Source organism: Bufo gargarizans, chromosome 4 (genome assembly GCF_014858855.1).
Source record: "Bufo gargarizans isolate SCDJY-AF-19 chromosome 4, ASM1485885v1, whole genome shotgun sequence".
In the NCBI taxonomy this organism is placed as follows: domain Eukaryota; kingdom Metazoa; phylum Chordata; class Amphibia; order Anura; family Bufonidae; genus Bufo; species Bufo gargarizans.
This window is the reverse complement of record NC_058083.1, coordinates 44,562,905-44,634,993: the sequence shown is the minus strand read 5'-3', so window position 1 is coordinate 44,634,993 and position 72,089 is coordinate 44,562,905. Positions and strand designations below refer to the sequence as shown.

Genomic DNA, 72,089 nt, shown 5'->3' with positions numbered 1-72,089 from the left:
CGTATGGAATCAGTCACCGTGCTGCTGTGATGAGCAAGGTAGGGAGATTATTGTTAGAAGGTTTGAGAGTTCGGTTTGGACACCAAAGTAGAATCAACTTAGGGTCCAAAGTGAGTTTGGTATGGCAGATTTGTGAGATCTTACAGCTAATCTCTAGTCAGAGAGGGGATATGCGAGGGAAAAGCCACCAGATGTGAGAAAGGGAACCCACGCCCGACCCACATCTCCAACAATGGGCTGGGATTTCCCGATTTATCCTATGAAGGAATTCTGGAGTTTTATACCACCTTGTCAAAAGTTTATATGAGTTTTCTTGTATTTTGATGCATCTATTAAAGCCATGAGAATTAGCAAGTATAAAGGCCTTTTCTGGTTCTGTGAGGTTGATCTCCCATGCCTCTAGGGAGTAGAGTTTTGGCGGGGCACTGGACAGAGATAGTCTATATGACAGTGAGAGCCGCTTCCTGGGCAATTGTGTCGCTTTTAATCGGTTCTCTAACCAGGATAAGGTTCTATTATTAATCATGGGTATAGAGATGCACCTGATATCTCTGCGGAAGTCTACTAGGTGTATGAATGACGCCTTTTGAACTCTAGGTCTAGAAGTTTTTTCCCAGTTTAGTCTGCCGTCAGTTTGAGATATCTCATTCAAGTGGTGGTTTGCCAGTAGGGGCCATACTCCAGACGGCTTTTCTACACTCACTCTGTCAAACTCCTTCTCTGCATTAGTACCCAGTAAGGCGAGAGGGGTACGAGTTCCTTGTGCCCGGGACATGAGCCTGAGCAAGCGTATTGTATTTTCGTTACCCTGCCTGCCAGAGAGAAAACCAACTTGTTCTTGGTTAATGATATTAGGGAGTATTGATTGGTGGCGTTGGGCTAAGATTTTCGCCCACCGTAACATCTGTGTTCAGTAATGATATTGGGCGATAACTTCCGCACTCCAAAGGATCTTTTTGTATCTTTGTGTATTATCGTGATATGGGCTTCTAAAGTTTGAGAGGGTAAGGAGGGAGTTGCAGAGGGTTTTGAAATGAGGGATTAGGATTTCTCTAAAGGTTTTATAGTACTGGATTGAGAACCCATCTGGGCCTGGACTCTTGCCCGAGGGGATGAAAGTCAGAACCTCTGTGATAGGGGATAACAAATGTTCTGTTTACGCCGAGGATAGAGTGGGTAATTGAAGAGAGGAAAGGAAGGCCGATGTGGCTGTGGGATTAGACTCTGGTAAAGAATGAGAAGGGAGTCGGGAAGGAATTTTTTATTCCCCTAAAGTGGGGGAAATTGGCTTCTACCTCACAGGGTTTTTTTGCCTTCCTCTGGATCAACTTGCAGGATAACAGGCCGAACTGGATGGACAAATGTCTTCTTTCGGCCTTATGTACTATGTTACAAGGGGGTGGTAAATTATATAAATTTGCATAATTACACAAACAACAATCATAAATGGAGGGGGGATGGTGACCGTGACATGGTGGAAGGGGGGACAATGCCTGTAGTCTGTGACATGTGGATGGGGCCAAGGCCAGCCGGGAAGGGGGGGGGGGTGATGTGCCATGGGTGAGGGGGAAATGTGACACAATAGGGGGTAATGATGTGATCATGATGTGACATGGTTTGGAGGAAGAGAAATGTGACATGGAGGGCTGATGTGACATAGGCGATTTGACATGGAGGGGGGAAAAATGTGACATTGAGGGGGTTAAATGTGGAAATGTGACATTGAGGGGGAGAAAGTTAACATGGAGGGGGAGAAATGTGACATGGGGGGAGAAATGTGACACGGGGGTGATGTGACAGAGGGGATTATGTAAAAATCAGGGGGAGAAATGTGACATGGAGGGGGAGAAATGTGACATGGGGGGCTAATGGCTGACATGGGGGGCTGATCTGAGGCAATGGGGGTCTGATCTGAGGTCTGATTAACATTGGGGGTCTGATTGCTGGTCTGACCTGAGGTGTAATGGAAAATATTTTTTTCTTATTATCCTTCTCTAAATCCTAGGTGCGTCTTAGAGGGCGAAAAATACGGTCCTCAAACCAGCGATTGTCTGAAGCAGAGAGAAGATACCAGGACCACACAGAGGAGAAGCCAGCTGCTGCAGACGGGACAGGTGAGCTGCGAGGGGGTCCTTCTGCGTGTGTTCTGTATTTTTCTCACACCCATCAATTGCAAGGGCTGTTATCGTCTAAGTATGAACAAGAATAAGACTTGCTCTGTAATTTGCAGAACAGTTGCAAAAATTCATCCCCATAGAAATGAATGGGTCAGAAAATGGCGGTTGTGTGCATGCGCTATTTGCCTTCTTATGGTTCTTTACATTGATTTTGGTTTGTTTGTTTTTTAATTGTGCCTTTTTTTCTTGCTTATTTTTAAGCCATATTTACATAACACATGAAAACCTCTCTGCTTTCACATGGCCGAACTATTGGAGCATTTTAGCGTCTGTATTATGGCTGCAACAAACGGACAACAATGGGTCAACTGAACCATAGAGTTTAACTTCTGGGGTGGGGGGGGGGGGCGCCAAAATGTAGCTTTGCTTGTGTTGGCAAAAATCTTTGCACCGGCCCTGGATGGCGGGGGAGGTTTGATCAGTGGTGTTCAGGGTAAAGTATTCTCTTAGGGAGGTTTTGAGTTGAGATATGTTAGGGGGGTTAGCTATTAATATGTCATTCTCCAGTTCCATTCCTTCTTGGGCAGGTCTCTTAGGTGGATATGTAAAAAGATCGGGGCGTGGTAGGACAAAGTGATATTACCAATACTGGCTTTTGTGGCAAGTGCCATATGAGCAGAGGAAAGGAAAAGGTAATCTATCCTATGATAAGAAGATCTCACATAATAGGGAATAATAGGTGTAGTCGATGCATGATGGGTTTAAAGTGCGCCACACATCTGTAACCCCTAGAGTTCTTAACACCTCTCGAAGCCGACCTACCGTGAGAGAGGTAAGTATGTTTAGAGGAGGAGTCTAGGTCAGGTTCCATAGGAGTATTGAAATCTCCCCCCAGCACAACAATTCCTTCTTTTAAGGAGGAGAGCATCCTAAGGGTCCGGACGAGCCACGGAAGTTGTCCCTTATTGGGAGCTAATGTTACCGTCGAGCCTGCTATAGTCCCTTTAAATCATTAGGTAGCGACTATCTGGGTCAGCGATTTGCAAAAATCATACTTTTATCATATGCAAATTTCTTCACTACCAGCAAGTTGGTGTGTACTTGCTGGTAGCCGCCGCATCTGCCGCTTCTAGACACGCCCCATCTCTCCTTGATAGACAGGGCCAGCGAGCGCTCTCCTCCTCCCGCTGGCCCTGTCTGCTGCTGAATTCCCGCGCCTGCACCGTAACATTCCTCGATCGGCGCAGGCATCCTGAGTGAAGGACGCGCGCTTGCCAGCTCCTTCCTCAGTGCGCCTACGCCGATTACGTCACACTACACCCGGAAGAGAAGACTGCCGGCATCAGCGATAATCGTCAGTCTTCTCTTCCGGGTGTAGTGTGACGTCATCGGTGCAGGCGCACTGAGGAAGGAGCTGGCAAGCGCGCGTCCTTCACTCAGTACGCCTGCGCCGATCGAGGAACGTTGCGGCGCAGGTGCGGGAATTCAGCAGCAGACGGGGCCAGCGGGAGGAGGAGAGCGCTCGCTGGCCCTGTCTATCAAGAGGAGGTGGGGCGTGTCTAGAAGCGGCAGATGCGGTGGCTACCAGCAAGTACACGCCCAACTTGCTGGTAGTGAAGAAATTTGCATATGATAAAAGTATGATTTTTACAAGAAATAAGCCACAGACAAAGGTAGGACATGTATGGTTGCACTCAGCTGACATTAGCAAATAGCTAATGTCGGCTAATGAAAATTGCACCATGGGGGGCGACAGAAGCCCTTTAAATGGGAGTTTGTGTATGGCAATACTGACTCCCCTGCTGGCAGATGTAAATGTGCTATGGAACCATTGAGAGAATTGTCTAGGAGGCAGTTTTGGTACTTTACCAGTTTTTCCTAAAAAAAAAACAATTGATGCTTTGTCTTTGTGTAGTGGTTTAAGTACCTGGGAACGCTTTCGTGGCTCGTTCAGACCTCTCACATTTAGAGCCAAAACTACAATAGATACCATAATATTAATGACAATATTACTGCAGCAGCTTTGGGGGTCCCTCCAAGGGAAAGGGTTAATAGAGAGAAAAGGAGTGGGATAGTGCAGGCAGAAACTGGGTGTAGAGTGGGTTAGAGGTGGGACAGTACAAGAGAACTCAGAATGTGTGGTGGTCAACCACATAATGAAGTGAAACAAGGCTTCTGGAGTGTACCTGGGCACCCACGCATTTGTCATCTGCAGGAAAGTATGTGCCGGCATCCGAGGGGTTAATCCGCCAGTGATGGCGTATGTTCTTCTTGTACCTCAAGAGCGGGAAAACAGGGAAGCGCTCAGCTCAAGAGCGGGAAACGACAGCCCTGCCCACAGGGAACAGCCCAGTGCAAATGAAGGAAGCGAAGACTCCACCACTAAAGCTCCTCCTCCCTCACCAGTTTGTATTGGCCAGAGAGAGAACAACATGGCGCGACCTAAGCCAAACTGGAGCGAGATAGTGTGGGGAGATGACGAGCCTAAACTGCGGGCAGCCCTGCAGGACATCTGATTGTCACAAACAAATGCAGCGGGGAGCGGAGAAGAGGTCCGAGGCGTCCAGCCGCGCCGGCTGGTGCGGTGGAGACGGCCGGAGTGTCCACTCTGCCGCCCAGGAAGAGCGGCTCGTTCGTCGGCCTGAACCCGGTGGTCCCGCCAGAGATTACAGCCAGTGCCAGGACCATGTGGGAATATAAAAAGGCCATCGAGGACTGGGTGGTCCATGTCTTGGACCAACCGAGGCCGGGAGATGCAAGACTGGAGTGACGCCGGGGCACTGTCATCTGCTTGCCATGGAGAGAGGGAGCGGTTTCCTAATGGACGAAGAGAACGGTGAGGAGTTGTTTGTGGGTCAGCGTTCTGTCAAACGCCCCTACCTGCCCCAGGCCCGTCACAGCTAATATGCGGGGGATCATGTGGAATACACCCCTATGGAATCCCTCAAGGGACCGTTCGCCCCCGGGGTAACCCTCCTATCTAAGTCCCTTGTTCCATTGCCGGTACGTGAGGGCAGGCAGGAAGATACAGCTGCCGCAGGCTGAGTGCGCTGTCTTTAGGAGACTGCGGAGGGGGTCCTCCGCTTCCAGCAGAAGCCGCAGCCTCAGCCGGAGCTCCTGATCCTGAGTCTGCCCCTGCCACCAACTGTTCAGCTGGGATGTGTGTCCACCACTATGTTTTCCTACGTCCGACGGTGGTAAATTACCAACTCCCGTGGAAGATGGCGCCTGCTGCAGCGAGCTTCATCACCACCCCTGGAGGATCGTTTACCACAGCCCCTGCAGCCGGAGATTCTCAGTACATCTGTCCCAGCAAGAGGTTCCAGTGCTGTGCAACGGAAGGTTGCTATTGCTATGGCTAGTGTGACCACCCGGTCACTACCCAAGTCGTCCACCAGAGGTCAGCAAAGCACCACAGTGGCAGCCAGCATAGCTTACAAGAGGCAGGAGCGCCCTCTCATGTCTTTTAGTAGCAGCAGCAGCGAAGAGGACTTCAGGTACCTCCTCTAAGGAGCTTCTTCCTAGGTATCCTGAAAATAAAAGAAATCATGGCCTAAGGGGAGCCACAGCTTAGACTACTCTTGACGGGTGAGGACGTGTTGGCCCGTTTTATGTTTTGTAGCCCCCTGTTTGTTCCTCATCCAAATGGTCATGTTTGTCAGGACTCCCCCCATCTGCAGGAACACTTCAAGTTGCGCACGTCTGCGCAAATTCTTCCCCCCCCCCCCCTTCTCAGATTAAGTGGGAGCCCCCTTTGAAAAACAAAAAAGGATTCTCATTATTATTGCTGCTATCTATATACCCATGTGGATTACCAATATTACTTCTCCATGTGGATCACAATATACTTTTGCACTACAGGTTCCCGTTTGGTGCACTTGATCCGCCAGCACTAAAGAAAAATACTTTCATGTGAATTTAATTGCACTATGCTATTGCTTTATATATTTATGCACTTTTAAATGGACCTTGGACTTTATGTAGTTAGCCTGATAGCTAGCAACTTACTTTATTGCTCATATGGACCGCCTCTGAGGATGTCAATATACATCACAAGCAGGTCTAACACCGTCAAGGCTAACCCCACTGCTAATGTGTGTTTAGAGGGATTAACCCTCGTAGGAGTTCTGGGAGAGAACCGTCTCATCCTCCTACTTTGGTGTGTCCTAAGGCTTAGTGCGCAGCCTTATGGATATGGATATGTTTAGCTACCTGTTCAGTCATCAAGGTGACCATGCAAAATGCTTTTTATAAGGCTTTGGTGCTAGGAAGGGATTACAGGATGAAGCCACCCTTCTATTTTGGGCGTCTCATAGTATCGTGGAGGGATTACAGTACATGACACCCCACGCTCCATATACGACTCTGGCCCAGTCCTGTGTGGAGTATTTGAGAGCTTAGTGCAGTATTTTGTGGTTCACTGGTTATACCGAGAGGGCAAACTGTGAATAGACACTCTACTCATGTGGGCAGGAACCTAGTGGTAGCCGTCTCTATGTCAGTCTATGTATGTATGTAATAGAAAATAATCTCATGCAGAACTTTAACCTTCCTTGGGTACCCTTAGAGCACAACCTAAGCACAAGCCGAGGACGGTTTGGATTTTAAGTAAGGGGGAATGTAACACCCCAGAGTGGTGTTACCACTCCTACACCCTGCTACTGTCCTTATTGGTCTAACCGCATGTCATCTTGTGCATTTCATTCCAGGTCCTCCATACTGTGCATTTCTAATGTCATGTAACTGTTAATTTAATGTGCCTGGTTCACCAGCAGGTGGCAGCAAATATGGCAGAGCTATCTTAGATAGAATGGAACTTACCATTCCATTCTAAACCCTCCCCCCCCCCCTCTGGAGAAAAGTGGGTGAGTCCCACTTCCTGCAGGAAGGGTGGGGACAGGTTCTAGTCAGTTTAGCTTACCCCCTGCTAGGGGACAGGTGTGCAGGGGCACATCTCTGCTGGACGTGTCCAAGCCAGCCAGAGCACCCTCAGCTCTGCTGGCCATGGAGGCCAAAGCTTAGAGCCTCAGGAGCCAGGAGGAAAGTTCCCTGGCCGAATCTAGAGACAGTCCATACAAATAGCATACAAGAAGAAGCAAAGTCATACAGCCAGCCTGTCAGTACAGCAGAGCCAGAGAGAAACAGATGTAGTAGAGTCGAGATTGCCTGCAAGTTTTAATGCTAGAGCCTGCTGGACCAAGATAAAGTCTGTAAACCGTTTTGGAGAACGTTTATGCAGAGTAAAGCTGCTGTTCAACTACATACAAGGTCTGGACTTAAGTTATTCTATTATCCCTCAATTATTCCCCCTATTTATTGCTTTAGAGCCAAAGCCTGGGACCAGCTATATCCAGGTAGGAGCATCGTGACACACCTCAGGGACATTACTTATCCTGTACTGATCCTGAGTTACATCCTGTATTATACTCTAGAACTGCACTCACTATTCTGCTGGTGGAGTCACTGTGTACATACATTACTTATCCTGTACTGATCCTCTTTCGGTGACGTCATCGGCGCAGGCGCACTGAGGGAGTGCTGAGGAGGCGAGCCTCCTTATCTCAGAGCGCCTGCGCCGAATCAACACAGGCGCGCGATTTTTGAAATGCTGACAGGGCCGGCCGGAGGAGGAGATCGCGGCTGGCAATCAACAGGAGGAGGGGGTGGTTTTCTGCGGCTGCTACCAGCAAGTAGACGCCCTACTTGCTGGTAGAAAGGTAATTAGCATATCATAAAAATACGTTTTTTGCTAAATCTACTGAACGAAAATTATTAATAACATAAGGTATAGCAATATCGCAGGATAGGGATTATAAGTACACAAAAAAAAAAAGTTTAGTAGGGAGACAGAAGCCCTTTAAGTGATCCTGCATCTTGCAAAGTACAGAGCAGTGCCAATCTTATCCAGCCAAGAAGAAAGCTGAAGGGCAGAAGGTTATTGACAGCAATTGGATTTATACCAGAGGAAGGTTTCCCTACCCAAGGATAAAGCCAGCTATTAGGCATACAGGCCTTGGAGAAAGCCAGACAGGATTCTGCAGAAAGTACAGCCTGATCTGTGAGTTTTATTCCCTCTATCTTATCTTGCTAGGATTCTAACTGCCACCTTTGTAAAACCTGCCTGTTACTAAAATCTTTCATATGGAACTGTTTGAAGCCTGTATATAGTTGAACTGTTCAGTAAAGAGGAGTTCTAGTTCACTACAAACTTGTGTACCTCCATTATTCCTCCGTTACCGGCACTGGCAAAACGAACTATAAGGGATCTTGCCACCGGCACACCAAAACTACAACACCCAGGGCACCTCACCTACCACCCGGCCTGGTCCCTATACCCAGAGAGTGCCCCAGAGGATCTATGTGCCAGCCTCTCCATCACTGTTGTAAGCCTGCCCAGGGTATCCTACAAACTGTGAGTACTAAGAGCAACCCTCGGTCTGTTAACTGACCCCCGTGACCTGAAGGACTGGCGTATTGCATATTTTGGCGTCACGAACAGGATGCGAATATTTCTACGCCATAGTGGAATCTGAACTGTGTGACATAATTGCCTACTAAATGATAAATGCCCTATCCGTTTATTTGAAAATTTTGGGGCCAAAGAACTGTGGAAAATTGCGGTGTGAAACTGTACATTGTGGACTGTTTGCTGATTTCTGAGTCACCGCTTGCTGTCAGTGAATTGACAGCATTATGCCGCAAGATGGCCGCCTAAGCTGACTGGAATTATTGCTGCGCCATCGCTGTATTTTGTTGGCGGGAAGAATTTGGCGCCTTCTACTGAGAGAGCGGGAAGGACTGTATTTTCGCGCCACCGCCTTTGCATTTGATTTGCATATATGCCAATATGGACTCCGCTTCCCCCATGTTGGAGTACCTAGGGGGCGGCCTCCCGGAGCAGTGGGAGGTCTTGTGCGAAGTTCTGCGTGCCACCCTGTTGCGTGCAGTAGAGGGATCGAACATGTCGCAGAGTAGAGATTCTCCTGCCGGAATGGCATTACCTGCAGACAAGACCCCAGAGCCTGAGATGATCGGAGAGGGAGAAGAGCCACCCGCCTATACTCCGGGACCGGAGAGGCCACCTTGCTCCCCACCGCGGCCGCAGCCCGAGCCGTGCCCTGGCTCGCGTGGAGGATTTGTTAAGCCTTCTGCGCAATGGCCCCTGCTGATGGCCGCGATACACGCCGCCACGATACGCAAGACTACTGCCAAGAAGATATACTTCGAGTAGCTCGCAAAGACTGTATTCGAGCACCATGCAAATACCCAGCCCCATCTGGAGAGAAGGGTGGGAGTGGTTGTGACTTTCGATAAAGGCCGAGGTTTCGGGTTTATAAAGGACTTCTCTACTGGCCGAGACCTTTATGTAAATCGGAGGTCCGTGAAGCGCAGCTACTTACCCGAATATCTGCATAACCTCCGGGAAGGAGAAGAAGTCGAATTTACCCCCACTGAGGGTCTGAGGGGTCCTTATGCAACGGCAGTAACCCATTCCAAGTTGGAACCGGAGGATTGGGAAGAGCCTGAGGAGCCCACCGGTTCAGAATGCGAGCCAGAGATTCCGGCGGAGCCTGCCCGCAATACCTACCAAGAGAGGGGTTCGTTCACAGGCCCCAACATCTTCTGGCAGCCTACGGTGTTGGAGAAACGGGTGAGTCCCTAGCCCTCACATGAATTACCTCGCAGGGAAAAGACGCAAGTAGAAATGGAGAATATGCACAAGTTCCATGAATCCCTTGACGACCTGTGCCGAGGAAGGAATCATGACTCAGCACCTGTACCTGCTGCGACAGCATCGGATCCCTGCAATCCCACCAGTTCGGCGACCACCATGACTGTGCCAGCAGAGAAACTGTGTTATGTCAGGAGTCGGGTCCGTCGTACGGGACAGACGACACCCAGACCTGTGGAACCTCCTACATCATTAACCCCCCAGACTTGCGGAACCTGTACAATTGACAGGTCCATTTGCATTTCAGTTGCCTGATAATACTATTTTGTGGGCCCAGCCAAGTGTTAATCCACGTCCCAGGCCAAGACTCAGAGCGGAACCAGGTTGCACCACTTCTGATGATCAGGACGAACTGGACAAATACCTGTGAGTAGGCCTGCTAGGCCATGATTGCTGAGGGACCCTTACAGCAAATTTAAGTGTTTCAGGACAGGAGTCCTATGTTTTGGCACAATGAGCTGCTGCCAGTTTTCCCATGGCCCAGTGGTGGTTGTAAGGCCACTGAGAATACCAATTGCTCTTCTGCCATGATGTTTTCCAGGACTTCCTGCCTGCTTTAAGTGCCATTCCAAGTTGTGCCTGCTGTTTTGCACCTTTTACCCTTTTTTAACCCCCTTTTCAGGTTGAGTAGGGGATATTACAGGACCACTTTTATCTACCAGGATTTACCAGGAGAAAGTGTTCTTTAGATGTAGAGTTCCGTGCTGTGACTTTTATGTGCAATATTAATTCAAGAACTGTGCCCAGAGATGACCACAACGTATGTGGGCCTCTGAGATGCTGTTTTATGGGACTATTGTATTTTATTATTATGGACTATCCTGGTTATTCCTGATACGCTGTACCAGGTCAGCGCCCCTGTTCCATGTACCATCCTGCGTAGAGAACGACACTCTTTTCACTGCACTTGTCCTTTGGACATGTAACCTCAAAGCAGCGGTGTATGTAGTGTCCCACTACGTAAAGGTGGGCACTACTTAAGGGTCAATTGGGTTATGTTGTTCTCCACCTCCTGTGGAACATTGTCATGGCATTTTGTATTGCATTGTAATGTAAATTGTCATGTTATCTCCTGTGTACCAGGCCTGTTAGGGGTGTAGTTTCTCCTCCCAAGCTGTAGAGGGAGCTAGGGAACCCCCTAGTATATATAGACAGGTTCAGTCCAGGAGAGGCAGTGTGTGGTTAGAAGCATGTGTTGACTTTAGCCAGGTTGTAGCTGAAGATCAGCTTCTGACATGCAGCTAGATAGCCCAGGTTCCTAGCCTGCGTCCAGGAGAAGAAGTTTCCTCCTGAAGTAATCCTGCATCTTGCAAAGTACAGAGCAGTGCCAATCTTATCCAGCCAAGTAGAAGGCTGAAGGGCAGAAGGTTATTGACAGCAAGTGGATTTATACCAGAGGAAGGTTTCCCTACCCAAGGATAAAGCCAGCTATTAGGCATACGGGCCTTGGAGAAAGCCAGACAGGATTCTGCAGAAAGTACAGCCTGATCTGTGAGTTTTATTCCCTCTATCTTATCTTGCTAGGATTCTAACTGCCACCTTTGTAAAACCTGCCTGTTACTAAAATCTTTCATATGGAACTGTTTGAAGCCTGTATATAGTTGAACTGTTCAGTAAAGAGGAGTTCTAGTTCACTACAAAAACGTGTGTACCTCCATTATTCCTCCAACAAATCGGTGTGCCACCGTTACCGGCACTGGCGTCACAAACTATAAGGGATCTTGCCACCGGCACACTAAACCTACAACATCCAGGGCACCTCACCTACCACCCGGCCTGGTCCCTATACCCAGAGAGTGCCCCAGAGGATCTATGTGCCAGCCTCTCCATCACTGCTGTACGCCTGCCCAGGGTATCCTACAAACTGTGAGTACTAAGAGCAACCCCCGGTCTGTTAACTGACCCCCGTGACCTCACATTCGCTCACCCTAAAGGACTGGCGTACTGCATACATACATTACTTATCCTGTACTGATCCTGAGTTACATCCTGTATTATACTCCAGAGCTGCACTCACTATTCTGCTGGTGCAGTCACTGTGTACATACATTACATTACTTATCCTGTACTGATCCTGATTACATCCTGTATTATACTCCAGAGCTGCACTCACTATTCTGCTGGTGCAGTCACTGTGTACATACATTACATTAATTATCCTGTACTGATCCTGAGTTACATCCTGTATTATACTCCAGAGCTGCACTCACTATTCTGCTGGTGGAGTAACTGTGTACATACATTACATTACTTATCCTGTACTGATCCTGATTACATCCTGTATTATACTCCAGAGCTGCACTCACTATTCTGCTGGTGCAGTCACTGTGTACATACATTACTTATCCTGTACTGATCCTGAGTTACATCCTGTATTATACTCCAGAGCTGCACTCACTATTCTGCTGGTGGAGTCACTGTGTACATACATTACATTACTTATCCTGTACTGATCCTGAGTTACATCCTGTATTATACTCCAGAGCTGCACTCACTATTCTGCTGGTGGAGTCACTGTGTACATACCTTACATTACTTATCCTGTACTGATCCTGAGTTACATCCTGTATTATACTCCAGAGCTGCACTCACTATTCTGCTGGTGCAGTCACTGTGTACATACATTACTTACCCTGTACTGATCCTGATTTACATCCTGTATTATACTCCAGAGCTGCACTCACTATTCTGCAATCTTCATAGCTAAAATGTCTCAGCATTCCCTGCTTGTTCAGATCTTGCTCTGGTGATTTGTATATTGGGACGTAAGGTCTTTATACCAGGTACAGTTCAGTCATCTGATGTAAAATGAAAGTAACATCTGCTTCTGCATGGTGACATGCTTGCTGACTGTTTTCTGTGAATGCAGACACCAAGTCATTCTTTATATGATACTTTGACAAGTCAGAAAAATATTATTGGGGGTCCGAGGACCCCTGCCCCCCAAAATGAAAAAGTTCTGACACCTCATATATGTCTGGGCTCTCTGATTCGCATTTTCTTAGCTATTACTGGCTGAATAGTGAATTCTTTCATTGACAAGGGGAATGGTGACGCCAAGTTGTCAGTTTGTATACATTTCCAGGAGGATTAACAGAGGAACAGTAAAACACAAATGCTCCATTATGGCTTTTTTTTTATAGGGGAACTGACAGGTCCTCTTAAAAGGTTAAGTCAATTTGTGGTAATTGACTTATATGGGTATAGTCACACCCAGGTTTGGCTGATGCAGAGAAGTCCGTGGTATGTTCTGGGGGGGGGGGGGCTGCGCATTGTTTTGAGCAGGTTTCATCTTGCAGGTACCATATTTGTTTCTGAAAATCCTCCTTTTATTGAGTTTTCCCTCTGCTTTTGCCAAACATTGCTAGAATTTTTTGTGCCCGTTGCCAACTCAGCCGACGTGTCAGAGCCGCGCACGGAGTCAGAAACTTCCGGGACCTAACAAGACGAGGCGATGAAATCAGATTAGAGGAGTAATCAGAATTCTCACTCTGCAGTCAGGGACCCTGGCGTCCATGCGCTGCGCCCCCGCTGGCATGAAGAACTGAGACTGCAGCATGAGAATGTCTGGGTCATTCTCACTGGCACTATGGAGGGGGGGGGGGCACCAATTCACTCTCCATTTTAGGAGAATAAACCCAATTCCCATCTCAGTGGTCACCAGGGGGTAATACTCTGCAGACCCCCTACTCATGATACAGCGAATGTAGCGGTGGTCACACCTCTGTTTTCATGAGCACAGGGGAAGTCCAATAATTCAGACCCCCAGTATGGGTCCTTCAGACTATCCTCTGACGGCTTGGGATCGGGTTTGTCGAATTTACAACGCCGGATCCTTTTGTTCTCAGGACATAAGCCCCTGCTAGAGGTGTCCAGTAGCTGATGTCTCCTTTCTTCGCATTCACTACGTATGCATGCTCGGTCGAGCGGAGCATGCATACATATGGGAGAATCGGGAGAGAGGAAGCTCTCAGCCGCCAATGTAAAGAGGACCCGTCTCCTCTCCTGACATGTCTGTTTTAGTAGCTACAGACACTGTTCCTCTGTTATTACTACTAGAAATCTATGAATGATTTGTCAGCAGTGAAGTTCCAGATGGTTGTTACCAGTCGTCTGACGCTATGAAATGTATTTATTTTATGCACTATATTCCGCAGCGCTTTACAGACATTAGCATCCAACTGTCCCCAATGGGGCTCACAATCTAAGGTCCCTATCAGTATATCTTTGGAGTCAGTGCTGCCAGTGTCAGACTGTGCAGGGACACACCCCAACTGGTGACACCCAGATGGTCCTGCTGACCATTCATTGATAAACTTCTAGAAGGAATAACAGAGGCATGGCGCAACATGGATTCTCTAGGATTGTTATGACATGGGGATGCAAGTAGTTACTACACCAGACATGTCAGGAGAGGTGGGAGAGGTCCTTTTACAGGAGAAGTCTTAGGGTTCATTCAAATGCGGATCCGTTTTTTTGCGGATTAGATGCAGATCTATTCACTTCTATGGGTCCCTTTTCTTCCATTCTACGGCTCCGCAAAACAAATAAAACATACCCTATACTTGTCAGTGAAAATCAGGATGTGGCGCCATTGAAGTCTATGGGTCAGCAAAAATGCGGAATGCAATCCAATTTTTGCGGACATGCTGAACTGTCCGCCAAAAAAAACCCGGATCTGCCAGTTTGAGGATCAGCAGAGACCCTCAAGACTTGTATAAGGTGGGCAGGTATGATATCACTTTCCAAAAGCGCTCTGGAGCATCTCCACTCCGGTCCTCAGGGACCACCTGCCGGTCAGGTTTTCAGAATTTCCTTAGTATTGAGCAGGTGATATAATTGGTATCCATGAATCAGGACTTACCTCAGGTATTAATTCTGTGGGATATTGTCAAATCAAGGTGGGCCCTGAGGACTGGAGTTGAGGAACACTGCTCTGGAGGACCTGTCCCATCCTGCATTATGAAGACAACGTATTGATTCACAGGGACACGGTGTAATGCTTCATTTCACCTGTGGTGGTGCTGCAGCAAAATAAAAGAGGCTTCCCAACAGATCACAGCTGATCGCTGGGGGATCCAGCAGGAGGTTACTTTGTCATCAGCCTTTTCTGAACATTTAGGGATTGCCTGAACTGGGGATCTTGGATATAGGTCATATGAGATTGGTGAAGGCTGTCATGGAGTATTTAGCCCTTTGGAGATTTCTGCTACTGGAAACCCGACACTACATTCTGATGAAAGGGTTATTTGAAAGAGACAGATCAGAAACATGCAGAAAATTACATCTGGCTGCAGTCACTATATGGTTAATTACGCTTTCAATAGTAATAAGGAACATACGGACCTCCAAGAAGTGGCCTGCTCAGGGCTGACCATGCCCGATGTGCCCTGGTGGTTAAACTCCCATTCACACAAGGCATATTTTCACCACTTGTCCGCAGGTTGTGTCTGGTATTGCAGCTCTGCCCTATTTAGTTCAATATTGCCGAGCAGCAACTCCAGACACATGAAGAAAAGGTTTTAGAAGAAAGCACACCCAACAAACCCATTGCTCTTAAGACAATCTCTTTTCTTTAGAAAGGTCCATCAACAATAATGATCAGTGATCGGCTGTAATCCTTCATCAAGCGTTTAATTCTCCTGCAGCTCCCCCACAGGAGAAACAAGGAATTACACAGATCTCATTAAAATCAATAAGCTGATCTCATTAAAATCAATAAGGACACATGAGCAAGTATCCATCTGAATTTCACAGCAGTGGACCTTTCTTCTGTCTCTGGCCCCAGAGCCTGCTGTATGGCAGCCAGCCGAGGGCATAGATACCAGAAAGGAAGAAGAAACCCTGGGCCTCCGCCATAATGCAGTGTAATTATAAGGGTGCTGCTGCGGTGGCCCAGGGTTTCTCCTTCCTTTGTGGTATCTATGCCCTTGGCTCTTGTGACCAAGTCGAGTAGAATAATTTCTGGACTGTGCCGCTCTGGGCACCTGCCAACGTTGCCCCTATGGTAAATACAGCCCTGCCTTGTGGCTGTTGAGGCATGCAGGTCTTGCGATAATAAAAGTTAATAAAGACTAATACAGATTGCAGGACATATATGATTAATTGACTTTTGATCTATAAGAATCTCATAAATGAGCTCTGCAGTACACTGGTTCCAAATAGAGTAGACGTCATATCTAACAAAAATAGGGTTGGCTTTACTCTTTTTCTTTATCTTAAATGCAGGAGAAGAGAGGAGCAGAAAAGAGTTCTCCATCTCACCCTGCGCTAAGTAATGTCATTTGTATAAATTGTCAAGATAAAGTGGGGGAAGGGAAGTGACAAATGCTCTGAGAATATATCTGGCTTGGAAAAGTAGTTCTCTACATCATTGTCCTGAAACATTAAGTGGACGATCTTTTTTATATCAGTACCAACTATCAAATATTCCTCCACATACAAGAATGTAACTACTATAATACTGCCTCCTATGTACAAGAATATAACTACTATAATACTGCTCCTATGTACAAGAATATAACTACTATAATACTGCTCCTATGTACAAGAATATAACTACTATAATACTGCCTCCTATGTACAAGAATATAACTACTATAATACTGCTCCTATGTACAAGAATATACCTACTATAATACTGCCTCCTATGTACAAGAATATACCTACTATAATACTGCTCCTATGTACAAGAATATCACTACTATAATACTGCTCCTATGTACAAGAATATAACTACTATAATACTGCTCCTATGTACAAGACTATAACTACTATAAAACTGCTCCTATGTACAAGAATATAACTACTATAATACTGCTCCTATGTACAAGAATATAACTACTATAATACTGCCTCCTATGTACAAGAATATAACTACTATAATACTGCTCCTATGTACAAGAATATAACTACTATAATACTGCCTCCTATGTACAAGAATATAACTACTATAATACTGCTTCTATGTACAAGAATATAACTACTATAATACTGCCTCCTATGTACAAGAATATAACTACTATAATACTGCCTCCTATGTACAAGAATATAACTACTATAATACTGCTCCTATGTACAAGAATATCACTACTATAATACTGCTCCTATGTACAAGAATATAACTACTATAATACTGCTCCTATGTACAAGAATATAACTACTATAATACTGCTCCTATGTACAAGAATATAACTACTATAATACTGCTCCTATGTACATGAAAATAACTACTATAATACTGCTTCTATGTACAAGAATATAACTACTATAATACTGCCTCCTATGTACAAGAATATAACTACTATAATACTGCCTCCTATGTACAAGAATATAACTACTATAATACTGCTCCTATGTACAAGAATATAACTACTATAATACTGCTCCTATGTACAAGAATATAACTACTATAATACTACCTCCTATGTACAAGAATATAACTACTATAATACTGCTCCTATGTACATGAAAATAACTACTATAATACTGCTCCTATGTACAAGAATATCACTACTATAATACTGCTCCTATGTACAAGTATATAACTACTATAATACTGCTCCTATGTACAAGAATATAACTACTATAATACTGCCCCCCTATGTACAAGAATATAACTACTATAATACTGCTCCTATGTACAAGAATATAACTACTATAATACTGCCTCCTATGTACAAGAATATAACTACTATAATACTGCTCCTATGTACAAGAATATAACTACTATAATACTGCCTCCTATGTACAAGAATATAACTACTATAATACTGCTCCTATGTACAAGAATATAACTTCTATAATACTGGCTCCTATGTACAAGAATATAACTACTATAATACTGCTCCTATGTACAAGAATATAACTACTATAATACTGCTCCTATGTACAAGACTATAACTACTATAATACTGGCTCCTATGTACAAGAATATAACTACTATAATACTGCTCCTATGTACAAGAATATAACTACTATAATACAGCTCCTATGTACAAGACTATAACTACTATAAAACTGCTCCTATGTACAAGAATATAACTACTATAATACTGCCTCCTATGTACAAGAATATAACTACTATAATACTGCTCCTATGTACAAGAATATAACTACTATAATACTGCTCCTATATACAAGAATATAACTACTATAATACTGCTCCTATGTACAAGAATATAACTACTATAATACTGCCTCCTATGTACAAGAATATAACTACTATAATACTGCTCCTATGTACAAGAATATAACTACTATAATACTGCTCCTATGTACAAGAATATATCTACTATAATACTGCCTATCATCCTATCAGTGATTGACAGTCGTCCCTCTATGACTGTATACAGAGAGAGCTGTCAATCACTGATAGGTCCGCCTCCTGGACTCCAAACCTAAGAATGAGCAGGAATTTACATGAATGAAAGTTTGAATCTTTTCCCATAAAGCTATACATCAATCTGCTCAGCTCCTCCTGCTCTAGAACCTGCTGCCGGCAGACACCATGTACAATGTGTATAATATAGGTTATACAGTGCGGTATTTATTAACCCCTCTTGCGCCACTCGCATGTATTGTGCTGTGCCTTTAATAACAGCTGGATTTGTTTTGCTGGCAGAACCCCGACTTCCATGCTCCAGTCACTTATGTCTTGGAGCTGCAGATCTTCTCTCACAATCCATGGTATTTGCCAAGGGAATAAAATAATTTTCAGTACAGTTTTTTTTTTGGTGGGTGGGGGTGTGACTCATCATCACACAGGGCTGATACAACGAGGCTGATCCCTGCACAGTGGAGCGGCTTCTATAATTATTCTGTGTATTAGAAGACAGTTATTTTGCCGTGTAAATGCACCATTGTCTGTGCACAAATCCAGGTGTGCAGCACTCGTCTTCTTCCTCTTCTTCTTCAGTTTTTGGTCCATGAACAAAAGGACAAGAAGGTGAGAAGGAAGTGACTATACAGGGCGTGTGCAGAGCTGAGTGACCACCACTAGGGGCACTGTACTGGCATACCTTGTAAGCTTTGGCGAGGGGAACTAAGGGCACAATAAATGTGATATATTAAATTTGTCATTAAACCCGCAGTCCTCCGGGATAATGAAAGACACAATATCCCCAAAATAGCGACATCCACGGCGCAACCATAACAGTGACACCCACAGTGCTCCCATAACAGTGACATCCACAGTGCCCCTCATAACAGTGACATCCACAGTGCCCCCATAACAGTGTCATCCACAGTGCCCCCCATAACAGTGTCATCCACAGTGCCCCCCATAACAGTGTCATCCACAGTGCCCCCATAACAGTGTCATCCACAGTGCCCCCATAACAGTGTCATCCACAGTGCCCCCATAACAGTGTCATCCACAGTGCCCCCATAACAGTGTCATCCACAGTGCCCCCATAACAGTGTCATCCACAGTGCCCCCATAACAGTGACATCCACAGCGCCCCCATAACAGTGACATCCACAGTGCCTCCCATAACAGTGACATCCACATTGCCCCATAACAGTGTCATCCACAGTGCCTCCATAACAGTGACATCCACAGCGCCCCCATAACAGTGACATCGACAGTGCCTCCCATAACAGTGACATCCACAGTGCCCCCCATAACAGTGACATCCACAGTGCCCCCATAACAGTGACATCCACAGCGCCCCCATAACAGTGACATCCACAGCGCCCCCATAACAGTGACATCCACAGTGCCCCCCATAACAGTGACATCCACAGTGCCCCCCATAACAGTGACATCCACAGTGCCCCCATAACAGTGTCATCCACAGTGCCCCCATAACAGTGACATCCACAGTGCCCCCATAACAGTGTCATCCACAGTGCCCCCATAACAGTGACATCCACAGTGCCCCTATAACAGTGACATCCACAGTGCCCCCATAACAGTGACATCCACAGTGCCCCATAACAGTGACATCCACAGTGCCCCATAACAATGACATCCACAGTGATCCCCATAACAGTGACATCCACAACGCTCCCATAACAGTGACCTCAACATTGCCCCCATAACAGTGGCATCCACAGTGCCCCCATAACAGTGACATCCACAGTGCCCCCATAACAGTAACATCCACAGTGCCCCCATAACAGTGACATCCACAGTGCCACCCATAACAGTGGCATCCACAGTGCCCCCATAACAGTGACAGCCATAGTGCTCTCATAAAAGTGACATCCACAATGCCCCCATAACAGTGACATCCACAATGCCCCCCATATTAAGCCTTCAGGGGAAGGGTCTCTCTCCTTCCCACCCCCTTGTAGATTGTAAGCACTCATTGGGAAGGCTTTTTCCCCTCCACACTACCCTGTAGATTGTAAGATCTTGGAGGGCAGGGTTTCTCTCCTTTGCACTTACTTGTCAATTGTAAATCCTCAGGGGCAGGCCTCTCTCCTCTGCATTCCTTTGTAGACTGTAAGCCCTCAGGGGCAGGGCTCCTCTTTTTCCACAACCCCCTTTATATTATAATCCCTCAGGGGCAGGGCCTGTCTTCTTCACCCCCCCCCCTTTTAGATTGTAAGTCCTCAGGGGCAGGGCCTGTCTTCTTCACACCCCCCCTTTTAGATTGTAAGTCCTCAGGGGCAGGGCCTGTCTTCTTCACACCCCCCCTTTTAGATTGTAAGTCCTCAGGGGCAGGGCCTGTCTTCTTCACACCCCCCTTTTAGATTGTAAGTCCTCAGGGGCAGGGCCTCTTTTCTCTACACCCATTTGTAGATGGCAAGCTCTCTGGTCAGGGGACCTTCCACGGCACCGTCCATCACTCATGTTTACTACATTAGCTATTTTTATGGTGTGCTCATGGTATGTATTTAACCCTTTATGTCACATGTACGCGGCCATAGAATATACATCATAATAACTTGGGCAGCATTGATGTCATTACATGTAAAGCTTTTTGCACCACGGGGTTAATGCTCCCTCTACTGACATGGCGCTGATTTTTGCGTATTGCTATAGCATATTGTCCTGTGATGTATATTCAGGTCTCGTCATCGGGAGCAGCCGTAACATTTACAGCTAATTAGCGCTTCTCATGGCAGATGCCAGGGGTGCGCCCAGCGTGGCACATAATACACGGATCTGCCGTGACTCCTGACCTCTGTGGTATTTAGCAGGAGACAACTGGAGAGGTTGCCAAAGAAACAAAGACGGGATGACGCAGCGTATGTGCGCAGCGAGCGCAACTCCGAGAGCGGCACCTGGGGAAAACGGAGAGCAGCAGCAGCCATGTATAAATAAACAGTGACAGGAGAAAGTATCTATTTTTTTTCCAGGTACTACATACTGTTCTTTCAGGCTACCGTGTAAAAGTTTGCCGCTTATCCCCCCTATCAAGATTCAGGATAAATTCAGACCAGATTCCACACGTTTCCTCGAAATGGGTGTTCAACATGCAGTGACCCAGTGGATCACTGCTAAAGAGTTAATGTTGTGATCTGTTGCCAAAGTACTTAAATGACTAAAGTATTCTTTTTCTTGTGTACTGTGAATCCCAAATGGTTGTGTATAGGCAACAAATAGGTAAATCTGGTGGTTTTAGTTAGTTTACTGGTAGACAGACTGGTCCTGCCTCCTCTGGTTAGTTGTGGCTGGTTTGCAGACCAGTCTGGCTGCATCCTTAGTAGTAGCAGAAGCCTGAGGAGTCCTGGAGGAAGGATGTGTGGGTGTGAGCTCCTGAAAACTAGGCCTTTTCCAAGGAAACTTCATCCCTGAGACTAAAAGCTGCCAGAAGAGCAACCAAACTGGTAGAATACCCCTGAGAGAAAGAGAACAAGACTTTTTTGATGGTTGAGAACCACTTTATTGCTTGAGGCACCCAGTACACTGCTGAGACGGACTGGCCTTCCAGAGTTCTGCATCCTGCAAACTGGGTATTACATGCCTGTGGCTATTCAGAAAGATTGCGAAGTGTATCTATAGAGAGACTCAGGAAGAACTACTACTTCCATCATTGCTGCTGCCTATACAAAGCTATTGGGAAAAGCCTACTCTGTAAGGTACCTCAGAACTTTCCCAAATTCTGTTATTTGTAATACAACCTCCATAATCTACTCAGTAAAGAGAGACTTTATTGATTCCAAACAAACGGGCCTAGTCATTGCCTCCACCATCCGCCGACCCTACACCTGCCCTTCACTCTGCTGCCTATTCACTTAACATCAAGGGCATTCAACCACCACCCTACAGAAGTTCCCCCTAAAAATTCAGGTTGTTTCCTGAGGGAACCAGGATGTGCCCTCCCTTGCACGTGACAGGAAGCGCCGGAGCGAGGACTGACACCTCGGGTACAAAAATCACCATCATGTCACCACTCCCGTCCTCTACGCTGCTCTCAAAACCCATGCGTCTACTTGATATGGATGGTTCCTCTTCGATCTCAAATGAAAGGGGTCTACTTTCAACAGACCTAAACAAGACTCTTCAGAGGCATTTCAGGATGGAGAACATCAGATCTGTAGTGGTTATTGTCCATCAGATGAATTTCACTTCAAAACTCGATCTGAGGGATGCCTACCATGTACCCATCCTCGTAAAATTCCTGAGTGGTGCATATCAAGAACAGTCTACCTTGTCATCTACAGTTGACGATAGCCTCTCCATACCGAGGGCTTTTTCATAATGTCCTATCTAGACGACTGGTTTATTAAAGCCATCTCCAGACACTTGATTGGGCAGCACATCAAGTTCCCCATCAATAGTCTTCAGCATCATGTTTTTTTTAAAAAACCTACCAGAAGTCAGAATCATCTCCAGTAACATCCATGAAGTCTCTTGGCCTTCATCTGGAAGGACTTTTTTCCACCATAAAGGAAACTGCTGATAATCTTTCCTGACTCAGACACCTGATCCTTTCCAGAAGCTTTTCCTTCCACCAGAAAGTCTTCTAATAACCGCACCTAACAGACACCTGATCCAGGATTCCAGAAGCTTTTTACGTGAGCTGATAAAAGTTTTCCTTCCACTAGAAAGAAAACTTCTGATACCCTCACCTATCAGACACTTGACCTTTTCCTGAAGCTGATCCAGAAGCTTTTTCTTCCACCAGAAAAGAGACTTCTAATGACCTCAGCTGTCAGACGCTGGAGACAGAATCCAGAAGCTTTTTCTTCCATCAGAAATGAGACTTTAAATAACATCACCTATCAGACACCTGATCCAGAAGCTTTTCTAGAATATGATCTAGAAGTTTTTCCTTCCACCAGAAAGAAAACTTCTGATATCCTCACCTATCAGACACCTGATCCAGAATTGTTTAACAGCAATCAGATCTCTTATGAAAACTCCAGGGTTCCTAACCTCCTTAATATAGGCAGTGCCATGAGCAATAGTCCACCACTGCAGATGTTGGGGGGAGACTGGCTAGAGCTGTGACTCCGAGCACAATGGAAGGGCTTGGAAGCCATTTAGTGCAGAGATCTGAGGGAACCTCCATGACACTTACAATAGTAGCTCTGGAGGATATTAAAACTTGCATTTCTCAGTCAAGCTGTCTGCCTGACCATTACCCTAGGTATGTTTACACTGCTCCCCTATCACCCATATAGTAAGTGCTGTCAGCAGTTTTATTGGTGAAAACTGCTGACAGACCCTCCTTTATAGGGGTTGTCCGAGGAGGAAGAGATAAAAAATTGAAAAAACATTTCCTATCCGCTCCAGTCCTTCTCACTGGTCTCTATTAACTTGCTGCAGAAGTGATGACAATATTGCTGAGACCAAGGACTGACAACAGCATCACCTGGATCTAGGGGCACTGACGTGGGCATGACGTAGGTCTACAGGAACTAACGAGGGCATCACATGGGTCTAAGGGCACTGACGTGGGCATCATGTGGATCTACAAGTGTGAGATGGGGAAACAGCTCTCATTGTTTGAACACTGTGGATTTAATTAAATGTTCTGGACTGACATTCTGATGTTTGGCCACAAGATGCCGCTGTTTCCTAAACACAGCTACAGACTGCCTTAGACTGCCCACAATAAAAGACCACTCTGAAATGTGCACTATTTTGCCTTTTCAGAAAACCAGTCAGTTTCTGGAGTAGCCACCATTTGCCTCACGCAGTGCAACACATCTCCGTTGCATAGAGCTGATCAGGTTGTTGATTGTGGCCTGTGGGATGTTGGTCCACTCCTCTTCTGTGCGAAGTTGCAGAATATTGGCAGGAACTGGAACACGCTGTCGTATACGCCGATCCAGAGCATCCCAAACATGCTCAATGGGTGACATGTCCGGTGAGTATGCTGGCCATGCAAGAACTGGGATGTTTTCAGCTTCCAGGAACTGTGTACAGATCCTTGCAATATGGGGCCGTGCATTATCATGCTGCAACATGAGGTGATGGTCGTGGATGAACGGCACAACAATGGGCCTCAGGATCTCGTCACGGTATCTCTGTGCATTCAAAATGCCATCAATAAAATGCTCCTGTGTTCGTTGTCCATAACATACGCCGGCCCATACCATAACCCCACCGCCACCATGGGCCACTCGATCCACAACGTTGACGTCAGCAAACCGCTCACCCACACGACGCGCAACACGCTGTCTGCCATCTGCCCTGAACAGTGAAAACCGTGACTCATCCATGAACAGAATGCTCTCCAACGTGCCAGACGCCATCGAATGTGAGCATTTGCCCACTCAAGTCGGTTAAGACGACGAACTGCAGTCAGGTCCAGACCCCGATGAGGACGACGAGCATGCAGATGAGCTTCCCTGAGACTTTTTCTGACAGTTTGTGCAGAAATTCTTTGGTTATGCAAACTGATTGTTGCTGCAGCTGCTCGGGTGGTGGTCTCAGAAGATCATGGAGGTGAACATGCTGGATGTGGAGGTCCTGGGCCGGTGTGGTTACACGTGGTCTGCGGTTGTGAGGCCGGTTGGATGTGCTGCCAAATTCTCTGAAACTCCTTTGGAGACGGCTTAAGGTAGAGAAATGAACATTCATTGCACGGGCAACAGCTCTGGTAGACATTCCTGCAGTCAGCATGCCAATTGCACGCCCCCTCAAACGTTGCGACATCTGTGGCATTGTGCTGTGTGATCAAAGTGCACATTTCAGAGTGGCCTTTTATTGTGGGCAGTCTAAGGCACACCTGTGCAGTATTCATGCTGTCTAATCAGCACCTTGATATGCCACACCTGTGAGGTGGGATGGATTACCTCGGCAAAGGAGAAGTGCTCACTAACACAGATTTAGACAGGTTTGTGAACAATATTTGAGAGTAATGGGTCTTTTGTGTCTGTAGAAAATGTTTCAGATCTTTGAGTTCAGCTCATGCAAAATAGGAGCAAAACCAAAAGTGTTGCGTTTATATTTTTGTTCAGTGTGTTATGTCTGCAGGCGAGCCCTGACCACACATCCAGGCAACCTCCGCTTCTACTGAAGGCTTCAAAGGTCCTGGACACTGATCACCACCTCCAGTCTGGACATACACCATCATTTCACTGGTGGAAGAAGATCTTGGATCCATCGTTGGCACCAATGTTGTCTGACAGCCGCTTCTCTCCTGCTACAGTAATAACATGCAAACCCCACCGGTGTCGGACTGGGGTACTTAGGGCCCAACAGTGTAACTAATTCTGGGGGCCCACCTTAGAGCTCCTGCACACTAACTTTAATGCATTTCAATGGGCAGGTGTTCCGGAATTTTGGACGGAGATAAAACCATAGCATGCTGCGGTATTATCTCCGTCCTGAAAAGGCAGAAAGACTGAACTGAAGACACCCTGATGCATCCATTCAGAATGCATGGGGATAAAACTGATCAGTTCTTTTCCGGTATTGAGCCCCTGAGACGGAACTCAATACCGGAAAAGGAAAACGCAAGTGTAAAAGTACCCTTACAGACAAGGATAGGACGGTTCTATTAGAGGCTGTTCTGTTCCGCATAATGTGGAATGCACTCACCCGGTATCCATGTTTTGCGGATCCGCAATTTGCAGACTGCAAAACGTCCAACGGTCGCGTTCATGAGCCCTTACAGTGATAACAGAAATATTACAGATGAAGTATGATGGCGGACACTCACAGCACAATGCACAGACATACATGTGGCAGAAGTTACACATATATGGACATCCTGCACTTCAGTCAGTCAGAGACAAGACACGTGCAGCGACACCAATCACTCATTGGACACATGTGGCACACAAGACACTTATACGTGGCTCACATGCCACTGATGTATGTCACATGCTGCACATACACCACTGATACATAGAACATATATAGCACACACCAATCACACATAGGCATAAATGTCTTGGTGTGCGCATTGCGTGTTTACTAAGTGTAGCAGACTTAAAAGGGTTATAGGGGTCGTCTCACTTCAGCAATTGGCATTTATCATGTAGAGAAAGTTAATACAAGGCACTTACTAATGTATTGTGATTGTCCATATTGCCTCCTTTCCATCACATTATACACAGCACGTATCCATGGTTTTGACCACTGTACAATCCAGCAGCGGTGGCCGTGCTTGCACAGTATAGGTAAAGGTGTTGGCCTATGAGCACTTCCAGCCTTTCCCTATAGTGTGTAAGCACGGCCACTGCTGCTGGATTACACGGTGGTAATAACCACGGATACGTGCTGTGTGTAATGTAATGGAAAGGAGGTAATACAGACAATCACAATACATTAGTAAGTGCCTGGTATTAACTGCATGATAAATGCCATTTACTGAAGTGAGACAAACCCTTTAACCCCTTTAAGCATGAAATTTACCAAATCTTACCCTCCTCATATTGTACATGATCTACATTATAATTAGAAGGGTTGTCCTACCAGAATGACCGATCGCCTATCTCCAGGATAGATGAAAAATATCGGATTGCTGGGGTCTGACTGCTGGAACACCCACTGGTCATGAAAAAAGGGGTCCTGAGACAATTACATTACCGCCAATCTATGTACACAAGGGTCTTAAGACCACGTTCCCTTGATCATGGAGGTCCCAGCAGTCAGACCCCCATCAGTCAGACACTTATCACCTGTCGTGTCATAGCTGTTGGACCTTTTCACATTCCCTATCCTTAAAGGTTTTCTTTGGGTGTAAAAAAAAATTAAAAAAATGTGGCCCAAAATATGTGTCAAACTAAAATAGAAATGCTCGCCTGTTAAAGGGCCAGTGTCCACTTTTCTAGTTATCCTGTATCCACAGGATCGGGAATAACTAAGTGATGGGGGTCTGAACGCTGGAGCCCCCACTGATCCCCCTTCTTAGATGAGTGGCAGGTCGAGCATATGCCCTGCCTCTCCATCCATTCTCTATGGGGTCACTGGAGATGGCGGAGTACAGCGCTGGCTATTTCCAGTGGTCCCAAAGAGAATAAATGGAGCAGCAGGGCGAATGTGTGGCCACACCATCAAAAAGGGGGAACAGGACCTGTTCCTGAGGTCAGTGGGGGTCGCAGAATCGGACTCCACTAATCATATAGTTATGCCCTATGGTGTGAAGAGAATAACTAAAAAACCTGGACAACCCCTTTAAATCCTCCACCACTCCACCACCAGTATCTCTTTACATGGCAGCAGTGATGCCTGTAAATACGGAATATCATCACTACCGCCATGTAAACCGTAAGTGTCATAAGTTTGCAGCGGGCGGTTTGCCAGCGTCTGGGGTATCCCTTACCTCTCTTCCACTAGCGAGACTGATCTAACTCCTCCCTCTCTAGAGAGGACTGGAATGGAACTAGAAGGTTCCTCTCCAGGGAAACTAGCTCTGCCAATATTGCCGCCATCTGCTGGTGAATCAGGCACATTACACCTTAACAGTTACAAAATCAGGAAATACATACACATTATGCAGGATATGGAAATAAATACTGTATATATGAGATGACACAGGGGGCACCATTTTAGACAGTGGGGGCCAGGCAGAGGTGGTAATGCTGCTCTGGCGCGTTACAAGTCCAACCGCCTTTGCAGGTCACAACCTTCAACAAAGCCCAAGCAAAGGCGCTAGAGGAGCAACGTGAGGAAAGGGCACAAACGGAGGGACATAACTGAAACAGAGGCGTTAGGGTCACCTGAGGCAGGGTAAGGGTCCATTCACACGTCCGTAAGTGTTTTGTGGATCCTCAAATTGTGCACATGGCCGGCACTATTATAGAAAATGCCTATTCTTGTCGGCTATTGCGGACAAGAATAGGACATGTTCTATTTTTTTGCGGAGCCGCGGACCAGAAGTTCGGGGCGCCGCGGAACGGAAGTGCGGATGTGAACAGCACACTGTGTGCTGTCCGCATCTTTTCCTGCCTAATTGAAAAAGAATGGTTCTGCACCCGTTTCGCATAATTGCGGAATGGATCCGGACCATTCATACGGACGTCTGAATGGAGCTTAATAGTGGGGATTCTGGAGCAGCGGTAACCGGAGAAGAGGCAATATCAGAGATGCATTTAGAGTGGGGGCATCTGGAGCTGGGGCATTTATGGGGGTGCACCTAAAGCAGAGGCATTAGGGTCGCCTGAGGCAGGGTAATAGTGGTGATCCTGGAGCAGAGTTATTTGGGGGACAACTGGAGAAGCGGCAATATTAGGGGTGTATTTAGAGTGGGGGCATTGGGGGGCATCTGGAGCTGTGGCACTAATGGGGATGCACCTAAAGCAGAGGCATTGGGGGGACCTAGGACAGAGTCCCCTCAATGCCACTCTGAACGCTGCAGAGAGCAGCACACGTACACAGATCTGAGTCTGCTATAAACAAATCCCCTATTTCCCCCTTACAGTCTCCTACAGCTCACTACTGTCACACACCTGAGAAATCTGCCCAGCACCGCAGAGGAGTCCGTCTCTCCAGCAACCACAGTTTTCTGACAGCAGGGAGGGCAGGAGGATGGCCAGACATGTTCTCTCCTCCTTCACTGCCAGCAGCCGGGAAGCTTAGAAGATACTGTGGGGCCTCCTGTACAATTTACACCAGTAGGAGGCTGCATCACTGTGCGATACTGCCACCTAGTGGCTACAATAATTATCTCTCCTGAGAAAGGAGAAATAATTACTCCTCCATCTTAATGCCAGGCGCAGGAGACTGGGGGCCCACCGAGGAATCCCCCGCCTCCCCGGTGGGCCAGTCCGAGCCTGCACCCCACCAAGTCTCATAGGTGTTCATAAGGGGGAGATACTTGCCCCACCCGTGGTTGTATGTATGGACTGTGACCACCTAGAGTGAGCTTCCACCACCCAATACTGCAGATGCGTAAGCTGGCTAAAAACATGACTTCCCATTAGGGCACGGGTTTTTCTCCCGACTGCCCCCATAAACCTGGTCTGGCAGCGACTTATTCCTGTTCTCCCATGATTTGGCATTTCTGGGGTCCCAAGCAAAGATATGTTGCACCGCTAAGCCCCCCAACATTGCACTGCTAAGCTCCGCCCTGCTGCATTTCTAAGATCCGCCCCCGCGGGACCGCTAAGCACCACTTATGGCTCAGCAGTGCTGCTGTGCAGCTTGAAAGGGCCCCTTCTTCAGTCATATCACAAGCCACAACCCTGTCATGCAGCACCCGCCCCCTCCACGCTCTTTCGTGGGTCAGTATCCCCGTATGTCATACGCCAGGTGTTTTTTGTACAAATCTGGCAGAACAAGTGGTGGCGTGCTCCATACGTATGGCGGTATGAGGAGGCATGGCTGCTAGGGGAGCTGCACAGGCCGTAGAGCCGCAGTTGCCTTGGTAACTGCACCGCAAGCACGCTCCCTGCGTCTCACAAGGCCGGATTCACACACTGCGCTTGGGTCAGGTTTTATTGGTGACTTTTTTGTGCTATTGAATGCTTGCTGGCAGTGAATAGAAACACAGTTGTCACAGAGACATATATAACAGTCCGGCTGCAGCAGATTTCTGACCACTGTAATAACTGTTATAATTATTATGTTATTGTAAGCTGGAACTGTATGGGTTAAGATTCCCAGCACTCTCTTAACGGCACAGGCCGACAGCCCGCGGGGCACACAGGAAGTCTACATTCTTTATTGTCTTACAGGGCTATTAAGGGTTAAAGGCTCTCTCTATCACCATGACAACACTAAATGCGGCCGCCAGGGGGAGCGGTCTACCGTTCGTGCTTTCCCACAGAAGTGGCGCGCACGGAGGTGGGCGGGGCTAGAGGCGGCGGCGGGCACAGCGATGGGTTGGGTTGTGGGCGTGGTATGGTGTGATGGGAAGGGCCAATGGAGACGTGATCGGTGGTGGGCGGGGCTGAGGCCGGCGTGTTCGCGGCGGATTCTCGCGAGGTTTGGGAGCTCGGCGGTGTGTTCTCGTACAGGCAGCGGTGTAGAGTGTAAGGCGAAGACACCGGGCGGCGGTAAGAGGGGAACCGGGGAGAGGACGAGGGGCAGGCGAGTGTGTAGACAGGCCGTCACCGTGTGTTCCTCCTATACGTATCTTCTCTATAGCACGCGCAGCGCTGTGTGTACGGGATGTGTATACTGCCCGCCCGTATCGTATGCTGAGCGCTGCTCCAAAGCCTGTCCGCTGTCATGTATCACTGGGCGGATATATCCTGTACCCTGTGACGTATATACTGCCATATATATCCTGTACCCTGTGACGTATATACTGCCATATATATTATATCCTGTACCCTGTGACGTATATACTGCCATATATATCCTGTACCCTGTGACGTATATACTGCCATATATATTATATCCTGTACCCTGTGACGTATATACTGCCATATATATTATATCCTGTACCCTGTGATGTACAGCACTGCCATATATATATATATTATATCCTGTACCCTGTGACGTACAGCACTCCCCCTATATATTATATCCTATACCCTGTGACGTATAGCACTGCCCTTATATATTATATCCTATACCCTGTGACGTACAGCACTCCCCCTATACATTATATCCTATACCCTGTGACGTATAGCACTGCCCTTATACATTATATCCTATACCCTGTGACGTATAGCACTGCCCTTATACATTATATCCTATACCCTGTGACGTATAGCACTGCCCTTATATATATCCTATACCCTGTGATGTATAGCGCTGCCATATATATTATATCCTGTACCCTGTGACGTATAGCGCTGCCATATATATTATATCCTGTACCCTGTGACGTATAGCACTGCCCTTATACATTATATCCTATACCCTGTGACGTATAGCACTGCCCTTATATATATCCTATACCCTGTGACGTATAGCGCTGCCATATATTATATCCTGTACCCTGTGATGTATAGCGCTGCCATATATATTATATCCTGTACCCTGTGATGTATAGCGCTGCCATATATATTATATCCTGTACCCTGTGACGTATAGCGCTGCCATATATATTATATCCTGTACCCTGTGACGTATAGCGCTGCCATATATATTATATCCTGTACCCTGTGACGTATAGCGCTGCCATATATATTATATCCTGTACCCTGTGACGTATAGCACTGCCCTTATACATTATATCCTATACCCTGTGACGTATAGCACTGCCATATATATCCTGTACCCTGTGACGTATAGCACTGCCATATATATTATACCCTGTGACGTGTAGCACTGCCCATATATATCCTGTACCCTGTGATGTATAGCACTGCCATATATATTATATCCTGTACCCTGTGACGTATAGCGCTGCCATATATATTATATCCTGTACCCTGTGACGTATAGCACTGCCCTTATACATTATATCCTATACCCTGTGACGTATAGCACTGCCATATATATCCTGTACCCTGTGACGTATAGCACTGCCATATATATTATACCCTGTGACGTGTAGCACTGCCCATATATATCCTGTACCCTGTGATGTATAGCACTGCCATATATACTGTACACAGATCTATAAATTATACACTGCCATATCCCTGCCCATATATATCTTATTATACACCCGTATATATCTTATATATATTTTAGTATTATATACCCTGTGATGTATATAAAAGTCCACTCCATATCTTATTCTGTACACTGATCTATATAATATATACACTGTCAAATCACTCTCTATATATCTGTAACTTATTATATACTGTGACGTATAGCACTGTCCCTGAATCATATTTTCTACACAGATCTATATAATATACACCGTCCTGTCGGTGGTATATATGTCCTCATTTATCATATGCAATCATGTATCCAATCACTGTGTCTATGTATGTGTGTGTGTGTGTGTGTATATATATATATATATATATATATATATATATATATATATATATATATATATATATCCTATGATGTACATCATTGTCCTTATATCATAATATACACTTTCATATCTTATACAATGGAATAGATCACTGTCCTTATATCCATCATATACTGTGCCATATATCATCCTGTACATTGATCTATATAATACACTGGAAGTTATCACTGCTCTTATTACTGTCTGCATATCATAGTGTCATATCGCCCCCTACACCATGTTATATACAGATCTATGTAATGTATAATCTTATATACTGTACACTGGCATATTATATACACACTGCCGTATATATATTGCTGTCCTCATACATATTATATACACACTGCCGTATATATATTGCTGTCCTCATACATATTATATACACACTGCCGTATATATATTGCTGTCCTCATACATATTATATACACACTGCCGTATATATATTGCTGTCCTCATACATATTAGATACACACTGCCGTGTATATCGCTGTCCACATACATGTTATATATACACTGCCGTATATATCGCTGTCCACATACATGTTATATATACACTGCCGTATATATTGCTGTCCTCACATACATGTTATATATACACTGCCGTATATATTGCTGTCCTCACATACATGTTATATATACACTGCCGTGTATATCGCTGTCCTCACATACATGTTAGATACACACTGCCGGATATATCGCTGTCCTCACATACATGTTAGATACACACTGCCGTATATACCACTGTCCTCACATACATGTTATATACACACTGCCGTGTATATCGCTGTCCTCACATACATGTTATATACACACTGCCGGATATATCGCTGTCCTCACATACATGTTATACATACACTGCCGTATATACCGCTGTCCTCACATACATATTATACACACACTGCCGTATATACCGCTGTCCTCACATACATATTATACACACACTGCTGTATATACCGCTGTCCTCACATATTATATACACACTGCCGTATATATACCGCTGTCCTCACATACATATTATACACACACTGCCGTATATATACCGCTGTCCTCACATATTATATACACACTGCCGTATATATACCGCTGTCCTCACATACGTATTATATACACACTGCCGTATATACCGCTGTCCTCACATACGTATTATATACACTGCCGTGTATACCGCTGTCCTCATACATATAATACACACTGCCGTATATATACCGCTGTCCTCACATACATATTATACACACTGCCGGATATACCGCTGTCCTCACATACATGTTATATACACACTGCCGTGTATATCGCTGTCCTCACATACATGTTATATACACACTGCCGGATATATCGCTGTCCTCACATACATGTTATACATACACTGCCGTATATACCGCTGTCCTCACATACATATTATACACACACTGCCGTATATACCGCTGTCCTCACATACATATTATACACACACTGCTGTATATACCGCTGTCCTCACATATTATATACACACTGCCGTATATATACCGCTGTCCTCACATACATATTATACACACACTGCCGTATATATACCGCTGTCCTCACATATTATATACACACTGCCGTATATATACCGCTGTCCTCACATACATATTATACACACACTGCCGTATATATACCGCTGTCCTCACATATTATATACACACTGCCGTATATATACCGCTGTCCTCACATACGTATTATATACACTGCCGTGTATACCGCTGTCCTCATACATATAATACACACTGCCGTATATATACCGCTGTCCTCACATACATATTATACACACTGCCGGATATACCGCTGTCCTCACATACATGTTATATACACACTGCCGGATATACCGCTGTCCTCACATACATGTTATATACACACTGCCGGATATACCGCTGTCCTCACATACATGTTATATACACACTGCCGTATATATACCGCTGTCCTCGCATACATATTATACACACTGCCGTGTATACCGCTGTCCTCACATACATGTTATATACACACTGCCGTATATACCGCTGTCCTCACATACATGTTATATATACACTGCCGTATATATCGCTGTCCTCACATACATATTATATATACACTGCCCTATATACCGCTGTCCTCACATACATGTTATATACACACTGCCGTATATATCGCTGTCCTCACATACATGTTATATATACACTGCCGTATATATCGCTGTCCTCACATACATATTATATATACACTGCCCTATATACCGCTGTCCTCACATACATGTTATATACACACTGCCCTATATACCGCTGTCCTCACATACATATTATACACACTGCCGTATATACCGCTGTCCTCACATACATGTTATATACACACTGCCGTATATACCGCTGTCCTCACATACATGTTATATACACACTGCCGTATATACCGCTGTCCTCACATACATGTTATATACACACTGCCGTATATACCGCTGTCCTCACATACATGTTATATACACACTGCCGTATATACCGCTGTCCTCACATACATGTTATATACACACTGCCGTATATACCGCTGTCCTCACATACATGTTATATACACACTGCCGTATATACCGCTGTCCTCACATACATGTTATATACACACTGCTGTATATACCGCTGTCCTCACATATTACATCCAGGTTCATCCAGGAATACTGTAGACTTCTGGAGCCCCGTGCTCCCTAAATCAGAACTATCACAATAAGTAAGAAACCAGCCAAGAAATAAGGCGGTCCGCAGATATGTCGGCTGACTGGAGGCGCCCTCCTGGCATTGGCCCAGCGAGGCTCAGGGCCTCTTATCCTGATGGTTGTGTTGGACGTTGCAGCCACAAGAAAGTAAAAAGAACTACTTCTCCGGTGGGCTGTATCTTCTGGTGGTGGCTCCGGTCCACAGGCCTCGTGTGCATTACCCGCCACTGCTTTGTATCGTCCCTCGGTTTTTGAGCAGCCCCATCCCCTGCAGGGGGTCTCTCCCTGATGCTTCTCCTTTGTGATGGATTTCAGTGGTCGGGAGGTCGTTTGTTGCTTTGATAAAGCCGCCATATAGCCAGATGTAAAGCGGCCAACTAATGGTCAATCGGTTGGACGTTCCTACAAGGTTCATTCGGTGTTAATGTGAAGTAGGTCCGTTTTGTGGCCATAACGGCTTTAACTCCTCTCCACAGGTGTCATCTGCTGGTGTAATAGGACCCTTAGGATAGGCCGTCGGTACCGAATCGGCCGGGGTCTGACTTCCCGTTAATTAATGTTTTCGGCCAGACCCTGAAGCCGTCTATCAGTGATGTGCAGAGCGCTGCTCCTCATCCTCCCCTGGTGCAGACGTGCCTGCCGGGCTTGTCTCTTATCAGACCTTCGCTAGGTTACAGCTGCTGCCTGGCGTGTCGGCCATGTGCATCACCGGAGGCGTCCTGTCCGCTGCAGGAGCCTCGCTTTAATAAAAATTAATATAAAACCTTTCAAGGCTTCTTGGAAACTGCTGGGCCTTCTGGTCCCCCCCCCCCCCCCCCCGAATCTAGAACTATAGTTGCATTTGGTTGCATGGTACCTGAGCGATGCTCCTGGGGGAGACTTCTTTCATAATACTCCTTTGATTTTTCATATTGGGGTCTGGGGAGGGGCGGGGTGCTTATTAAACGCTAGCTCTGCTTTCCAACCATTTTTATTTATTTATTTATTAGTCCAATGCAGCTACAGTTTTAAAAGAAGCAGTTTTGCAAATAGTTATGATTAAAAAATAAAATAAAAATCCCGCCGTTTTGTGTCTACAGTTGCCTAACACACCTATGCATCTCCATGGTAACAGACGAGAAGCCAACCTTATGTAGTCTGAACCTCGCAGTCATACCTTTATGTATGGGTGGTCTGCAGGGGCCCCGGCTGTACCCACTGCACTGATGTCATTGGCTGTAACTACCACGTGCGTCGCCGCCACACTTTACCCCATGATTTACTGCACTGATACACTGTAACGATTAAAAGTTACTGTGCTGCAGAACACCACCACCCTCACACAGCGCCATTATGACTGCCGCCTCCAGCTGTTGCTATTCCCACTAACAGCGTCCCTTATGGGGCTTGCACAATTCTAATGAATTAGATGCTGCTGCAGTAACACATACAGCCTGTAGACAAGGGTGGCGCTGTTTTCTAATGTTGTACAAAGCTGTTGACCGCAGCGAGCGGCAGCTGGGATCCGCTCACTCTCACATCCCAGCCATCTGCCTCAGGATGTCGGCTGTTAGTAACAGCTGGTGACTGTTCGGGCACAACCTATTTGACATAACTTGGGTGTCTCGGCGCGCCTGACCCCCACCAGTGCCAGCTTCTGACATTCCAAAGGTTTTTCAAGTGACTTGGACCCATTATTTTACATATAATAAAAGCTTAAGCAACTTTTTATTCATTTTATTTTTTCCCCCTCTTGTCCCACTTTTCCTGGCCATTTTCAAGATCTCCGCTTGCAGCCACTGAATAGAAGCATTCACAGAAAACCCATCCAAGTGACACAGATGCAGTGCTTGTTACCATGTGTCTGCCCTCTATAGTAGCGGGCCCTGCACCTCGGTCATATGGACGGGTTTTCAGTCCCCGGATGTTAATTCAGACGCGGCGCTCCTCCATTGGAAGGCAGCAGATTTTTCTGCTGGATTTTCTGCCTTCAAGGGGTATTCCCATCACATACAATGGGGGCGTATCGCTAGGTTATGCCCCCATTGTCTGATAGGTGCGGGTCCCACCTCTGGGACCCGCACCTACAAGGAGAACGGAGCTGTGGCTGGTTTCCCGGGGTCTGTCCACCAATACAAGTGAATGGGAGCGCACTCGGCGCCCCTGCTCCCATTCATTTCTATGGTGCAGGCTATTTTTAGCAGCCCTGTTGAAATGGAATGGCGGGCAGCTGCGCATGCGCAGTGCGCCCTCCATTAATTTCCCCGCTGCAGAGGTGGGACCTGCACCTATCAGACAATGGGGGCACATCCTAGCGATATGCCCCCATTGTATGTCATGGCAAAAACCCTTTTAAGGTTTTAGCACAGCATTCACCCCCCCCCCCCCAGTTGGGGCTCATGCACGCGGCCGGATGTTTGAACAGCTTTTTATTTTTTTGCGGGTCGGATGCGTACCTGTTCATTTGAATGGGGCTGCAAACGATTCGAACAGCACACCCATATGTCTGTTCTGTGGCCCCGCAAATAAAGCCTGTCCTGTTCTCGTCCGTTCTGCAGACAAGGATAGGACATCTCTATCGGCGTGAAAAAGATAATGGCAGCACACCCACCGCAGGCAATTTGTGGACTGCAAAACACGGCTGTGTGCATGAGGCCTTGCACGGAGATCACCTCTCCACTAGTGCCTGTGCAATAACCATTTAGTAATGAGCGCTTATCCGGCGGCATAGTTTATTTAACGGTCATAGATGAGCCCCAAGATAACAACCTCAGTCCACTGGCAGGCGACAATGGTGTCGGATCATAATTCGGCTTGGTGCGCTGATCTGCACGTTTAAAGGGAAAGTGACATCGGGAAATGACCTGCTACTTAAAGAGGACCTTTCACTAGAATATAAAATCTCAACTAACTATACAGACATGGAGAGCGGCGCCCAGGGACCCCCCTGCACTTACTGTTATACCTGGGCGCCGCTCCGTTCTCCCGGTATAGCCCCCGGTGTTTTCATAGTTAGGCTCCACCCAGGGGAACCTGCCGGCGTCTCCTTCTCCCATGCTGCAGCGTGGCATATGAAGATACCGGAGGCTATATACCGGGAGAACGGAGCGGCGCCCAGGTATAACAGTAAGTGCAGGGGGATCACTGGGCGCCGCTCTCCATGTCTGTATAGTTAGTTTAGATGTTTTATTCTAGTGAAAGGTCCTCTTTAAATAAACGGAACTGACATGGAAAGAAAATCCGTTTGTATGCATGAGTCCTTAGTCACCTTTGGAAACTGGATGGATATGCGATCTGATTTCTTGTCCCATACACTGCGATAGAATTCTATTGCAGTCTATTGGATTCTGACGCGCTGCCTGCTGTGTCTTGGCTTTACGGGCATAGGAGCCTTAAGAAGGTCCCAGGCTGTCATTGTAACTGTTTGGAGCCCTGCAATTTCGCTGTAGAGGCTCCCATTGGAAGACAGAGGGATCCCCCTAAGCCCACAGATTCCGCGATCACTATTGAGCGCGGCATCTGAGAGGTTAAATGACCGGGTTCAGCATCATTGTGGCCGGCTGCCTGTTGTATTATACGGCTGGCACCCACCATGTATGGAGCGGGCTCAGCAACGCAGCCCGCTCTATACAACCCCTTAAGCATATTGACATACATGTACGTGATTGTACCTAAGGGGTTAAACAGCTGCCTGGTGGGGGAGCGCTGAGGGTAATTTACATAAAATGGACAGGTGTTTCTAATCGTAAACCGTTTATTTAAAGGGGTTGTCTAGGATTTATTGCTGTGTGGGTCACCGCTGCATCCAATGACTAGCCTCAGTGGCAGCGTGTCCCCAAGCGGCACTTAATTGCTGGTTGGGGAGTGGGGACATGTCGCCACTGGAGCCAGTAGGCTGCAGAAGTGCACGTGACCCGAGTACAGTGAAGACAGAGTCCATGGTGCAACTATGAATGCTTCTCTTCATGGGTCTAGCAGGGGTTGGAGAAAGGATTTAAAAAGTATCAATTCTGGACAATCCCTTCAAGGCCTCATGCACACTAACGTATATGGGTCCGCAAAAAAACCCGGAGGGTACTCTATGTGCATTCCGTTTCCCTATGTCCGTATTTACGTTCCGCAAAAAATAGAATATGTCCTATTATTGACCGCATTACGGACAAGGATAGGACTGTTCTATTAGGGGCCAGCTGTTCCGTTCCGCAAAATACGGAATGCACACGGACGTCATCCGCATTTTTTGCGGACCACCAAATACATACGGTCATGTGCATGAGCCCTAAGGCCGATCTGTGACCCAAGGATGACTGAACGTTGTCCAGAGTCCATCGGCGTCCTCTAAATTTCATGGGCAGAACAGAAGGCAGCGTTTGATGGGGATCTTGTCTTAAATGGGGAGGTCACCTATCTGGAAGTCCTATGTAAAGTGGTGTCCGAACAGGCTGACAGATTTGCATGTCCTTTGCATAGTCGTTGTGACGTTTCCTCTGTATTCACCATCAGCAATAGTCTAGACCAGAACTAACTCTCACCACGTCCTGTTCAGAGTCCTCTGCTGTAGTCATCCTCCTCCATGGTGTCCCAGAAGTCCCCTGCTTGACCGCCATTCTTCCTGGTCCATCTGAAAGCTCTCGCTGACCTGTGATGGACACAAATCGGTCCATGGGAGGAATATGTAATGGTTGAAATTGCAGTACATGAAGTATTAAAGGGGGTTATCCCATGTTTAGTGTTGAGCGAACTTGTGTTTTCAAAGAATTCCGTAATGGATTCCGCTACCATGGACCATAACGGAATTCTATAGCGGCATGCACCGCGGAAGCCTATAAGAGGCATTCCGTCATAATAGAAGTCTACGGCCAGTGGGATTTCTACACCACTTTGCTTTGATAATCCTGAAGGTGACCAGCTGCGGAGGCAAAATGACATCTTGCTTAGTTTTACCGTTTATTTGGTTTAGTGTTCCTTTAAGAACCTGTTTTGGCAGGAATGTCGTTGCCTCTTTTAGGGAAGGAAGCTTTATAACGTCTGTTAGGACATGGACTTTGCTTTTATGCTTTATTGCATTTGGTTAATACTAAACGCGCGGGAGCTGTAGGATGAGGGCAGAGCGATGTTTGATATGATATTTGAAGTCAGTTTTCTTGATTTGTCCATTCACGGCTCTGCTCTCCTTTCTCCTTTCAGGCTCGAAGCATCGTCGGCTGCTGAAGAGTCCAGTGATTGCAATACATCTGGAAAATTGCCTTTTTCTCTCCGCCATGGATCTGGAGCACCTGGCCAGTTAACTAACCCATTACCATGTCAAGCGGAGCAGAAAATGTCTATCTGGTACAGACCGGCTTCTCACCGTCCCAACAGAACCACGAAATAACATCTCGGATAAATCTAAATTAAAAAGACCCTTCATGATCGAGCCTGTGATTTCCGAGCTTTGCGTTGGTTTTAATATTGCGCCCTGGAAAATGAAATTTCCATTTTATTGGTTCGTTATTACTCAGGCAGAGTAATTCCTCTTTACCAGTCCCAAATTTTGTTGGCATGGCTACAGACCCGACGTGATAGGTCGGTGTCACTCCTGAACTCATGAGTGGGTACACCATGCTGCGCAATGGGGGATTGGGGAATGGAGGTCAACCATGGATGCTCCGCTGGTCCAGTCGGATCAGACTCTCCTGGCTAAGCTTCACGCTCTTCATCATCCTGGTTTTCTTCCCTCTGATTGCCCACTATTACCTCACCACCATCGACGACGCCAACAACGCGGGGAAGCCCATTTTCGTCCCGCGGACAGGCAACGAGCTCTGCGAGGTGAAGCACGTTCAGGACCTTTGTCGTATCCGCGAGTCCGTTAGCGAGGAGCTCCTGCAGCTGGAAGCCAAGCGCCAGGAACTCAACAGCGAGATCGCAAAGTTAAACCTGAAGATCGAAGCGTGTAAAAAAAGCATAGAGAATGCAAAGCAGGACCTTCTGCAGCTCAAGAACGTCATCAGTCAGACGGAGCATTCCTACAAGGAACTGATGGCCCAAAACCAGCCAAAGCTTTCTTTGCCAATTCGACTACTGCCAGAAAAAGATGACGTTAACTTACCGTTGCCAAAGTCCAAAAGGAACTGCCGGCTACATAATTGTTTTGACTACTCGAGGTGCCCGTTGACCTCGGGGTTCCCTGTTTTTGTGTATAACGGTGATCAGTACCCTTTTGGCAGCTTGATAGACCCTTTAATCAAACAAGCCTTGGAGGCAAGTGTCAGAACTAACGTCTACGTGACCGAAAATGCAAATATTGCTTGTATATATGTAGTTTTATTGGGGGAAATGCAGGAACCGTTGATGCCAAACCCTACTGAACTGGAGCAACAGTTGCACTCATTACCATACTGGAGGACTGACGGCCACAATCATCTAATAATCAACCTGTCCCGAAAATCGGAGACCCAGAATTATCTGTATAACGTAAGCACCGGCCGTGCCATGATCGCCCAGTCTACCTTTTACGATTCGCAGTATCGACCCGGCTTCGACATAGTGGTGTCGCCGTTGGTCCATGCAATGTCCGAACCCAACTTCTTAGAAATCCCAGCCCAGGTGCCAGTGAAGAGGAAATACCTGTTCAGTTTCCAAGGGGAGAAGATTGAATCGTTGCGTTCGAGTTTGCAGGAAGCCCGGTCGTTTGAGGAGGAAATGGAAGGCAACGCCCCAGCTGACTATGACGACCGTATCATCACCACTCTTAAAGCTGTCCAGGACAGCAAGTTAGATTTTGTTATGGTTGAGTTTACCTGTAAAAACCAACCTAAGGCAAGTCTGCCCACTGAGTGGGCTCTATGTGGGGGAAGGGAAGACAGGATCGAGCTACTGAAGCAATCCACCTTTGCACTGATCATAACCCCCGGAGATTCCCAGCTCATCATATCTGCTGGCAGTGCCATGAGACTTTTTGAAGCTCTTGAGGTGGGAGCCATCCCCGTTATTCTCGGGGAGCAAATCCAGCTCCCGTACCATGACATGATCCAATGGAACGAGGCAGTGTTAATCATACCAAAACCACGCATTACAGAAGTGCATTTTCTTTTGAGGAGCATATCTGATAATGACCTCCTTGCCATAAGGAGGCAAGGACGCTTCTTGTGGGAAACCTATTTTTCTACATCGGATACAGTTTTTAATACCATCTTGGCAACCATAAGAACTCGTATGCAAATTCCAGCCGCCCCTATTAGAGAGGAACCGGCGGTGGAAATCCCTCATCGTTCTGGTAAAGCTGCTGGAACTGACCCTAACATGGCAGATAATGGAGACTTGGATCTAGGTCCAGTAGAGACAGAACCACCTTACTCTTCCCCTAAATACCTGCGGAACTTCACACTGACCGCCACAGACATTTACCGTAACTGGAACTCCGCACCGGGTCCGTTTCACCTCTTTCCTCATACACCATTTGATCCCGTCTTGCCCTCTGAAGCAAAGTTCTTAGGATCTGGAACGGGGTTCAGACCAATTGGTGGTGGGGCTGGAGGTTCGGGAAAAGAGTTTCAGGCTGCCCTCGGAGGGAATGTCCCGAGGGAGCAGTTCACGGTGGTTATGTTGACCTACGAACGCGAGGAAGTATTAATGAACTCCTTGGAAAGGTTGAATGGACTCCCTTACTTAAATAAAGTTGTGGTGGTGTGGAACTCCCCAAAGTTACCATCAGATGACCTCCTGTGGCCGGACATTGGTGTGCCCATAGTGGTAAGTGGTATCTCGCCTATCTGCTTAGAAATGTCCTTGTTTCTTTTATGTATGCATTTTATTTTATTTTTTCAATTTCATCTTGAATTGAAAAATTTTTGAGGAACAAGCACCACTTGTGGGACCATTTGTTCCTTATCTTAGAGCATGACTGAATGTTGGCCATAGTATTATTATTATTATATATTTTTATATATATATATATATATATATATATATATATATATATATATATATATATATATATATATATATATATATATATATATATGTTCGTTTTTGTGATATGCACAGCTCTTCCCCAGTTGTGGGGGCTATTAATTCCATGTGACCTCCATAAGATGCATGTGTTTGGCCATTAGTCTGATACCCTAAGGCCCCTTGCAGACGAGCGTTCCTCCCGCAGCGAGTCCGCAGCGCAGCTCACAGGTCTGCCAGGGGTCACATAGCATTATATTGATTTATGATGCTATGTAACCATTGCAGTTCTGTAATATATCGGAAAACACTGGCAGCATTATGCCAGTGTTATCCAATACATTCCAGAACTGTAAGGGTTACATAGCATTATGTTGATTTATGATGCTATGTAAATCCCGTCAGTGCTGGGAGGTCAGGTCGGGTGCTGCGATGCGGACTCGCTGCGGGAGGAACGCTCGTCTGCAAGGTGCCTAATGGCTATAGTTGTGATTGTAAGGCTGTATTCCGATGGCCGTTATGTGGGGGGGCCTTTTTGCATCTGTATTAGGCTACGTTCACACCTGTGCTAAAGCTATCCGGCAGAAGAACAGCCTGCTGTCGCTCGCCTTATCTGGCTTAGGCTTCTTTTATACCTCCAGTGTGAAACTCTGGCATAGCTTTTCAGGCAGAGAATCGGTAAGACACAAACCCCAGCATGCAGCGGTTTGTGTCTGGCCGGTTCTCCGCTTGTCTGCCGGAATGCGCATGGATCTCCGCTGGGCCAGTGGACATTCCGTCCGCAATTGGCAGTGGGTGTTTTCTGCCGGAATTCAAACCGGAGGTGTGAAAGTAGCCTTAGTCGGATAGTGCTACGCACTGCTGGGGTCCATTGACTGTAATGGGATCCGGCGGGGATTCGGACAGTTTCTGGCTTGAGCACCAGGTTTCGGCCGGACAAAAACTGATGCGTGCAACAGTTTTTGTCTCTCCAAAACCAGACGCTAATGTCAGATCGCATTATAGTTAATGGAATCTGGCAGTGAAGGGCAGTATCCAGCTAGGCCGGACACAGTAAACTGCAGTAGGCTGTTCCGGCAGGTGTGAAACTAGCCTTACAGCTGCAAATCCTGTCTGGGCATCATAGCAGCTGGAATACAGACGTTAACATGTACCCACGTGATGCCCGTCTGAATGGGGCCTTACAGTAGTGCGAGCCATTGCATGCACTAAACGGGGGCCCAATAAGAAAGCGTTTCCCGGTTCTGTGGTCTCATGTGACCGATCTCGACCAATTTGCATTTCTTAAGGGAATCACTTGACGCATAATCCTTGACTCTAAAGAACAAGACTGCATCATATGGGCCTTTTTCATAGCCGCTGAGAGTTGTCATGAGGTCCACCATGTGGCTAAACAGAACCATGAAGGTGGCTTCTTCAGCACCTCAGGGGTGGGGCTGTTGAGTGGGTGTGACTATAGCCAGTAGTGTGAAATTATAGCACCGCCTATGAAAAGATCTATGACTAATTCTCCTCGAGATGTAGATTCGACAGCTTTTTAAATTTTTTATTTTTTTTGGAGCTTTCGTGAAAAGTGAAATGACGGGAGCCCAAACACGCAGCTTTTGTGAGCAGAGGATCTGGTGGGGTCAGCTTGCCTGTACAGTCCATGATGATCCGCGCAGTCCTCTCTACGCTGCAATGGTTTTTACTTTCTCACCAGTGTCAAACTGAATGTTCCCAAGACCTGTGGTCGGGCAGAAATCCCATTCACCACCTTACTTGGCATAGGGGGGCATGTCCAGTACATTAGTCAATAAGCTTGATTTATACAGTCCTGGAAAATTCCTTTAAGGGGCTTGTCAAGTTTCCTCCTGCAAAAATGAAGCGGTCATTACTGGGCAGACCCTGCTACTTCCGGCCGGGTTCTGTTTCCCCGTCTGCAGCAGTGACCACATGTGACTTCTCCAGCCAGTCACTGGCGCCTTCGATCATTGATTGACTTAAGAGGTCACGTGTTGTCGATGTGATGTCACCACTGCAGCCAGGTAAGAACCAGAGCAGCGGCAGCGCGGATCTGCCGGGTAAGTAATGATTACGTCTGTATTGCAGGCAGATTTCTAGCATTGTATAGTTTCCCCCTGAAACCGGACAACCCTTTTTAGGCGTCACGCACACGACTGTATCAGTTTGGCGGTCTGCAGATTGCGGATCCTCAAAATACAGAGGCGATCCATGTGATAACTGCATTTTTTATTTTTCCGTTGTCTGCATTTTGCAGACATGTTCTCTTTTTGCGGTACAGATTAACTGATGTGTAAAGCACGTTGATGATCCGCGTGCTTTCCACATCTGTATGTCTGTTCCGTAAAGTGATAGGACATGTCCTACATTTGGCTGCAAAATGTGGATCTCTGACCCATTGAAGTGAATGGGTCAGCAAAAATGCGGATGCAACAAAGATGGTCTCTGCATTTTGCGGTCCGCAAAATGCATACGATGGTGTGCATGAGGCCTTAGACGGGTGACCCATTCATCTCTATAGGGCCACAAAAGATGCAGTGCCCACATCCGCACGTCCGTTCCGTGGAACCCGCAAAATAATAGAACATGTACTTTTCTTGTCTGTTTTGCGGACAAGGATGGGACATTTCTGAAGGGGTTAAAAATAAATGGTGGCAGGATCTCGGCCAGTGTCCGTATTTAGCGGACCGCGAAAAAGGCTATGGCCGTGTGCATGAGCCCTTAAACTAGATGTCGCAAGGCAGTTTTGCTCTTGACAGCTTTCCTTGACTTTTATGGGTTTCTAAATCTGCATTCTCTCATACTTTGTGCTCATTTCATGAAACAGGAGGCACAGGATGAACATTGCTGTGGTTCTTTCCTGGTACATAGGCGATGTTTTGTGCTGCAGTGGACAGGTTCAAGGGATTTTTTTGGGGGGGATTTCAGTATTGATGAGCTAGCCTCAGGACAGGTCGTTGCTATCAGATCTGTGGGGGTCCGATTCCCGACACCCCTCTTGGTGAGTGATGTGATGTCCACCGATCACATGGCCTTTGTACAGTCCCGTTGATGTGAAAAAGATGACGCTGTGACGGTGAATTGGGGGGGGGGGGGGGGGGGGGAGAGTCGGGCCACCGTTGTTCTGATATTGATGACCTATCCTGAGGGGTCCCAGAAAAGTGTTATTTTATTTATAGTGTCTTCACAGCGTTGCCTGAGAGTTGTGAGACTGTGGGGTGCGCTCCTCTCGCTGCAGGTGTGATGTTGTTGTAATTAATATTCTATGAGTCATTTTTCCATGTAATAAACTTGTACAAAGAGCCGACTGAACACCTGGTGCCATTCACACCGCCGGCACAAAGGATCTCGCTGCAGGAGCGGAGTATAAGGGCCGGGGTAATCCTCCAAGGAATGTCAGCCGGCTGTATAGTTTTGTAGTTGGTCGTCCCTTCAGATGCCTTCACTGGACAGTGGAACAAAGGATCAGAATCTGTCATACCCTCCATACACATTAGGCTACTTTCACACTGGTGTTTTGGTTTCTGTTTGTGGGATCCGTTCAGGGCTCTCACACGCGGTCCAAAACGGATCAGTTTTGCCCTAATGCATTCTGAGTGGATCCTTTTCCATTCAGAATGCATCGGGTTGCCTCCGTTCAGTCACCATTCTGCTCTGGAGCGTTTTGGTGTCCGTCTGACGAAAGTGAGCCAAATGGTTCCGTCCTGGCACACAATGCAAGTCAATGGGGACGGATCCGTTTTCTGACACAATAGAAAACAAATCCATCTTCCATTGACTTTCAATGGTGTTCAAGACCGATCCGTTCTGAACGGATACGCACAAAACGCGAGTGTGAAAGTAGCCTTAGATGGTTGGCCAATCCTGATGAAATCTGCTATATTGGCCAACATTTCCAGTGGTGAATTGCCTTTATAGGATTCTGCAGTACTATAGTATGTACAAGAATATAACTAATATTCTTGTACATAGGAGGCAGTATTATATAACTACTATAATACGCCTCCTATGTACAAGAATATAACTACTATAATACTGCCTCCTATGTGCGAGAATATAATTACTATAATACTGCCTCCTATGTGCGAGAATATAACTACTATAATACTGCCTCCTATGTACAAGAATATAACTACTATAATACTGCCTCCTATGTGCGAGAATATAACTACTATAATACTGCCTCCTATGTGCGAGAATATAACTACTATAATACTGCCTCCTATGTGCGAGAATATAACTACTATAATACTGCTCTTCTGTGCAAGAATATAACTACTATAATACTGCTCTTCTGTGCAAGAATATAACTACTATAATACTGCTCCTATGTGCGAGAATATAACTACTATAATACTGCCTCCTATGTGCGAGAATATAACTACTATAATACTGCTCTTCTGTGCAAGAATATAACTACTATAATACTGCTCTTCTGTGCAAGAATATAACTACTATAATACTGCCTCCTATGTGCGAGAATATAACTACTATAATACTGCTCTTCTGTGCAAGAATATAACTACTATAATACTGCTCTTCTGTGCAAGAATATAACTACTATAATACTGCTCTTCTGTGCAAGAATATAACTACTATAATACTGTTCCTATGTACAAGAATATAACTACTATAATACTGCCTCCTATGTACAAGAATATAACTACTAGAATACTGACTCCTGTGTACAAGAATATAACTACTATAATACTGCTCCTATGTACAAGAATATAACTACTATAATACTGCTCCTATGTACAAGAATATAACTACTATAATACTGCCTCCTATGTACAAGAATATAACTAATATAATACTGCTCCTATGTACAAGAATATAACTACTATAATACTGCTCCTATGTACAAGAATATAACTACTATAATACTGCTCCTATGTACAAGAATATAACTACTATAATACTGACTCCTGTGTACAAGAATATAACTACTATAATACTGCTCCTATGTACAAGAATATAACTACTATAATACTGCCTCCTGTGTGGGGTGGACTCTCTGGAGGTCTCTGGCTGGTTTCTCCAGTGACTTTTGGCCCAGAGATTGCAGGGAGTGGGCTGAGCAGAGACGACCTGTCCCAGACCTCTGTCTAATTATAAGCTAAACTGTGATATTTCTGTCTCCGCTGTCTAATTTTAAAGCTGCGCTCTCACTTTTCCATGTATTTATAGTTTTTCCTGCCCTCAAAGTACCGGGACATGTATGTGTGCGCACTATTTTAGACCATGGAGCTTTATCTGTTTGATGCGTCCCAGATGTGGTGTGTATCATGGCATAGTCTCCACAGTACAGTCAGAATGAATTTAAGGAAATATGCTTAGAGCAGGCTCTCAGTGGGCGGAGCATGACATAAGTGTTTTCTGTTTATGGCTTTGATTTCCTGTGTCATGTACTCTCCCCCCTCCCCCAGGCTCTGCACCAGGGATACCACGATATAGTTCTTTCCAGAAATGCTTTTTGGACCAGTGAGCCAGGTCCCCCCCCCCCCCTTCCCCCTCCCCCTCATCCTGGACATCCCCTTTTAATTTCAGGCTTCATTCTCATATTGTAATACTGACCAGCAGTAGTCTGTTTGAGTATTGCTATGCTGCAGTGTAAAGCATGGGAAACTGACAAAGTAGTAAACTGCTCTTTGACTCCTAGATTAGCACATTGAATTGGAGACAGAAAGCTCAGTGCAGCCAGCTGGAGTCAGTAGTCATTGCTGAACCTTTTGTCTGTATTGTACACCAAAGCTACATTTACAACTCTGGATGCTGCAGAGCTGAAATCCTGTAGTATTTCATGCTGGTTCAGTGTCTGCAGAGAACAATATACTCTTAGTAATATAGGGAAACTAAATAACCCTGTGTGTGTGTTTTTTCAGGTTTAAAAAATATTGTTCTGGTTTTGGAGGAAATACGCAGTCACAAACCTATGGCGTCTGCTGTGCACATAGGTGTAAATCGGGTTAGAGGTGAGGTCGGGGAGGTATGTGAGACAACCTGCAGTGGAATGTTGTCTGGTGTGTATACACGGTATTCCGCACTTCAGCGTCCTCTGGCGACTCTGAGAAAGTATTGTATACCCCGGGCTATGGAACTAATGTGATACGGAGTCAGCAGAAATGTGCTGCACGTGATCTCCGAAGCCACAGGGCCGTGCTGTAAGGACGATGTGCACATTTATGATCATCTTGCCTTCCCAATGGGCTTCTATTGCCATGCATGATCTGTGGAGAGCTGTGGCGGTATGCAAATGTTATGCCCCTCCCCTTATTGAGGCTCCTCCCTCCAGTCTGTGTGCAGTAGTATTGCGGTAATCTTTATCTCGCGCATGGTGTAGTTTGTCGTTGAGATTCTCAGTCCTTGCAGTGATGTAATTTCTCCCTGGGGTTTTGTTTGCACCCAGTAGCCAATCAGAAGAAGCACAGCTGCAGTGTAAAGTATGGAAGGGGTAGGGACAGGTCACACAAATAAAAGGTTACTGTGAATGGGACTCTGCTTCCTCTAGTACCTTTCCCTTCGTGAACCTTGGCGGAACTGGGCAAACTAAATCGGTGAGGTCCATTGAGCACTGGATCCGATAGTATTATAGCATGCTGGAATTTGTAGTACATGTCAGCTGATGATGGTTTTCTTATGCTCATATGTTCCAAAATCGTGAATTTGGCACTGTTTCGTATCGATGCCTGTCCCTTTAATTGAAGGAAGATCCTGTGATGAATTAATCGGGGGTCAGTTGGGGCACCGGCAAAATGGAACCTCATCTGAGGACTTTTGGGAGTAAAACCAGTTTGCTGTTTGGATCGAGAGGTCGAAATCGGCCACATGCATATTGAAAACAGCACTAAGGGAGCACACCACGTCCTCTGATCCCCGGTGCACCAGACCTAATGGAAACGATAAGAAAAATTTTGAAGAAAAAAAAAAACTTAACATTTTCAAGATTTCCATATGCTGTCACTGAATATACATATCTCTGTATCCCTCCGATGGTTCTTATTGTTGTAAAAGAGCGCTCTGACACACTGTAACGAACCCTGTACCTGCGTCAGCAGGACTTAGTCCTAGCGGATTATGGTACATGAGATGATGCAAATTTCCATGCTTTTATTTTCTTTTATGCTGCTTTTTTGAAACGTGGTGATATGGGGTAATACTGATACAGCTTTAGTTTACACTGTGTGGCCATGCTGCAGTTACAGAGACAGCGGAGCCTCCAGGTGTAATGGTAACGCCCCCGTTGCTCCTAGAGACTCATTTGCATATATTAAAACCTCACTTTTCTCAGCAATATGGGCACATAGGAACATAGGACCAACACAGATGCCTTCAGCTGCCAAGTGCACATGTAACAGGTCAGACAGCGTCATAGGTACAAAACTGCTGACAGATGCCCTGTAAGATGAATTCACAGGAGGACCCCTTTAAGGACGGGGCCTACAGGTGCATTGCCTTTGAATAAATAAATAAATTGCTAATATTTTCAGTGCGTCCTGTGATCCCATTTTTATTTAATTTTTTTTAATCCCCCTCCCCCCCCCCCCCCCCCATCCACATAAATGTTAATGATTCTTAGACATAATATTTGACACAATCATTCTGCCGGTGACGAGGCGCGAGGCTTCTTTACGGCTCGTCAGCTGTGAGGAGACATAATTAAAGACTGACGATAATGATTGACACCGCACCCGGCGCTCGTTATCCCCCCCAGCCTGGGAAGACGACGACGCTCCGACACCCCACTTACTGCTACATCAAAACAAGATTATTTATGCTGAAGAGACATGAAGGAGCGCGGCGGCATCAGGCAGACACAGCGCAGATTTATGGCTGGTAAACAATGAATATGGATGCACCACAAAATCTTCATTACTAGGCAGCTGTTTAAGATATATTAAAGGGAACTAATCTCCCTGCTCCGCTCCCCCAGGAATACATGGCGTGCAGTGTCTGCGGACGCGAGCAAGAATGTAACGCCAATGCTGGGAGGTAGATCAGAGGATGACCATTATCTGCAGAGCGTTATAGGGGCCTGTACCTTTAATTACTACTGCTCTCTGTATTGCTACCACTACCACACACTTCAGGCAGAGTAGTGCTATATTCTTGTACATAGGAGCAGTATTATAGTAGTTATATTCTTGTACATAGGAGGCAGTATTATAGTAGTTATATTCTTGTACATAGGAGCAGTATTATAGTAGTTATATTCTTGTACATAAGAGACAGTATTATAGCAGTTATATTCTTGTACATAGGAGCAGTATTATAGTAGTTATATTCTTGCACATAGGAGGCAGTATTATAGTAGTTATATTCTTGTACATAGGAGGCAGTATTATAGTAGTTATATTCTTGTACATAGGAGGCAGTATTATAGTAGTTATATTCTTGTACATAGGAGGCAGTATTATAGTAGTTATATTCTTGTACATAGGAGGCAGTATTATAGTAGTTATATTCTTGTACATAGGAGGCAGTATTATAGTAGTTATATTCTTGTACATAGGAGGCAGTATTATAGTAGTTATATTCTTGTACATAGGAGGCAGTATTATAGTAGTTATATTCTTGTACATAGGAGCAGTATTATAGTAGTTAGTCTTGTACATAGGAGCAGTATTATAGTAGTTATATTCTTGTACATAGGAGACAGTATTATAGTAGTTAGTCTTGTACATAGGAGCAGTATTATAGTAGTTATATTCTTGTACATAGGAGCAGTATTATAGTAGTTATATTCTTGTACATAGGAGCAGTATTATAGTAGTTATATTATTGTACATAGGAGCAGTATTATAGTAGTTATATTCTTGTACATAGGAGGCAGTATTATAGTAGTTATATTCTTGTACACAGGAGCAGTATTATAGTAGTTATATTCTTGTACATAGGAGGCAGTATTATAGTAGTTATATTCTTGTACACAGGAGCAGTATTATAGTAGTTATATTCTTGTACATAAGAGACAGTATTATAGCAGTTATATTGTTGTACATAGGAGGCAGTATTATAGTAGTTATATTCTTGTACATAGGAGGCAGTATTATAGTAGTTATATTCTTGTACATAGGAGCAGTATTATAGTAGTTAGTCTTGTACATAGGAGCAGTATTATAGTAGTTATATTCTTGTACATAGGAGACAGTATTATAGTAGTTAGTCTTGTACATAGGAGCAGTATTATAGTAGTTATATTCTTGTACATAGGAGAAGTATTATAGTAGTTATATTCTTGTACATAGGAGCAGTATTATAGTAGTTATATTATTGTACATAGGAGGCAGTATTATAGTAGTTATATTCTTGTACACAGGAGCAGTATTATAGTAGTTATATTCTTGTACATAGGAGGCAGTATTATAGTAGTTATATTCTTGTACATAGGAGGCAGTATTATAGTAGTTATATTCTTGTACATAGGAGCAGTATTATAGTAGTTATATTCTTGTATATAGGAGGCAGTATTATAGTAGTTATATTCTTGTACATATGAGCAGTATTATAGTAGTTATATTCTTGTACATAGGAGCAGTATTATAGTAGTTATATTCTTGTACATAGGAGGCAGTATTATAGTAGTTATATTCTTGCACATAGGAGGCAGTATTATAGTAGTTATATTCTTGCACATAGGAGGCAGTATTATAATAGTTATATTCTTGCACATAGGAGGCAGTATTATAGTAGTTATATTCTTGTACATAGGAGCAGTATTCTAGTAGTTATATTCTTGTACATAGGAGGCAGTATTATAGTAGTTATATTCTTGCACATAGGAGGCAGTATTATAGTAGTTATATTCTTGTACATAGGAGCAGTATTCTAGTAGTTATATTCTTGTACATACGAGGCAGTATTATAGTAGTTAGAGACCTGACGGCCCTTTTTGTGAGCATGTTTTGTGCCCTGAGCCGTTTTTACTTCCTCACTTAAGCCTCATTTAAACATCAGTGTTTGGTCAGTGATTTCCATCAGTGATTGTGAGCCAAAGCCAGAATTGGGGCCTCCACAGACATAATATATAAGGGAGAGATATGCACCTGTCCTGTGTTTAGAGCCGCACCTGGTTTTGGCCTTTCCCACGGGCGAGTTTTCAGCACGGGTGCAATGCGTGAGGTGAACGCATTGAATCCAGACCCGTTCTCTTTAATGGGGCTGTGCAGATGAGCGGTAATTTTAACGCATCACTTGTGCGTTGCATGAAAATCACACTTCGCAGCATGTTCTATATTCTGCGTTTTTCACGCAACGCAGGCCCCATAGAAATGAATGGGTCTGCGTGAAAATCGCAAGCAAGTGCAGATGCGGTGCAATTTTCACTCGTGGTTGCTAAGAGATGATAGGAATGAAAGCTACCCCGGACCTCATTAAAGTGTATTCCCTGTATTTTCTCTTATAACGTGGTTATCAGGGAAAATAATAGCATTCCTAATACAGAATGCTTAGTAAAATGTCAATTGAGGGGTTAAAAAATAAAAATAAATGAACTCTCCTCATCCAATTGATCGCGCAGCCTGAAAGAAGCAAGAAGACAATGCCGGCTGTGCGATCAATTGGATGAGGAGAGTTCATTTATTTTTATTTTTTAACCCCTCAATTGACATTTTACTAAGCATTCTGTATTAGGAATGCTATTATTTTCCCTGATAACATGAAAATAATAAAATCTACAGAACACGTTACCCGAACTACAGTGAAGAGGTCCGGGTACCACAGTCAGGTTTTTTTTATCACGCACGTGCAAAACTGAACGCAACGCAATCACAGTCAAAACTGACTGAAATCGCGTGCTCACTCGCGCGGGTTTCTTGCAGTGCACACGCGATGCATCCGGAGCAAAAAGAGGCCTTAGAGTCACTGATGGAAATCGCTGACGTGTGAAGGAGGCCTTACTTTCTGCAGCTCTTAGTACTTACATTACTCTGCAGGTACAGAAAGCACAGGGGACGCGCTCAGTCTGAAGTATTTGCCTCACCATTTGGTCCTGGGGGGTCTTCAGAACATGCATTATGTATTGACTGCAGTGGGTGATATTAGCAGTGTGCCGCCAGCAGGCTTCACGCCTACATGGGAGTAGTAGTCCCCTCGCGGTGCCCCGTCCATTGTAAGGGTTAATGGTGGCTGGCTAGAAGGAAATATTAGAAGCCATCCAGGAGAGATGTGTGATTTCCTGAGGGGCCGGCGCAGGTTATATTGGGGGCCACTTCATTACAGGCTCGAAGTCTGCGCTGATCTGGGCTCTGTTTAATCTCCGCTGCGCGCTCTCCTGAGCATTGCAAATTATGTCAGGGCAGCACAGCGGCATCCGCGAGGTGCGCGGTTTTCTGTTACTATGGAAACCTTAAAGTGGATGTCCATCTGCTTTCATTTTTTTTACACTTTTTTAGTATGTTTTATAATTATGAATCCTAATTACATACTTTATGATTGTAGTAATCCTTATGTCTCCTGTCTCTGCGCTCCCTGCTCTGTTTTGGCACGGGTATGTTTCAAGTCGCCGGACCGTCCCTTGGACTGAGACAGTCCTTATAGTAATGTCGTCTGACAGTTACGGACAGTTCAGAAAACAGACGGTGACACCTTGCAAAAAGACAGATTTTTATTTTATTTTTATTTATTTATTTTTACATTTTTAATAAAGACCTATTGAAAAAAGCATTTTAGCCCAAAATGAAAAACTAAATAAAATTTTTTAAGCCTCCTCTTTGCGGCTTCATTTGGAGATGCAAAAAAAAGCTGCGGCGTGAGCGCAGCCCGGCCTCATTTATTCCCATAGGAAGTCGGTTTCCGCCGACTGTTCTGATTTTTTTTGTCTTGTTGTCCGCCAGAAGTCACTGCCTGCTGGGAGTTGTAGTTTGTCAGCAGCTGGAGAGCCGCAGGTCAGAGGTCACCGTCTTGCATAGTCGTGGCATCGGTCCCCTGATTATATTGCAGCGCCGTGCGGTGACCTCCTGGCATTGAGCGTACATCAATGGGCCGCAGTAAGGGACTGGTGTGGCCAGTGATGGGGCAGTAACCAGTCCCTTTCATGCTGCGTTTGCTCCATGCTTGTATACCTTCTGCAGATATCCGGTATTCTGACGCTGTTTAACCCCCAAAACGTTACATTTCCAGCTCACTTTTTTACAAATGCTCCGCGTGCAGGGAATAAACAGGTAGTCCATACAGCATGTGGTGAGAGGGGTTTCCGGCGCTGTGATGCATTAGGAGGAAGCTTCTACTAAAAAAGTAACATGAATCCATGTACAGACAATTCCTTACAACGTGCGGTAGTTGACGCTTTTCGTTACAACTAAGGACACTGGTCCGAAACGTGTCAACTACTGCATGTTGTAAGGAATTGTCTGTACATGGATTCATGTTACTTTTCAGTAGAAGCTTCCTCCTAATGTATCACAGCGCCGGAAACCTCTCTTCTCACATGCTGTTTAACCCCTGTGCTGCTGGACAGCTCTCCATGCTGCTTAGTGCTAGGCTGTTACTACACTTGGTGCACCGACAGATGGTTAAGTGATCGGGGTGGTTATTGTTTTCGGTGTCGTTCCCCCTCCTGTGTACATGGTTTTGTGAATGAACAGCAGGGTTTCCGGTTCAGGGGAAGGGGGGTGGGGGGGGGGGGATTGGCTTCCTCTGGTATCACTAATATGAATTGGGCAGATGACCAGGCTGAGGGATGAGGAGTGTAGAATTGCTTCCCCCCCCCCCCCCCCCCCCCGCGCTCCTCCTGGAAATGCCAGGCAGCGCAGTCACATGATGCAGGAGGCACGCCGCCCACAGGGCAAGCGCCTGCATGTTCACCAGGAGAGGCCGATCCCCCTCCGGCTGCTGAAGTGCAAGCTCCTGCGCTCACTTACAATTTTTTTTTTTTATGACTTCTTAGTTACAAAGAGACTGTGAGCTCCAGTGGAGACAGGAAGCAGTGGTAGTATCTATACAGCGCAATATAAGTAAATGACAAAGACCAATTCCACCCATCAGCTGCGGAGTGTGATCGTTCCCTGCAGGGCAGCGGCAGAGTGTGATCGTTCCCTGCAGGGCAGCGGCAGAGTGTGATCGTTCCCTGCGGGGCAGCGGCAGAGTGTGATCGTTCCCTGCGGGGCAGCGGCAGAGTGTGATCGTTCCCTGCGGGGCAGCGGCAGAGTGTGATCGTTCCCTGCGGGGCAGCGGCAGAGTGTGATCGTTCCCTGCGGGGCAGCGGCAGAGTGTGATCGTTCCCTGCGGGGCAGCGGCAGAGTGTGATCGTTCCCTGCGGGGCAGCGGCAGAGTGTGATCGTTCCCTGCGGGGCAGCGGCAGAGTGTGATCGTTCCCTGCGGGGCAGCGGCAGAGTGTGATCGTTCCCTGCGGGGCAGCGGCAGAGTGTGATCGTTCCCTGCGGGGCAGCGGCAGAGTGTGATCGTTCCCTGCGGGGCAGCGGCAGAGTGTGATCGTTCCCTGCGGGGCAGCGGCAGAGTGTGATCGTTCCCTGCGGGGCAGCGGCAGAGTGTGATCGTTCCCTGCGGGGCAGCGGCAGAGTGTGATCGTTCCCTGCGGGGCAGCGGCAGAGTGTGATCGTTCCCTGCGGGGCAGCGGCAGAGTGTGATCGTTCCCTGCGGGGCAGCGGCAGAGTGTGATCGTTCCCTGCGGGGCAGCGGCAGAGTGTGATCGTTCCCTGCGGGGCAGCGGCAGAGGGTGCAGCTGTAAGGAGGTCTGGCCCTGGGATTCTGTAGTTGTCAGCCATGCAGTTGTCGAGCATACAGCATGCAGGCTGCCAAAGTTGAATGGACACTTGATTCTGAAATCTGAACCCTTGGTGACACATGGAAATTGAGGTTTGATGGCAGCTGACCCCACTTCCTCCAGTTACACCCGGTGGTCCGGGAAGCTGAGCTACGAGGCGCTGTATGGCGAGAGTATCCTGCTGTCTGATGGTGCTGCCATACAGCCATCCTAAAAGGGGTTGCCCCATGACAAACACTTATATGCACAGCATATGGGTTAAGTGTCTGGTCAGCGAGGGTCTTGCTTCTGGGGCCCCCACTGATCTCAAATACAGGGGCCCCCACTGATCTCAAATACAGGGGCCCGTATTCTCCTGTCACGCCCGCGCGCTGTCTCTATTCCGTTCTGCGGGAGCAGTAGGGATCTCCAGGAGTTGGATAGCAGCCGCGCTTATGGGGGGGATACGAGATCCCCCTTCTCACATGGATAGGAGATAAGTGTTTGTCATATAACAAAACCTTTTAAGATCTCTGCATGCTGTCAGTGGATGGAAACAGGGGCCAAAAAACGTTATACAGTGTACTCCTCACAGCTGAGTCTGCTGCGGTTGTATGCAGTCCACACAGCTGCAGATCTGTCCGTGTATCAGTTGGACATGACAGCAAGCAGTTATTTTGACCATGGCAAGGAATATTTTGCAGCTTCTCCAGTTTCCTCACACTTGTTGAGATCCGCAGTCCTTCGGGCGCTTTCGCCGCCCCCTCTCCTCTGCATTCCACACGTCAGCCCCGTGTCATCCCAAGTCAGTAAATCTGGTCCTAACACTTACCTGCCCGCCTGGTCGTTCCAGCCTTGGGGCAGCCCCCCCCCCCCACCCCCCCCCCCCCCCACTCCAGTCTCAGACCTGTATGAAGTGCCGTTCTCTGCCCAAATTTGGGGAAACCAAGACGTTCCGTCCCGGATGCTGGTTTTCCAGTAAGGAAATTTTAAAGGATTTCTCATCTAATTTTATTTTCACATGGATGGGCACTGGGCACAGTTAAAGCCCAGCAAGCTGCCAGTCCTGCTGTGACTACTGGGAGGGAATGGGTGGGGGGGGGGAATGGGATCACTAGAAAAGGGGGGGCTGTTGTGACCACTGAAAGGTGGGGGGTGGGACTACTAAGTACATGGAGGGCCCGCTGTGACGTGGGAGGCTAGACTGGTTAGGTGCGTGGTAAAACATAAGTGTATGTCTATGTGGTGTGGTAGTTCCGCTGCTCTCTGCTGCCCCCTGTCTGTTGTGTGCACACAGTGACAGTATTTACTGCAGGGATGTGATGTCACCTCCTGAGCATAACCTCAAGTCATCTGTGAGGCCGAGCTTGCATGTCCCTGGTCCTTCAGCTGAGGTTTTGCTACAATTGTATCCAGTCTAGACACTCCTTAGTGAGGTGACTACATCAGTTACATCCCGTCCTACAGTCATCTTCTCCCCAACCTACAATGGCTGATACCAGGGAGTAATAGATTGTATTCTCCCATCCTACAGTCGCTTTCTGTGCACCTAGTTTGCGGAGTACACGGTTTTCACTTGGTGGTATAGCGGTACATGGCCATTTTTGCAGTTTGCCCTGGAAGTTGCCTTTTTACTATCCGCTCTTCTGTTCAGCCATTGATTGACCGTGTGTGATGTGACCCATATGGCGGCATAATAAATGACCGTTTCCTCCTCCCTCCATCAGGTTGTGCGGACCGAGAAGAACAGCCTGAATAATCGCTTCCTTCCCTGGGACGAGATAGAGACCGAGGCCGTGCTCTCCATCGATGATGACGCTCACCTCCGGCACGATGAGATCATGTTTGGCTTCCGGTAAGTGCTTTGTTCAGACCTGGTCTCACGTGTTTTATGTCTATTGTGTTATCTTGTGCTGATCCTGAGTTACATCTTGTATTAGAATAGTGAGTGCAGCTCTGCAGTATAATACAGGATGTAACTCAGGATAAGTAATGTAATGTATGTACACAGTGACTGCACCAGCAGAATAGTGAGTGCAGCTCTGGAGTATAATACAGGATGTAACTCAGGATCAGTACAGGATAAGTAATGTATGTACACAGTGACTGCACCAGCAGAATAGTGAGTGCAGCTCTGGAGTATAATACAGGATGTAACTCAGGATCAGTACAGGATAAGTAATGTAATGTATGTACACAGTGACTGCACCAGCAGAATAGTGAGTGCAGCTCTGGAGTATAATACAGGATGTAACTCAGGATCAGTACAGGATAAGTAATGTAAGGTATGTACACAGTGACTGCACCAGCAGAATAGTGAGTGCAGCTCTGGAGTATAATACAGGATGTAACTCAGGATCAGTACAGGATAAGTAATGTAATGTATGTACACAGTGACTGCACCAGCAGAATAGTGAGTGCAGCTCTGGAGTATAATACAGGATGTAACTCAGGATCAGTACAGGATAAGTAATGTAATGTATGTACACAGTGACTCCACCAGCAGAATAGTGAGTGCTGCTCTGGAGTATAATACAGGATGTAACTCAGGATCAGTACAGGATAAGTAATGTATGTACACAGTGACTGCACCAGCAGAATAGTGAGTGCTGCTCTGGAGTATAATACAGGATGTAACTCAGGATCAGTACAGGATAAGTAATGTATGTACACAGTGACTCCACCAGCAGAATAGTGAGTGCAGCTCTGGAGTATAATACAGGATGGAACTCAGGATAAGAATTAATCTTATAAATTGTGGTCTTCAGTGGACGTTGCATGTAAAGATGGGTTTATCTGTTTTTGCTTGAATATACTTGATTGAAACATTTTTTTCTAACCAAACATTTCTGGCTTATCCTGTGGACATAGCTTATGGAATATCCCAGAAAAAAAACATTCAGGTATGATGGTGTGATACCAGACATAGACCACGGACACGAGTGGTGCTGTTCTGGCAAACAGAAATCGGGCCCTTATTTCCTGTTGTGAAGAGCCCTTCAGGGGATTGCACAACTAGCAATTCCCTAATCCGTTCCTGTAGTCAGAATAGGTGAATGGAGACCTTACATTGAGAAGCTGCACACCGCCCTCTAGTGGTGAAGCCTCAGCAGTGCACGCCCCCAGTCTAACCTATGACCGTAAAAGCCATAACTGAGATTTACTATGAACATGTTTGCACAGTAAACAGCTCATCGGCAGTGTTCGCGAGCCTCTCTGTATGAATTACCTTCAGCCATAAAACCTTACTGCCGGCGCTGTGAGGGAGATATAAACCTGGCCGCGCTGTAACTCTCAGCTGGGAGCGTCGTCTTCCCGCAGAAGCGATGTTGTGTAAGCGGGTGGAGGACGGATCATTACTGCGCACCCAGTCGGAGGGCAGCACAATTTGTCATCGGGTGGCGGTGCAGAAGCTTCTTGTTAATCTTCTGTTACATTTCAGTTAAAGTTGTGAATTTTAGCTTCTTTCCTTTTTTTTTGTTTTAAGTCTTAAACTGAAAATCAGTTTGTAGTGCTAGGACCCAGAGACTCAGCAGCACCTGGGAGTTATAGTTCTTCAGTGAATGGATAGAAAGTGATACGTTTTTGCATCTCATAGAAGTGAATAGGTTCCAGTGCTGTAAAGGGGTTGTCCAGAATTAGGAAGACATGGCGGCGTACCTCTACGTATGGTGCCCCCCGTCCAAGGGTGGTGGCTGTACTGCAACTCGGCCTCATACCAGACACAAACGTTGTCTTCTCCTTCTCTATTTTCTTCTCCTTTTTGTTGTCTTTTGTCCTCTTCTTTCTTTTCCTTCCTCCCTCCTCTTCCCCCCCCCCCCTTTCATTTTCCTTCCTCTTTCTTGCTACTTTCATTTCCTTTCTCCTCTTCCACATTTTCCTTCTATCCCTTTTCTTTCCATTCCTTTCCTTCCTAACTATTGCTTCCTTCCTTCATCCTTATTTTCCTTAAAGGGACTCTGTCACCAGTTTCTAACCCCCCCTTTTAAAACTATTGTTCTCTCCATGGTGCCCTTGTCATTACAAAGCTGTTGTTATAAGATAAATCCGCCGTGTAGTTTTGATAAAAATCGCTTTTATCTAACCTGTCAATCCTCTGGATAAGGTGCCCAGGGCGTTTCTGAAGGTCTGAATCTGCCGCTTTTCGCCGCCGCCGTTGGTGCCCAGCTCCTCCCATGATCCTTTCAGCGCCACCTCGATGTAATGAAATCCGCCTCCGGCTCTCCTCAGTGCCCCCTCCTCCTTTTCAAAGATCCCGCGCGTGCGCACAGGCCTGTGCCTGATGCGCCCGTGCGGACTTTTAGATTCTGCCTCGTTGAGCGAAGTGCGCATGCGCGCGCGCATATGCGCGAACGCGCACTTCGCTCCACGAGGCAGAATCTAAAAGTCCGCACGGGCGCATCAGGCACAGGCCTGTGCGCACGCGCGGGATCTTTGAAAAGGAGGAGGGGGCACTGAGGAGAGCCGGAGGCGGATTTCATTACATCGAGGTGGGGCTGAAAGGATCATGGGAGGAGCTGGGCACCAACGGCGGCGGCGGAGAGCGGCAGATTCAGACCCTCAGAAACGCCCTGGGCACCTTATACTGAAGATTGACAGGTTAGATAAAAGCGATTTTTATCAAAACTACACGGCGGATTTATCTTATAACAACAGCTTTGTAATGACAAGGGCACCATGGAGAGAACAATAGTTATAAAAGGGGGGGTTAGAAACTGGTGACAGAGTCCCTTTAATTCCTTCCTCACCTTCCTACCTTCCTTCCTTCCTCTACCTACCTATCCTTCCTTCCTTCCTTCCTACCTACCTACCTATCCTTCCTTCCTTCCTTCCTACCTACCTACCTACCTATCCTTCCTTCCTTCCTCTACCTACCTATCCTTCCTTCCTTCCTCTACCTACCTATCCTTCCTTCCTTCCTTCCTCTACCTACCTTCTCCTCCATTTTCTTTCCCACTTTACTCCTTCCTTAAATGCTGGCACCCCACTGATTTTACTTTTGCACTGTGACCTCTTTAGAAGTTTTGCTGCACAGTGGGGGCCCCCTGCTGTGCAGGAAGTGCAGTTCCCTGCATACTGTGAGGGGGTCTGAGCTCTGCACCCCCCATCCACTGACAGTTGTGGACGCTATAGCCGTGGCTCCCCTGGGCACTGCAGGAGCTCTGTAATTATATCAGCCAGTGCTAATGACTTACTAGAACGTTCCTGATGTCTAATCTCCGTAAAATAATGCAGTAATGATATTCTGAAGTGAAAAGGATGCCATTAATATCACTGGTGAGCATGTTGGTATTCGCTTCGTTACTTCTCAAGTCTCATCTCTGAAAAACACATTGTATGACAGAGGTATTGATTGGGGGGAATATACACTGCCTCCCCAGTCACGGTCAGTACGCGCGCCGCCTCCCCAGTCACGGTCAGTACGCGCGCCGCCTCCCCAGTCACGGTCAGTACGCGCGCCGCCTCCCCAGTCACGGTCAGTACGCGCGCCGCCTCCCCAGTCACGGTCAGTACGCGCGCCGCCTCCCCAGTCACGGTCAGTACGCGCGCCGCCTCCCCAGTCACGGTCAGTACGCGCGCCGCCTCCCCAGTCACGGTCAGTACGCGCGCCGCCTCCCCAGTCACGGTCAGTACGCGCGCCGCCTCCCCAGTCACGGTCAGTACGCGCGCCGCCTCCCCTCAGTTTGTACGTTGTATCACCAGTCACGTGTTCTTGTCTGTAGGGTCTGGAGAGAGGCCAGGGACCGCATTGTGGGATTTCCTGGACGTTATCACGCCTGGGACATCCCTCACCAGTCATGGCTCTACAACTCCAACTATTCCTGCGAGCTGTCCATGGTGCTGACCGGAGCCGCTTTCTTTCACAAGGTATGGTTGAGATCTTCGTCAAACTTATGGGGAAGGGAAAACACCCGAAATACTTCTCCAGCTCAGGACTTCTGAACTGAGGAGCAACTTCCTATGCTGCGGGGCTCCCATCTTATTGACTATGGGGGCAGGCAGACTGCTGATGTTGGTTTTGCAGGAATTGGAGAAGGTTGACCTCGGCCCTAGGGGGGCTGAGTATTGGTGCCATTCATGGTGCCAACGTTCCATTCACTGACAACAAAGAGGGGTCTTCAAAGTGGAAAATGCTAAATATATTATACAGTTGACTCATCCTGACTGTATGTCGTCTCCTTCCCCAGTACTACGCCTATCTCTACTCCTACGTGATGCCGCAGGCTATCCGGGACATGGTGGATGAGTATATCAACTGCGAGGACATTGCCATGAATTTCCTGGTCTCCCATATCACCAGGAAGCCTCCCATCAAGGTGAGTGCCGCTCTGCACAGACTGCCATCCCTAATATTGACCGCCCTCCATCACGCCTCTATTTCTGCTGCCTGCTAACAGCTCCCTAATGCATGTAAGTACTGTGTAATTGACCGAAGCATCGGAGGCCGGGCGGGAGGCCAGGTCTGAGCCGGGAGGGACCGCGAGCTCCACATCATTTAGGCATCGAGCTGCAAAACTGCCGTATCATTACTTCTCCTAATGGAGGTGAAAGCCCAGCATCTCCACGGCTTAGAAGTAAAACCAGGGCAGGGTTATGTTCCCTTGGCATGGTTTGCTTGCAGTCAGGATTAGTTTATGACAAAGCTAAATTTGCCTTGTACTGCAGTCACCTCCAGAGCTGCATGCAAAGTTTCTCCTCTGGGTACATTCACATGACTTGTTGATGACCTATCTTGAGACTAGATCATCAATAGCTTTAGCCCAGCGCAACCCCTTTAAGAATCTGTCATCTTAAAGGGACATTACACCTAGAAGGTCTGCAGAGTTTTCGAGAACACGTTCAGTTTTACCATAATCCCTTCCATTTTTGACGGACGCATGGTAGAGTGGGCGGGGATTAGTCTAGTGGGTGGGGCTTAGTGCTCCTGGTCTCCTATTACAAACATAGTGACGTGTTATACCTCGCTTTTTGCAGGTCACCTCCCGCTGGACCTTCCGCTGTCCCGGCTGCCCGCAGGCTCTCTCCCACGACGACTCGCACTTCCACGAGCGCCACAAATGCATTAACTTCTTTGTGAAGGTGTACGGATACATGCCGCTCTTATACACCCAGTTCCGCGTGGACTCCGTCCTCTTCAAGACCCGGCTTCCCCACGACAAGACGAAATGTTTCAAGTTCATATGAAGACGTCGATCCGGAGCCCGTCAACCCCCGGGGGGCGTCTTCCCCATGTCTTGATTCCAAGACGTTGCCTCAAGTCTTAATATAAAAAAAAAACAAAAAACTTTGAACTATAGGACGATACGCACTCTAAAATAAACCTAGGCTACACTGAAGGAGACGACTGTCCAGTTTTTTTTTTGTAAATTGAAATTTTCAAATTTAATTTTTCTTTAGTTTTTTTTATTGGTTTACCATACAAAAAACCCATTTGTGTGGTGACGCTTTTACCTGACCTCTCCAAGAGGGGCGGCTCAAGACCCCCATTTGATTCAGTGGAGTATCAAAAAAAGTTACTGTAATATCTTCTAATTCCCATACATACCCCTTATGAATTTTTTGTTTGTTTTTGGAAAATTGTTAAAAAAAACAATTCACCAATCTCAAGTGGAGACTTTGGAAGCTCGTCCCATTTTCGGAGATCACAATGCACAAAACTGCCAACCCCAACGTCCGTGCTTGACCCTCCAAATCGGCTGGCCACCACCCCAACCCCAAATCGCGCCCCTCGCCTACAGCTAGTCCCTACCAGTAAAGCACAGAAGCAGCTGCACCACTTTATTCTTAGATTCACCTTTGTACATTTAATAAATTGCTGTACAGCTCGACAGATGTAGACAGCGTATCTAGAAAACTTTTTGGATTCCCTCCCCTCCCGGGCAATTTAAGTGGTTACTGTTTACGGCCATAGACGTTCATAGTGATTGCGGCAAATCACATTTTGGATCAGAAGGTGAAGACCCTTTAAGCAGACTGTACCATTGCACCCAGCAGAGCGGTTTTATTTTTTACCGGGTACCGGGCACGAGTTATCTGCTGGTATTAAAGGAAAAATCCATTTTTTTTATTTTAGGATTAGTGATGTAGTCTCAACCTGTGGTAATTACTTCTCTTTTCTTTTAATTTTTATTATTTTTACGCTCAACAAGCAAAAGTTGAATAAAAACCATTGGTGAATATTGGATTTTCATGAAAAAAACAAAAATTATCCAGAAATGTAAAAGTTGCGTCAAAGGTTTGGAAACCAAGTACCTTGTCAGGTTCAAATGTGTTAAAGTGGGTAATGCGGGTCACGGACCAAGCACAATCTCCGGAGGAATGTGGGGGCGACTTAAACTGGGAGCAGCCATTTTGGGAGTAAAAATAAAGGGACGGTAATATTTTCTGTGCAGGTGGTTGTATGCTGTTGATCTGTTATCAGCCATTTTAGGATTGGGAGAGATGAACTACAATAAGTTTCTCAATAAATGAGTGACATGAAGTCTTAAAATATCCCTGTACCGATGATCAGTACTTAAAGCCTGTGATACGGAAAAATATATATTTTTGCATAATTTAGTGGTTACCTTAAATTTAAAGTGTCCATCTGCAGTCTTTATTTTCAGAACCCCTGATATTCACTTTACAGTGTGCATGTAGTTTCAAACTTTTGTTATGTGGACATGTCCCTTCCAGTAATGCATGCTAGATCAGTGCGTCCAGGATGCTGCTGTCTTCACTAGCTCTCATGTATCAGCACTGCTTCATTCCTGGGCTGATTTCTCCTTCTGTAGCTCAGGAGGGATCTGCTCTACCTTGTGCTGACAGACAGTAATTTCGAGGAGTGTTAAAGGGGTTGGCCAGTTTCCAATGTTGATAATTTTCATTGGTTTCAGGGTGGATTTGATTTAAATCGAAATGATTTAAATCACTTTTTAAATCACTAGTCAGTAAGGCTTGATTTAAATTATAGTTTTCTACATAAAGACTAATTCTTGCTGGTATAACTTATAATATACAAGTAGATGAAGATTTTTAGAATAACTTTTCATATTAGTTTGATTAGGTTGATTCTGTAGTCATAGGTTTGTAGAAGTTGGGATTAAGGTATTTGTCTCAACTCTGTTCATGTTCTAACATTTTTGCTGTGAAGAAGAGGCATGTGATCTCTGCTGAGTCAAATTCAGTTTTGAGAACTGCACAAGTAAACCAAGCATCTGTGATAATATCTTGTAGGCAGAGAAACTGCCCAATAATCTTACAAACACCTCTGGAAGAGCATGACATTGTGAATAGATTAATGGAATTTATTTACCAAAAAAATGAAACATATAGAAACATAGAATGTGTCGGCAGATAAGAACCATTTGGCCCATCTAGTCTGCCCAATATACTGAATACTATGAATAGCCCCTGGCCCTATCTTATATGAAGGATGGCCTTATGCCTATCCCATGCATGCTTAAACTCCTCCACTGTATTTGCAGCTACCACTTCTGCAGGAAGGCTATTCCATACTCTCTCAGTAAAGTAATACTTCCTGATATTACTTTTAAACCTTTGCCCCTCTAATTTAAAACTATGTCCTCTTGTAGCAGTTTTTCTTCTTTTAAATATTCTCTCCTCTTTTACCTTGTTGATTCCCTTTATGTATTTAGCAGTTTCTATCATATCCCCTCTGTCTCGTCTTTCTTCCAAGCTATACATGTTAAGGTCCTTTAATCTTTCCTGGTAAGTTTTATCCTGCAATCCATGTACCAGTTTAGTAGCTCTTCTCTGAACTCTCTCCAAAGTATCTATATCCTTCTGGAGATATGGTCTCCAGTACTGAGCACAATACTCCAGATGAGGTCTCACTAGTGCTCTGTAGAGCGGCATGAGCGCCTCCCTCTTTCTACTGGTAATGCCTCTCCCTATACACCCAAGCATTCTGCTAGCATTTCCTGCTGCTCTGACATGGTCTGCCTACCTTTTAAGGCCTCTTTCACACGGGCGTCAGTTTTTTTGCCCGGATAAGAGCTGGGTGCGTTGCGGGAAAATGCGCGGTTCTGAAGATTGTATTATTTCCCCTTTTAACATGGTTATAAGGGAAAATAATAGCATTCTGAATACAGAATGCATAGTGAAACAGTGCTAGAGGGGTTAAAAAAATAAATAAAAAAATGTAACTCACCTTAGTCCACTTGATTGCGAAGCCGGCATCTCCTTGTGTCTCCTCTGCGCTGAACAGGACCTGGGGTGAGCTGCTGCATTAAATACCGGTTAAGGACCTTCGATGACGTCACTCCGGTCATCACATGGTACGTCACATGATCTTTTACCATGGTGATTCACCATGGTAAAAGACCATGTGATGACCGGAGTGACGTCATCAAAGGTCCTTAACCGCTATTTAATGGAGCAGCTCACCCCAGGTCCTGTTCAGCGCAGAGGAGACACAAGGAGATGCCGGCTTCGCAATCAAGTGGACTAAGGTGAGTTACATTTTTTTTTTATATTTTTTTTTTTAACCCCTCTAGCACTGTTTCACTATGCATTCTGTATTCAGAATGCTATTATTTTCCCTTATAACCATGTTATAAGGGAAAATAATAATGATCGGGTCTCCATCCCGATCGTCTCCTAGCAACCGTGCGTGCAAATCGCACCGCATCCGTACTTTCTTGCGGATGCTATGCGATTTTTCACGCTTCCCATTCACTTCTATGGGGCCTGCGTCGCGTGAAAATCGGACAATATAGAGCATGCTGCGATTTTCACTCAACGCACAAGTGATGCGTGAAAATCACCGCTCATGTGCACAGCCCCATAGAAATGAATGGGTCCGGATTCAGTGCGGGTGCAATACGTTCACCGCACGCATCGCACCCGCATGGAAAACTCGCCCGTGTGAAAGGGGCCTAAGTCTTCTGAAATAATGATCCCTAAATCCCTTTCCTCAGATACTGAGGTCAGGACTGTGTCACTGATTTTATATTCTGCTCTTGGGTTTTTATGTCCCAGGTGCATTATCTTGCACTTATCAACATTAAATGTTAGTTGCCAGATTTGTGACCATTCCTCTAGTTTTCCTAAATCCTTTTCCATTTGGTGTATCCCTCCAGGAACATCAACCCTGTTACATATCTTTGTCTCATCAGCAAAAAGACACACCTTACCATCGAGGCCTTCTGCAATTTCGCTGATAAAGATATTAAACAATATGGGTCCCAGAACAGATCCCTGAGGTACCCCACTGGTAACAAGACCATGGTCTGAATATACCCCATTGACTACAACCCTCTGTTGTCCCTCAGCCACTGCCTAATCCATTCAACAATATGGGAGTCCACGCACAGCCTTATTCTACATAATTAAAAAACTAATCTTTATTTCATGATGGAATAACCTTTGGATGGTAATATATTTACCTCCAAAAAGCATTTTATATTAAAAAAAAATTGCTTTTTTTTTTTATCCACCCTGGTTTCGTTAGATGTAAAATATAATTGTAGACACGGTTGTAATAATCTTGGTAAACAATTGTTTCTGTTGACATTTCCCATGCAGACCTACGTGTCTTTCTGCTTGCAGACGAAAAATAAATCTGATCCTGCTGCAGTCACGCTCCTTTCCATCTTTCTGCCATGTTTTGATTGCATCCATTCAGCAGGAGATAAAAAATAAATAAATCTGCAGCTGAGAGATCAGACTTCACAGGGTTTTTGTAGTCTGTTACCGTGGAGACCCAGGTCTGCATAGGAAGCTGTTGGCAGAGATCCAGCTGGTTTAGTATTTCAGATGCATTGATGAGTTAAAATGGCTACTAGGGGGCAGTAGAGTTTGCCTATCGCCATGTGCAGCGACCAGGCCACAGGGGACAGTGAGTGTTACGGTGGTGTGCAGAATCGGGGTAGTAGTAGTTTGTACTCAGTTAGCAGAGCCTCCCTGGGCCGGCGTGCAGTGATAGGGAAGACAGCACTAAATCTTCTGGGGCACTCTCTATTGCAGGGAACACCAGCCGGATGGAAGTTGGTGCCCTTGATGGTAATAGGTGTAAGGTGCTTTGGTGGCTGGGCCCCTGTGTTCGTGAAGACAGCACTGTTAGGTGCAAATGTTGAGAGTAGTAGAAAGGATGAGGAGTCGGTTGTAATAAACAGTTGAACGTTTACGGAATCGTCTTCAGGTAGTCAGTCCAAATACAGTTCATTTGCTTGGCATGAGTGATGACTCAGAAATAGGTTTGGTAGTAGTCATTTTATCAGGTCTGGTAATTGTCAGTTAGGGAGTTCTCTAGTACTTTAGCTTTACAGGTGAAGAATAATTAGATTTACTTTAAGTCCACTTTCTATAGCACTCAGATACTAAATATACTGTTTTCTACTTATCTTGAGCTATCCAATAAGGGCGTTTCTCCCGCGGGGCAGGCAAACTCTCTGTGACATTATTTGCAGGATGCTCTCCTGAAGTATTCAGGTTCACTATATCCCGGAAGGCTTCTAGTGATATAGGATAATTATGGCCTCTAATCATCCAGTCGTGTCCAGGAACTTGGAAAGTTACTCTTGGTTACTTGTGAAGTCCATATGCCAGACTCGGCTCTCACCTTCACTAGGCTTGCTTTATATTTAGACGTAGACTTGCTGTCCAGTGCTAAGCTGCTGTAACTACTCTTAGTTTGTCCTCTACAGGATTGATCAGGTCCCGGAGGAAAGATATTGCAGCTACATCGTGGATAAAGCCTGTTTCTCTCCTCCATTAACTTCCTTGTCTCTCTGTCTCTCACACACTGACTAACTAACTACTTCCTTCCTGCTCTGTCCAAGTAATGACAGCACCACCTAGGGGTGAATAGGTGTAATGACAATGCCAGCTTGATAATAGGAAATACCATACATTGCAAATTCATTAACTAAATAGGCAGATGTTTAATGTGTCCCTTTTACACACACATGTGGAACGCTGCACATGGTAGTCTTTGTGACCACAGGAACTGCCCAGGCCATTGGACCTTCACTCATTGGTCCTGCCCTCTGACTACTGATAATTAAGGTAGTAGACCATGCAGGACACCACGAGGACCATTCCTGATGCTTCTGATTAAGATATCAGTCACCAAGTTAAAATTTTGAGAAGCTGGTGATTGCTGCAAACTCCATTTAAAGCTGGGTTGTGAGCTCTTGGACAATAACCCACGATCAGCCAGGTTAACCATTTAACCACCTCCGGACCGCCTAACGCACATGTGCGTTCCGGAGGTGGCAGCGCTGCGCACAGTCACGCATATACGCGTCATCTCGCGAGACGCGAGATGACGCGAGTATGCGCCCGCGCGTGCGCAGTTCGCGCCGGCATTTCATCGAGAGGTATTTCGTCAGCAACCTGCCAGCCAATGATCGTCGCTGGCAGGTTGCTGATTTTTAAAAAATCCAATCAAAGTGCCAGATAGCAGATCATATTTGTAAATATGATCTGTTATATGGCTGCCTGCTCCTCTGCTGGTTCTTTTCGTCGGTTGGATCCAGCAGAGGAGCAGGCTACACAGTGAGTACACCAAACACTACACTATAGCCCCTGATCACCCCCCTGAACCCCAATTAACCCTTTGATCACCCCTTTGATCGCCCCTGTCAATCACAAGTGAAAGGAAAAAAGTGATCAGTGCAAACTGTCACTTTTTTTTTTCACTGTTATTGACCGTTAGGTTTTAGGTATAGTTTAGGTCCCTTGGTTAGGTAGTTAGGGATCAGTTAGCGCCCAGCCCACCGCACCGCAGTCCGTTATTCGCTGATTAGCGTATCGCTAATCAGCATTTGTACTTTTATAGTATCTGGAAGTGATCAAAACTGATCACGGTCATATCTATAATTGTATTAGTGTCACATTAGTTCGCCCTCCACCCAAAACGCAGTGTTTGCCCGATCAGGCCTGATCGGTCGCCCACACGTGCGTTCGCCCACACCCGCCCCACCGCAGTGACAAAAAAAAAATTTTTTTTTGATCACTGCACATTCACTTTACACGCACTGCGGCGATAAAAAAATCAGTTTTGATATTTTTTTATCAACCGCAGCGGCCTCCGGTACTTCGCTAGCCTCCCCTTTGTAAGACAGGCTTGCTTTTTTTTTCTTGGGTAGTCTCAGGGAATACCCCTAAATTTAGTTGCCCACATGTCTAACAGGGGGTATTCCTCTGAAGAGGCCTACAGGCTTCTGACCCAGTCGGATGAGGAATGGGAACCCTCATCTGATGAATCCAGCGGGTCAGAATACGAACCTGTAGAAAGCAGTGGCTCTCTGACCCAAAGTTCGGACGAGGAGGCTGAGGTCCCTGATACCACCAGGCGTACCCGGCCCCGTGTCGCTAGACCGCAGGTTGCGCAGGATCCGCTTCAAGAGCAGCAGAGTGGGGCTGGTGCTGTCGGATTACGTGGTGAGGCATACACCAGCAGCCCAGCCCTCCCTGGACCTAGTACCAGCACTGCCGTACAACCTGGTGAAGTAGCGAGCACCAGAAGGGCAGTTGAAGCTGGTACGGTGGCACGTGCAGTAGTGACCCCGTCGCAGCCACCGCAAAGACGTGCCCGTAGAGCCCCTAGAATCCCAGAGGTGCTGGCAAACCCTGATTGGCAGTCCCCAACTTCAGCCGCACCTGTAGTTTTCCCTTTCACTGCCCAGTCTGGAGTTCGGGTTGAGACGGCTCAGATCGGTTCGGCCCTGGGATTTTTTGAGCTGTTCTTGACTGCGGAGCTCTTAGACATAGTTGTGGCCGAAACAAACAGGTATGCCACACAATTTATCACCGCTAACCCGGGAAGGTTTTATGCCCAGCCTTTCCGGTGGAAACCAGTCCAAGTTTCCGAACTTAAAACTTTTCTGGGCCTCCTCCTCAACATGGGCCTGACAAAAAAGCATGAATTGCGGTCATATTGGTCCACGAACCCGATTCATCACATGCCCATGTTCTCTGCTGCCATGTCCAGGGCACGTTTTGAGGCCATCCTGCGGTTCCTGCACTTTAGTGACAACACCGCCTCCCGTCCCAGGGGCCACCCTGCTTTTGACCGGCTCCACAAAATTCGGCCCCTCATAGACCATTTCAACCTGAAATTTGCAGATTTGTATACCCCAGAGCAAAACATCTGCATAGACGAGTCCCTGATACATTTTACCGGGCGCCTTGGCTTCAAACAATACATCCCAAGCAAGCGCGCCCGGTATGGGGTCAAATTGTATAAGCTCTGTGAAAGGGCCACAGGCTATACCCACAAATTTCGGGTCTATGAGGGAAAAGATCAGACCCTGGAGCCGGTCGGTTGCCCTGACTACCTGGGGAGCAGTGGGAAGACAGTTTGGGACTTGGTGTCACCCTTATTCGGCAAGGGGTACCATCTTTATGTGGACAATTTTTACACAAGTGTGGCCCTCTTTAGGCATTTGTTTCTAGAACGGATTGGCGCCTGTGGTACTGCGCGAACTAGTCGCGCGGGCTTCCCCCAACGGCTCGTTACCACCCGTCTTGCAAGGGGGCAGAGGGCCGCACTGTGTAACGAAGAACTGCTCGCGGTGAAATGGAGAGACAAGCGTGACGTTTACATGCTCTCCTCCATTCACGCAGACACGACAATACTAATTGAGCGAGCAACCCGTGTCATTGAAAAGCCCCTCTCAGTCCACGACTATAACCTCCACATGGGAGGGGTCGACTTCAATGACCAGATGTTGTCTCCGTATTTAGTTTCCCGACGCAC

General features: G+C 46.2%; 1 protein-coding gene across 1 annotated transcript; it reads left to right on the top strand.

Moving 5' to 3' along the window:
• The first annotated feature begins 30,090 nt into the window (after positions 1–30,090).
• Positions 30,091–64,558, top strand: EXTL3 (exostosin like glycosyltransferase 3). Its single transcript, XM_044289983.1, has 6 exons — positions 30,091–30,201; positions 39,931–42,477; positions 58,108–58,235; positions 62,104–62,248; positions 62,569–62,697; positions 63,356–64,558. Exons 2-6 carry the CDS (start codon positions 40,330–40,332, stop codon positions 63,563–63,565), a joined length of 2,760 nt encoding a protein of 919 aa, XP_044145918.1. The 5' UTR covers positions 30,091–30,201; positions 39,931–40,329; the 3' UTR covers positions 63,566–64,558.
• The last annotated feature ends 7,531 nt before the right edge of the window (positions 64,559–72,089 follow it).

What these genes read in the sequence shown, in the direction of transcription:
- EXTL3 (XM_044289983.1), top strand. Translation starts at nt 40,330, where the DNA reads ATGAGTGGGTACACCATGCTGCGCAATGGGGGATTGGGGAATGGAGGT. An exon ending in GAGATCATGTTTGGCTTCCG is followed by an intron (nt 58,236 to 62,103) that starts GTAAGTGCTTTG and finishes TCTTGTCTGTAG; the next exon opens with GGTCTGGAGAGAGGCCAGGG. An exon ending in CCAGGAAGCCTCCCATCAAG is followed by an intron (nt 62,698 to 63,355) that starts GTGAGTGCCGCT and finishes CGCTTTTTGCAG; the next exon opens with GTCACCTCCCGCTGGACCTT.